Source organism: Lactuca sativa, chromosome 2, assembly GCF_002870075.4.
Source record: "Lactuca sativa cultivar Salinas chromosome 2, Lsat_Salinas_v11, whole genome shotgun sequence".
Taxonomy (NCBI): Eukaryota; Viridiplantae; Streptophyta; class Magnoliopsida; order Asterales; family Asteraceae; genus Lactuca; species Lactuca sativa.
In genome coordinates, this window is record NC_056624.2 from 64357743 (window position 1) to 64429831 (window position 72089).

At 38.3% G+C, this 72089-nt stretch overlaps 1 long non-coding RNA gene across 2 annotated transcripts; it reads right to left on the minus strand.

The window, feature by feature from the left end:
- Positions 1-30789: 30789 nt before the first annotated feature.
- LOC122196692 (uncharacterized) lies at positions 30790-33722 on the minus strand. 2 transcript variants are annotated; one of them, XR_006188719.2, is made up of 7 exons: positions 33122-33722; positions 32904-33042; positions 32381-32707; positions 32060-32305; positions 31772-31955; positions 31120-31480; positions 30790-30971 (listed from the first exon to the last, which is right to left on the minus strand). It is a non-coding gene; the product is annotated as an uncharacterized LOC122196692 (long non-coding RNA). The 2 variants fall into 2 exon arrangements; XR_006188718.2 differs by having other exon boundaries at positions 32904-33722.
- Between the last annotated feature and the right edge of the window lie 38367 nt (positions 33723-72089).

Here is a 72089-nt window from a genome sequence, read left to right on the forward strand (position 1 = left end):
CTTTCGTGAGACGCGAGACTCATGTTAAGCTCGAACCTTGAAGCGAGAGGTGTATTTTCATCGGCTACCCACAACAATCCTTTGGTTACCTCTTCTACAGACCTAGTGAAAATGTGGTCTTTGTAGCTAGGAGAGCGTTCTTTCGAGAGAGAGAGTTCATAAGCCAAGGAAACAGTGGGAGGCAAGTTGACCTTGAAGAAAGTCAAGAGGCAAGCGGTGAAGGAACTTCAAACCCTAGCACTCAACTTGAGGAGGAAACTCCTGTTGAGCCAATTGACAAGTCTGTACCTTTGAGGCGTTCCACAAGGGTTAGGAATGCACCTGAGCATTACTATGGATTCCATATTACTGCGGAAGGTGATACACTTATCAGTGATGAGACACTGATAGGTCTGGATGAACCTAATAGTTACACGGAAGCAATGGCAGGCCCTTAGTCAGCCAAGTGGAAAGAGGCAATGGACAGCGAGATACAATCCATGTATGACAATCAAGTTTGGAACTTGGTTGAGAATGTACCTGGTCGTAAGACTATAGGGTGCAAATGGATCTTCAAGAAGAAGACCGACATGGATGGTAATATACACACTTATAAGGCATGACTGGTTCCAAAGGGTTTCTCGTAAACCCCGGGAGTTGATTATGATGAGACCTTTTCTCCAGTGGCCATGATTAAGTCTATTAGGGTTTTGTTAGCAATAGCTACATTTTATGACTATGAAATTTGGCAAATAGATGTCAAAACTGCTTTCCTTAATGGATAGTTGGCTGAGGATGTTTACATGAGTCAGCCAGAGGGTTTTGTCAATACAGAGTACCCTAATAGACTGTATAAGCTTGAGAAATCCATTTATGGGTTAAAGCAAGCACCTCGCAGATGGAATCTTTGCTTTGATGAGAAAGTCAAAGAGTTTGGCTTTTCTAGGAGTAAAGATGAATTTTGTGTATATGTCAAGGCTAGTGGGAGTATAGTTAGCGTTTTGGTATTGTATGTGGATGAGATACTACTCATAGGAAATGACATCCTAACTCTGCAGGAAGTTAAGTCCTGGCTTGGGAAGTGTTTCTCTATGAAGGACCTAAGAGAAGCTGCCTATATTCTAGGGATAAGGATCTTGAGAGACTGGAGTAAACGACTAATTGGACTTAGTCAGAGTACTTACTTGGATAAGGTGTTGAAGAGATTCAGCATGCAGGATTCCAAGAAAGGAGAGTTACCCATCTAGAGTAACGCCAGATTGAGTAAGACAGAAAGCCCTAGTACTGAGGCTGAGATAGCAGAAATGAGTCGAATACCTTATGCTTTGGCTGTAGGATCGATCATGTATGCTATGACGTGTACTCAACCTGATGTAGCCTTTTCCTTGAGCATGGTTAGCAGGTATCAAGGGAACCCTGGAAAGGCACACTGGTCTACGGTAAAGAATATCCTCAAGTATCTACAGAGGATTAAGGACTGGGTTCTTACCCTCGGTGGGAGTGAAGACTTGAGAGTTGTAGGGTATAGTGATGTTATGTTTTAGACTAATAGGATAATTTCCGCTCTCAGTCAGGCTGGGTCTTTACCCTAAACGAAGGAGCAATTTCTTGGAAGAGTTCCAAGCAAGAGACAGTGGCTGACTCAACTTGCGAATCAGAGTATATAGCAGCTAGCGAGGCAGTAAAGGAGGTGATATAGCTGAAGAACTTCATTGGAGACCCTGGAGTTGTACCAGCTATTAAGGAGCCAATGGAAATTTTCCATGATAGTTAAAGTGCTAATGCCTTAGCCAAGGAGCCAAGGGATCACGGGAGATGCAGACACATCGACAAAAAATACCATTTCGAAAAATACCAAAGAGGGTATCATCGGATGAGAATCCAGCAGATCCTCTCACGAAGCGACTGACTTGGGTTAAGCACCTCCAGCATGCTCAGAGCATAGGGCTGAAGGATAATATTAGATTTAGTAGTTAGATAACCTTGAAATTTGTAAAATGTAATTGACATTAGATGATGAATAAAAGGTGTTTTATTTATGAGTAAAGTGTTTCTATCTCTTATCAATCGTTTACTATATTTCTTTTGCATTTTTTGACTCCCAGAATAATTATGTTTGGTATATCATATTAATCAAACCTACACAGTCGATCATATGTTGGAAGTAGGTATGAATCAAGACTGTCATGATTGGTTGTAGAGGTCTAAGGTGTTGGACATGGCTACAACAATCATGAGTGCTCATAAGTTCTAGGCATTGGACAAAACCAACACTTACTGGAATCACTTCATGGAATTTATCTCGAGTGATCATGAAACGGTAATATCATATAAGTCTTCAAACCTAGAGATATGATTTGTTACTTACGAGTTAGTTATGCATTGATTGTATGTAAATGCATTGGTAACTCGATGTTATAAAACGTGCTTTTGTGTATAATTCAATGAGTGGTAGAACACACATATGAGTCAAAGTTTATCTGTTCCTTCATGGATTAGAAGTTGATATTTGGGCCCCTCGATGATTTTGTTTTGACCTATGTACCGGGACCGGTCAAAACTAAGTTGATGTGTTCAATTAAGTTCTTTGTCAAACAAATCGGAAATCGGGAAACAAACTGTTGGACAATAAGTAAGACATTGTTCCATGTATTTTTCTGGCTGATATCTCGAACAGAGGATTATATGATCACTTATCCTAAATGGCGTATCATCATCTTCTCAGTTCTGAGAAACCTTGAAAGAGGTACAAATGCTGATCGGTTCCTGAAGTCATACTTGCAGTTATAGTTATTAGACTTATCCAAATGGAAGACTGTTGGATAAGGTGTCTAAGTCAATAACTATTTATGGTATGTACTTGACCCGACCTGGCATGGTCCATTTGGGTGGCATGGCACCATGCAATTGGATAGACTAAATGAGAGAAATAACACTTGTGGTTTATTAATATATTATAAGTTCTAATATATTATTAATATTATTTAATTAGTTTGATCAAGAATTAATTTAAAATTAATTAGGTGATCAAAAGATAACTAATTAAATATATGGGTTGATTATGCAAATCATCCATACTTGTATAGCGGGCTAAGAAGCTCCATTGGTTATCAAGTTCGGTTCCACCCATAGGATGTTCCATGGGAGTTACAAACCCATGGGTCATGGAAATGAAGAGTCATGACACATTAGGGTTTACATGGTGTAACCCTAGATGTGTCAACACTATATAAGGATCATATTCTCCACCAAAATTGGCTACACATGAACAAGTGAGGGCTAGGCCGATTTTTGCAAGTGTAAGATTCTCTCAAAGTTTACTCCTTTGCATTTGGTGTTGTGTGAAGCATTTGAGGCATCACACTTGGGGTGCTAGGCTCACAAGGTTTCATGGATCACAAGCAACAACAAGGTAAGTTATTCTATCTTCCATTAAAGTTAAATATTGTACCCCATGTATGCTACATAGGAATATAACCTTTGAATTCAACTTTGCATGATAATTAGACAAACATAGATCCAAGGTTATTAGGGTTGCATGTACACTTAGGAAGTGTTAGAATGCTCAAAACCCATCATTAACAACCTCTGTCTGACCTGCTGTATCTGCTCTGTCATCTGAAGCACTATCTCAGTGTTTCCCATCACTTGTTGCCCACCCTCTCCCCAACAGATGGGAATCCGACACCTCCTCCCATACAACAACTCGAAGGTAGGCATACCAATGCTTGAATGATGGTTGTTGTTATAGGCAAACTCATCCTACGGAAAATACGTGTCCCAACTTCCTCCGAAGTCTAGCACACGTGCTCGAAGCATGTCCTCGAGCGTCTGAATCGTCCGCTCACTCTGTCCATCCGTCTAGGGGTGGTAAGCGGTACTGAAATGCAACCTCGTGTCCAACTCCTCATGGAACTTCTTTCAGAACCTGGAAGTGAAATGTAAGTATCGATCTGACACAATCGAGATCGGTTCTCCATTTCACGATACCACCTCCCTCACATACAACTCTGCCAGTCTCTCTGCAGAAGAGTTGTCACTAATAGCAAGGATGTGAGCACTTTTCGTCAGCCGGTCGACGATCAGCCAAATTGCATCGACACCCCCCGCGGTTCTTGGCAATTTGGTTTTAAAGTCCATACAAATCTGTTCCCACTTCCATTGGGGAACCTCAAGTAGCTGCAAATTTCTATGCGGACACTGGTGCTCGACCTTGAACTTGCGACAAGTCAAGCACCTCTTAACGAACCATGCAACATCCCTCTTCATACAGGGCCACCAATAGTCTTTCTTTAGGTCCAAATATATGTTACTGGCCCCGGGATGGATCGAGAACCTCGACCTGTGCGCCTCCTTCATCAGAATGCTATGTGCCCCGCCCAAAAACGGCACCTAAATCTAACCCTGAAAGGTCAAAAGCCCTCGGCTATCGGTAACAAACTCATATAGTTTCCCGATCACCCACTGTCTCTTGTGGTTCTCCGGTCTTACGACCTCTGCGTGGGCCTCCCAAATGTTGTCCAACACCGGAATCATCATCGTCAACCTTATACAAACATCTTGTAACGGGGCACTCTCCGCCCTATGACTCAGGGCATCGGCTAGAACATTAGCCTTGCCCGGGTGGTGCAGGATCTCACAATCATAATCCTTTACTACATCCAACCATCTCCTCTGGCGCATATTCAGGTTGGGCTGATCCATCAAATACTTCAAGCTCTTGTGGTCCGTGTATATCGAACACCGAACCCCATATAAATAGTGACACCAGATCTTAATAGCGAACACCACCGCCACCAACTCCAGATCATGGGTGGGATACCTCGTCTTATGAGGCTGCAGCTACCTCGATGTGTATACTATCATGAGCCCTCTCTGCATCAGCACCGCACCCAGCCCCGATATCGATGTGTCACAATACACCACAAAATCCTATATCCCCTCTGGAAGGGCTAACATCGGTGCTTTGCGGAATCTCTGGCGAAGTGTCTCGAATGAGGCCTGCAACTCAGGACCCCAACTAAAAGCCACGTCCTTCCGGGTCAACCTGGTGAGAGGAAACGACAATCTAGGTGAAATCCTTGATAAATCTCCGATAATAGCCAGCCAACCCCAGAAAACTCCTGATCTCGGTGGGGGATCTCGACACCTCGCAACTCATCACAGCCTCAATCTTGGCCGAATCGACCAATATCCCATTCTGGTTCACGAGATGCGCCAAGAACTGGACCTCTCGTAACTAGAAATCGGACATGGAGAATTTGGCATAAAGCCTCTCCAATCTCAGAACTCCAAGGATCTCCCTCAAATGCTCCTCATGTTGCTCTCTAGATCTCGAATACACCAATATATCATCGATGAACACGATCACTGAACGATCCAGCATCGGCCTGCACACCCTGTTCATGAAATCCATGAACGTCGCCGGTTCATTGGTGAGTCCAAAAGGCATCACTATGAACTCGTAATGCCCATAACGAGTCCTGAACGCCGTCTTCTTAATATCCTCATCCCACACTCTCATCTGATGATATCCAGACCTTAAATCAATCTTGGAGAACCATGACGCTCCTTGCAACCGATTGAACAAATCATCGATCCTCGGTAAGGGGTAACGATTCTTGACCGTCAACTTGTTCAACTCCCGGTAATCAATGCACATCCGGTGTGAACCATCCTTTTTCTTGACAAAAAGGATTGGCTCCCCCCACGGCGAGCTACTCGTTCGAATAAACCCCTTCCCCAGTAGCACCTAAAGCTGCATGGATAGCTCTTCCATCTCTGGTGGCACAAGGCGATAAGGTGCATTGGCAATAGGCACCGCTCCCGAGACTAATTCGATATGAAACTCCACCTGCCTCTCGGGAGGCACACCCGGTAACTCCTCGGGAAAAACGTCCGGGAACTCTCGCACTATTGGTACGTCACCAACCGAACTCGGCCTCTCCGCGGCCACTCGTGTGTCCATCACATAGGCCACAAACCCATTACAGCCCTGATGTAGACTCTGCCTTGCTCTAGCAGCCGAACAAAACGCCGATACAAAACGAGTACCCTCGCCGTACACCGTAAGTACTCCCCCACTAGGGTCTCGTATGGTCATCATCTGTCGCTCACAGTCGATAACTGCACCAAATCTGCTCAATGAATCCATGCCTACGATGACACAGACATCCCCCATAGCAATCAGGACCAGATCTATTGGAAACTCAACACCAAAGATCTCGAGCACACATCCTCAAATCACATAAGTGGCATATGCTAATGTGCTCAGTAAAGACTAACTACACAAAAGATTGAATCGCACCTGAGTCAAATAACACTAAAGTAGGTACATAACTCACAAGAAAAGTACCTACGCATATCATAAAATAAGCATGATATCTCAAAGTCAAAATGAATAGATGAAAGAATACATAACAGCTACAACATCGGGCACTGTGCGGACCTCCTCCGCTGTCAACTGGAAGGCTCTCCCGCGAGCCTTTGGTGCCTCGGCCTTCACTAGCCGGGTCTCGGTAGCTCTGGCAGCAGGTGCAGATCCCTGCGCTGATCCGTGCAGCAGCTATGGGCACTCGACCTTCTGATGGCCGATCTGGTTGCAATGAAAGCAAACTGAGAATCCCTTGGGGAAATCCCTCGCAAAATGCCCCTCCGTCCCACACTTGTAACATACCCCAGCTCTTCACACCCCTTCATGGCTCTTTCCACACTTCCCACAAGTGCGTCCCTTCGGACTCCCAGATCTCGAATCAGCGGGCTTTACCCGCTCGGCTGCTGGCTAAGCCTGTGTCGGTTGCCTGTCCCTCCTCTGAGACTCGGCCTCCTCCCTGACCTGAGTCTCCAACTCAATCTCCCTCTTCCGGGAATTTTCCTGGATCTCAGCAAATGTTCGGTATGACGAGTTTGCCACGAACTTACGAGTATCCCTCCTCAGCATGCTCAAGTACCGACTCATACGTGCCTGCTCAGTAGACACGTGCTCAGTGCAAAACAATGCCCTCTCATGAAACATCCTCATAATCACTATCGCAGACTTAGTTCCCTGCTTAAGGGACAAGAACTCCTGGGCCAGACGTTCCCACTCCATAGGGGGAACATACTTATCTCAAAACATCGTGGTGAACCTCTCCCAGGTCACCGCGGTAAGCTCTGTAGTAGTGAAGTCCGCCGTCTCAAACTTCCACCAGCCTTCGCCCCTAAGAGAAGCTGGTTCAGTGCAAACCAAACCCTCAGATGCTCCGGACACGAGCAGGTGTAGAAGCATCTCTCGATATCAGAAATCCATCTCATCGCTGAAATCATATCCTACGTCCCATCAAACTCTTGTGGCTTCGTGTTGCGGAACTCCCGGTACAACAACGAGTCACCTCTAAGGTCTAGCAGCAGCCACAGCCGTAACCTCAGTACCCACTGTGTATCTCTCGTCAAACGTCTCAATCAAGGTGTTCTTAATAGACCCAAACATCTCCGGTATCTCTACACAGATAGCCGCAGCCACCTTATCGTGGATCATCTGACGAAGCTCCTCGTCACTCACAAGACTCGTCTCTAGTATGTGGCGTGTCGTAACCATGATGTCTCTGAAATACAATACGAAAATATTAGAGACTCGCTCGAGTGTGTAAGGTCCTGAAACGGATCTTACCAGTGATCAAATAGCAAATACAATCGATTAGCAATAAAGAACGAGTAGAATCGAGAACAAACAAGCTTGCACACGCCTTTCTATTAAAATAATGTTTGGTACAACTTGTGGTTACAGTGGCCGAGAACTTTGAGGCATCAACAACTAACAAAAGACCTAGCACACCTCTATATATACTGGACTTGGGCCGGCCTTTGGTTTATGGCCGTAAACAGGCTTACGGCCATAAACTCACTGTCGACCGTAAGCTATACACATCTGCTGCTACAAGCTATCAAATGACCACAAGAAGCTATAACATAGAAAGCCTAGACCAAACCACTAATTAGACCCTTCAATCTCCCCTTTGGTTTGGTGCTAGCTTTAAGTCAATCTTTGTCCACGATCATTACATCATCTAGCCCCATCGCTCCATTCCACATTCGCTTGTTGATGATTTCAGCGTCCATTGTGGTATATTCTGTAACGCTCGTGTTTCTAGCCTAGGCATTTATATTGAGTTGAAAGTATATTTTAACCTTTGTAACTCATTTTGAAGAAATGAAAAGGAATTATGTGAATATTATGTGAATTATGTGTTTTATGCTTAATTATTAGGGCTTAATTAATTAAGAATAAAAATAAGCGTCAAAATTAAAGTGTGAGATAAGCCCAGTATCTTTACATAAAGTTGTAGTGGTCGAAACAAGGATTTCGGGGATATAAAGAATACCAAAATCCGAGTTATAACGAAGAAGTTATGACCTGTCGAAGTTTCGCGACAAAACCGACACGGTGCTGAATGTCGTAAAAAGTGAGTTTTCGATAAACATCTTTTTAGCCTTAGTAATCTAAACGAAATTCGTAGTATTCGTTAAACCGAGAAGTTCGATAAAAAGAACGCCGAAATCTGACTTCGTATGAGGAAGTTATGATTTTTCGAAGTTTCAGCGTAGCAGTAGACAGCTAAAAACTCGAATTTTAGATCGAGCGATTTTTAGCCGACACAACCTAAACGAGAATTGAAGGTCTCGTCATTAGGAACACAACGGTAAAAAGTGAGACGAAAACGGACTTTGGATGAAAAAGTTATGAATTTTTAACGGATTTCCTGTCCCGGTCTGTTAAAAATAGAAATATAAAATTTAAAGTCAAAATTAGCCGACGAAGTCTAAACGGAAGTTGTAGAGCGTAATTTTAGCTACGCGTGCATATAAAGAACGTCAAAAACAGAGCTCGTATGCGAAAGTTATGGATTTTAGAAGTTTTGGCGCGAAAACCGAGAAATTTCGCATAGTCACACTTTGCCACGTCACCCTCGCTTAGAATGTGACACATGTCCTGCTGAGTCACCGAAGTTGCTGAGTCATGAGAAGCCACGTGTCCTCTTCTGATTCGACCGAGGAGGAGGCCAAATCCGAAGTAGCCAGCTCCCCAGCCGAAGCTTCGCCCTGCTGCCGCATGTGTCCAAGCCTCACATAGCCTAGCTCCGAGCCTCGCAGGTGCACCAGTAAGCCGCAGTCCACTTAGAAGCTGCCAGCGAGCCCTCGCAGGTGCGAGCCATGCGAGCCATGTGCGAGCCTTCACCTGCGAGCCTTCTAAGCCGTTGGATCAGAAGCTTCTCAGCCATCCGATCAGAAGTTTCCCCCTATAAATAGAAGGCTGCGAGCCTTCTCGGATATTTTTAAGAAATTGCCACTTTTAACCCCTAAACCCATATTTCTTTCATCTTAGCATCCCGCAAAGCCACGGTATCGAATGTAAAGCCCGGAATACCCCACGAAGCGCCCGAGAAGTCTGGAAAATTTATCTTTTCGGTTTCGAAGCCCGACTTTTGCAGAGCCCCGTTTCTTAATAAAACTCCCGGTTTTATTAGAAACGATCGTTTTAGGAAACGAATTGCTGCCCGATTTTCACCAAAATAAGTGAGTTTGTAGTTACTTTCAATTTACACATAGATATGAAGTATTTACCTTGAAATACGTGTTATGTGTAAATATGTTAATTGTTTATTCGAGGTGACTGTTGAATTGATGTTTTTTACAAGTTTTAAACTGTATATGCTTTTTATCTACAAAATATGTTGTGTAGAACATGGCTAGATGAAATAGTTGATGTGTCTTAAAATGGAGAGAGGGCTCGATGTCGATGTTGTTGTTGTAGTCATCTAGCGAAGTATAGATGACGACCACATACTTTCTAGATAGTCCAGTGGAACAATAGCAGGTTCACAACTTGTAGGTGTTGATGAATTAAATGTTCATTGGCGTACTTCATCCCCCTCATGGTTGCCTAAGGACATGTATGGCTGAGGAAACCCCTTAGCAGTAGTGTCCATCCCGATGATATTCCTTAGGCTAGGTCCCTTGTGATAGGTGTTTAGGGACGTAAAGTGAGGACAATGGGAATGGGTAATCAGGGTTATTGTTGATTAGTGAACTTAATAAGTATATTATTATTGTGGGTTGAAAACCCTATATGCTCACCAGGCTCCCAAGCCTGACCCACTCAGTTTTATGATTACAGGTAATGGACCCCGAGCATAGTTGGAGGACGACGAGAGATTTTTGGATTATAGGCCAGTAGTTATAAATAATTGTTGAAAGGCTTATAATGTCTTGTTTATGCTTTTGATCTGTATCGGAACATGACATCCCGAGGTTTTGATATGAAATGAAACTATACATTTCCTAAAGAAGGTTTTGATAAACTTTTATCATATTTTGTTTCGGGACCAATTCCATAACATCTATTAAAAAGATTTCTCTGATTTTATTTTAAAAAGCATAAATTAAATCAGTCTTTTCTGGCCGAGAAATTAGGGGATGTCTCATATTCTTTCGCAGCATACTCAAAAATCTCCTCATCAACCTGAATCTGAAAGTGGCTCAACTAATGAATGTCCCATTTTCTAAACTGGAACAAAGCCTTTTTGTCATATAAACGAATGCACCCCTCCTTAAGTTTGATGACAACAGATTCTGTGGTTTCATCAAACACCCAATAAAGAATAGAGCTTAGAGATCCATCCGTGTAATCTTGAAGCACAGGAATTTGTTTGACCTGATTTGTAGCAGGCCACATCACCACCTGAAGCGGAATGCCGGTCTTGGGATCAATAACATTAGTATGATCCATTATCACAGACTCAACAGTCTTCATAGCTGGAAATCCCTTCTTTACTTGGTCTTCCAAAAAGTGCTTGAAGCTTGTTGCTTGTTGATTATCAGTCGGGTTTGAGAACGGAGATTGAGATAGCTCTGAAAGATCCACTCTGGTCCAAGAGTTAAAATCATGACAATCCTTGTATAGCTCTGTATTGCCGCTCTTTCTGCGAACAATCCACATTTTCAATGGATCATCAAAACCCCAAGATATGATACCTGACCTATCACCATATGTGTCTCTAAACCTTACGGCTTCGAAATCCGTAACAGTAATAGTGGATCGATTCCCTGGCGCATTCTTATCAGAACTCCTCTTGAACAAGATTTGTCCCTTCTTAGCAGCCTTTTCTTGTTTGTCTCGAATGATCTCTGAAATATGCGAAGCCTGAGCAGGCTCTTTTTTATAGCGATTTACCACTCGAGAAGTCTGAGCAGTCGGTACGGCTATAGGATGAGCTTGGGAATGAAGATCAGTTATATGCTCATCTGCGGACGTCTTATATTTATCACCAAAATCTTCTTCAAGCTTTTTCTTTAGATTAAAGTAGCTAGAGGTCAAGAGATTGAAATGATCTTGGAGCTCAGAAATTTGCTTGGACTTGATTGCTTTATCCTCTATAACATCAGAAACTTGAATCTTAAAATTAAATTCCAGTCAAGAGATCTTCAACACGAATGTTCAGCTCGATGTTTTTCTAATCTAGCACACTCACTCTTTTCTGGAGATCATCGATCATAGAGACATCTTCTCTTGGCTTCACTAAAATCTATTCTTTTGCCCTTAGAGGAGGGAGCAACAACTTGTTCTTGAGCAAGATGTCAAGCCAAGCGCACAGAGGTTGCGTCAAGATCAGTTCTTGGAGGAGAGAATCCCGACGGAACTGAGGAGCCACCTGCTTCAAGGAATGTGCTAGGGCCTTCATGTAACAGTTATGTGGTTACTATAGCGGGAGTGGTAGTTGGTGTGAACGGAAAACCCTGAGACAACCCAGAATCCAGATACCCGAATCTAGGGTCTCTTCGTCTTCTTTTGGACGGAGGCGGCACTGTCTGGTCAGTTGAAAAATCACCGTAAAGTAGCTCTGATGTAGGTGAAACAACGTCAAGGGGAGGAATCCCTGATAAAGTCACCATTAGAATTGAAGAGACAACCACTTGGTCTGTAGTAATGGGGGTTGATTCGAGAGCGTATTCTGAATCCCTACTCTTCGTTGCTGTGTGAGCAACATCACTGAGATTATCTAGCAGAGAGTTGAGGTTGACGTTTGATAGAAATTCATCATTTGTTCCAAAATTGGTAGGAATATCATCTCTATCGAAGCCTGTGAGATCAAGATCTTCAAATTGGTTAGGCTCAGTAGTGTTGTTAGAGGACCCTTCATTAGAGTCTCCTTCTACTTGGACATTTTGTAGGTCATGCTCCTCTTCAATTGACACAACAGCAGCAGCAGTCTCTTCCCCTTCTTGATCCAATACAGTGATGACATCTCCTCCTATGATCACCTTTTCCGATGAAGTATTCTCTGATGAAATCTTGTCCGAAGAACCATGTGAATCGGTAGCTTCGTTCGATTCAGCAAATCGTCCGAACTTGACCAAAGGATACAACCCCTGAAAGACCACCTTCCCCTTGCGGTTTTGTTTAATGAGCCAATGGTGTGGTGGCATTAATGTTGACCACAAACTCATCTATAATAAACCTTGAAAAGCTGAAGCCGATCCCCGCAGCGAGAAAAACAATAGCGCCAGTGATTCTCAAGGATATCTCGTCAGTACCGGACCTTCTGCCGAGATGCAGCTCACGAACACGTGGGCTAGAAATCTCCAATAGGGCGGCATAGGTTTCTTCATTGTTGATGGAGTGTCACCCTCGTATCCCATCTTCCTTAGAATTCTTTTAGCATCATTAATACCAATCTCCGTAGGAAAAGTCAGGAGGTCGTTGATCAACAGCATCTCTCTCACAAAGGTCTCATCAATGACAATCTTGCATCCCTGAACGATCACATCCACAGTGACAGCTCCATTATCATGCCTTGTCATTTTGGCAATTTACCAGAACTCACGAATCATTTTCTGGTACACAACAGTGTTCATTGTAATGGCAGAGGCCAAGCAGCATTCTCGTAGTCCGTGAATCATCGACTTGAAGTCCCCATGGTTCACCAAGGGATCAGCGAGAACCATAGCCAGGTTGTGCATATCAGCAAATTTTAGAGTTGCCATTTTATCTGCACTAAAACATACCAAGTAAGACAAGGAGAAAAATGAGCAATTAAAATTCTAAATGATTTAATTTTTACCCCAAAATGAATTAATAATTTTTAAAAATGAAAATTAGGTCAAAGTCAGAGTTTGCGGTCAACGAGGGTTTACGGCCATAAACCCTTCACCGTATACTAATGACCGCAAAGCGAGTTTATGGCCACAAAATCTTCACGGCCTTAAGCTTCGACTGTAAACCCCGACATATCGTTTTTTGTCGATTTCAGCCTCAAAACACGGTTAATCGCTAAACGAAATGCATATTCATGGTCGGAAATGAGATATCTTCAATGCTATCAGAGTAATTTCGCAAATATCAAAGAAAAAATTTTCGAGGAGAGAATGTGTGAGAGGGTTTGCGGCCGGAATCAGGAGAATGAGAAGGATTCCGGCTGTAAATCCCTTTTATACCTAGCTTTCATTCACCTGATGTCCACACAGTATAAGGCAGGATCCAACACAATCCAATATTTTTCAAAAAATTTAAAAACAAATCTATTTGAGGATTAATATTGAAACTAAAATTAAAAATAAAATATAGTAAAATAAATAAAATTAATTCTGCAAAAATTAAAATTAGAAAATAATTGTTAGATTTTAACAGTTAATAATATAAAATTAAAAATAAAGATAAAAATAAAAATAAAAATAAAACAAAATAAATTAAGATAACTCCAAATAAAATATACAGCTTAAAAGTTTAATTATTGAGAATGAATTTGTGACGCTGAGATCAAAGTTGTTTGACAACCTTATTCCACTTGTCGGTACCCTTATTTTTACATCTTCATCTGATCGATCGCTAATATTGTGGTCCACTTAAACACAAAACATTTGTGTCATAATTTTGCACAATTTACCAATAATATGACAATTTTAGCCCTTATTCGTAATTAAATTTCTGAGGAACCATTTAGCTGACGACAACCAGGGATATTGTTGTCCACCTAAATTGAGCAGCGAGATCTACAGACAATTTGTATGTGTTCAATTTTAATTGTGCCAGAACATGTTTCCCGCTTCCTGATATGCTCTAGCCATCAGGGATTTCCTGAATAATCCTTACATCGGGTGAGCAGAAAATTATTAAGAGAGAAGATAGATTTAGAATGCATATGTTGTGCATCCAGGTCGGATCTTTTCCAATCACGCAAAGGATGAAACATATGACTAACTGAGGTTTTAGAGGGATTGAGAAGAGAATGGTGCATATATTGTGTACCAGGTCGGATTTTAAGTCACGTAAAGGAGACAATATATGGCTAACAGATAGAAAGAATTACAAAGAGAGAAGATGCAGAAAGATAGAATTGGATATGTTACAGTCCAGGTTGGATCTCTCGATCACGCAGAGGAGGTAACATATGACTAACAGACAGAAAGAAAGAAAATAACCTTCGACAGACCTATTTTATGGGAATTCCCCAGTCACCCCATCCAACCGGAATTAAGGACAGAATCCGTATATTGAGGAAAAGTGAATCCACAGTTCTAGATACGGGTTTTTTTAGTGTGTCCGGTGGATTCCCTTGTATATATCCCTGCTCAACCTATCCGAGCGTCATATTGTCAGACCAAACGGATCTAACTAGGTCAATGTTTGTCGAGTCCTTGAATTACTTAAGTTTTAACTCTTCCTACTCAAGTCCGTTTAAAATATTTCGTGCCTACCAGCGCGTCGAGCACAGAGCGTAGACAATTCAACTTAAGTACGTTACGCAAATTCAGATAGCCCGTTATCACTTGCTAATTTCATTTCCCTTCACAATACCTGCAAACAAGACTATCAGCAATAATTTTAATTTTCTGGCTTTTTATTGTTTTTGGATTTTGGAAACTTTTATTGTTTTTGTATTTTTTTTATTTCTCCCCCTAAATTTGTGCATGAGTGAGAATAAAAGTAAAATAAAATGAAATGCGCAAATTTAAATTATCTTACCTACATAAACAAAAACAAATTTTCAAAATTAAGAATAATTAAGAAAAGAAAAACAAAAAAACTTAATCCTCAAAACGAATCATTTTTAGAAATCCCACAAGCACATCGAAGCGAGCATTGTTAAAGAGCTTAGTGAACAGATCCACCACATTACTAGTTGTGGGAACCTTTTCCAGCCGGATTAGCGAATGTTCATAACAATCTCTGAAAAAGTGAAGTTTGATATCGATGTGCTTGGTTTTAGAATGTTGGACTGGATTTTTGGTAATTTGAATTGCGGCGTCATTATCACAGTAAATGGGGGTTTCTATGTAATTCAAATCGTAGTCCAATAGCTGATGTTGGATCCAGATAACTTGAGAGCAGCAAGCAAATGCAACAACATATTCTGCCTCCGCTGTTGAGGTTGAAATAGTGTGTTGCTTCTTGCACTGCCACGACACTAGTCTGTCACCAAGATATTAACACCCTCCTGAAATAGATTTCCTGTCAAGCTCACAGCCTCCATAATTCAGAATTCTTCGGATACAAAAGACCCAATTTTGGGCTTCCTTTGATATGCCGAAAAATTCTTTTGATAGCAATAACATGTGAATGTTTAGGATTAGCCTGATAATGTGCGCATTGACAAACTGCAAACATGATGTCAGGTCGGCTTGTAGTAAGATACATCAATGATCCGATCATCGATCTGTAGAGAGTCTGGTCTACGGATTCGCCATGAGGATCTGGAGTCATAAGAGGTCTTTCAGCCATTGGCATCGATCCAAATTTGGCGTCGTGAAACCCGAACTTCTCAAGAATATCTTCCACATACTTGGCTTGATGTAGCAGAATTCTGGTTGAATTTTTTTGACCTGAAGCCCCGAAAACATGGTCATTTCCCCCAGCGAACTCATTTCGAACATCTTTTTCATAACAGATGCGGACTGGAGGATATTCGTATCTTGCTTGCAAATATGCGGACTGGTCGACCCAAAGATAATGTCGTCAACATAGATTTGAACTAGAATCTGATCATTACCGACATGCTTGAGGAACAAAGTTTGATCAATAGTGCCACGAAAGTAACCATGCTCGAGCAAATGCTTTGTCAGAGTCGCATACCACGCTCGAGGAGCCTGATGTAACCCATACAATGCCTTGTCCAACTTGTAGACATGATTAGGAAACTTAGAGTCAACGAACCCAAGGGGCTGGTCAACATAGATTTCTTCCTTCACCTTGCCCTACAAGAAGGCAGTCTTGACGTCCATTTGGTAAACGGTGAAGTTCATGTAAGAGGCATATGCAAGCAAGATACGAATATCCTCCAAGCGAGCTACTGGAGCATAAAATTCAGTGTAATCAAGACCCTTGACTTGTCGAAACCCGCAAACCACCAATTTAGCTTTATTTTGCACGATAACCCCTGAATCATCCTGCTTGTTTCGATAGACCCATCGTGTGTCAAGAGACTTTTTGCCCTTTGGCAACTCAACCAACTTCCAAACCCCGAGTTTCTCAAATTGATGTAATTATTCATGCATTGCATCTACCCAGCTGGGCTCATTCAAGTTCATTTCAACATTATTTGGCTCTATTTGAGAAATAAAGCAAGAGTAAAGACACGTATTGACATCTCCACTCTGACATCTGGTTTTAACGTCGTCGCCCAGCTGACCAATGATTTTGTCGATCGGATGATCATGTTGAATCCTTATGGGTATTTCCTGGCTGATGTCATTAAGCGAGACAGGAAGATTGTGAATATTGAGAACCCCCTGCATTTGCTGATTGAGCCGCACCAGACGACTCTGCCACAAACTCATTTGAAAAGTTTTCAGGAAAGAGTAGCTCCATAAAAGTTGAAGTAGCAGCGGATGTATCTTTGGACATGAACTCTCTTTCTATAGGAGTAAGTGGTGTTGTTTCAGCATCAGGAGTATCATTCTGAACTAGAGATTTCAGACTATCAGAATATACAGATGACTCCCTTCAGGTAAAGCGAAGGACTCCCCCTCTGGCGAAGCTGGAGTCTCCCCCTCAGGTTGTGAAGAGGATACCTTTGGGGTCTGTATACCACTTCTTCATCTTCATCTTCAGAAACATTCTTCAAACCAGAGACAGATCCAGATGAGCTACCTGAAGACACATTTATGAATTTAAACAGATATGTGTAATCAAACAACCAATCCAGACCTACTCGAGCCTCCGTCTCATTTTCTTCCAACCAACGCACGTCATAATATTCTACAACTTGCTTTGTCTTCTTATTATAGACCCTATAAGCGGTGCGAGCAGCATACTCTATGAATTAACAATCTTCAGCTTTGGCATTAAACTTCGGGTTTAGACTCTAAGTGAAGAAGGGTGCAAGGGCAGCCAAATACACGAAAATGACTGACTGAAGGCTTGTGACCATATAGAATCTCGAACGGAGTTTTCATTTGAGCTTTGTTGATCAACACGCGATTCTGAATGTAGCAAGCAGTGTTTATCGCGTCAGGCCAAAAGAAGACTGGCAGTTTGGAGTCACACAACATCGTCCTTGCAGCATCTTTTAAAGTTCTATTTCTCCTCTCAGCAACACTATTTTGCTGGGGTGTGTGAGCAGAGCTGTATTGATGCATAATACCCTTTTCTACACGGATGTGATCGAGTACAGAATTCTTAAACTCTGTTTCATTGTCAGTACGAAGCACCTTCACCCTGTTGTTAGCTTGGTTCTCAATTAACACAATGAATTTCTTAATTAGATCAGCAACTCCAGCTTTATTGGATAGAAAGAAAACCCACGTAAAATGAGAGAAATCATCAATCACAACCAGACAATAGGAATTTATGTTAATGCTGAGAACGTTTACTAGTCTAAACAGATCCATATGTGGCAATTGAAGCACCTGACTAACTGAGTTCACCTGTTTTGGCAGGTGTGGTTTTCTATGATGCTTACCTTGGGCACAAGACACACATTTCTCAAACGTGATAAAGCCCTTGACAGGAAAACCACAGACCATCTCATTCGTTGCAAGACGATTCAAGTTCTTGGTGTTAGCATGACCGAGTGTTCGGTGCCATAACATTGCATTTTGTTCAGAGAACTTTGAAAAGAAGCACATAACTTGTTCTGGAAGGTTTCTATTCATATCTATGATATAAGCATTCCCATCCCTTTTAGATTTCACAAGAATCCACTCTTCTAGGATCACAAAGCCTGGCTTGAGAATCATACATTCCTTTTCGGTGAAATATGTAGAATAGCCTTTGACACAGATCTGAGACACACTCAACAAACTATGCTTCAATTCGTGAGCAAAGTTGACATTCTCGAAGCTTAACACCCCATTTGACACGATTCCCTTTTGACTAATTTTGCCACCTTCTCCACCTGCAAAGGAGATATATCCCCCATTAAAGGATTGAATGTTGTGCAGTTGGGCAATATTTCTTGTCATATGTCGGGAGCAGCCGCTGTCGACGAACCAAGGTCTGACGACATTCCCCCGCAACTGTCCTTGCAAGATGTGCGGGTTTAAAGAGATTTGGGAACCCAAGGCATTATTTTCCTGGGTTGTCCTGATGCCTTTTTAGATCTATTATCATCTAATAACTTTTCAGAGGACATCGATGATGGATTGGAGGCTAATTAGGGCAACCATTGATAATTAGGTTTTCTAACAGTCCCGGGTGATTTTGAAATAGGTTGTTTATCAGTTTGCTTGAAGCACTTGCATTTTCTACCAGAATTGGTTGAAGACCCACTGTCGCTTCTTGACGAAACCAACCTTGAATTCGTCATGCTCGGTTTTGACTAACTGTTTGGGAGTTTGTCATGAAAAACCTTTTTTTGCTTTTGAAAAACAACCCATTTTCTACTCCGATCATCCTTCCAATCATCATTCCGATAACGATTTTAGAGGAATTTCTAGTTAAAGATCTTCCTCTGAATTCGTTCTCTCGTCTTGAAGACTCAAAATATACTAACATACGATTTTGACAATTTCTAGCTATATGTCCACCAATACCACAATTGAAACAAATTTGTTTATTATTGTTATAAATGGTGCTACATTGATCAAATTTGTTTTCCATACCAACACCCTTACTTCTCTCACAAGAGCAAGAAAAAGAATTAGGTTGTTAGACAAGTGAGGGTACATTAGATGGAGAAGTTTGTGAAACTGGTGGTTTTTCAATATTATCATCACAAACATTAGAATTGCCAACCACATTATTCAAAACAATATCAGACACTTGAAAACCATTCAAAACAGTATCAGAAGAAACAGAAACATCACAAAAAACATTTTCACTTAAAACATCATAAAAATTATTGTCTTTATTTAAAACTAAAACTTCAGGTTCAGACTCAGTTTTATTTTCAGAAACAGATCCTTCAACTTCGTGCTTCGACTGATTCAAGGATTGATCTGCAGGAGAAGTAGAAATGTTAGTACTTTCAACATTAATAAATCCTCCCGAAACAAAAACAGATGGCTTGCAACAGTCCATGAATGGTTCATTGGCAATCTCTTCTTTGGACAAGCGTTGAAACTGATATGTATGATTGAAAGGAGGAGGTACTTGATTATACCCTAGACCCTTTGACTGGTTTCATTTAAATTGCATGCAGTGATCTATCATATTGGCAACTACCTCCCAGTCAAAGGATTGCGCAACCATGGCCTTCTCACTGTTGACCTGAGCACCGCTATAACTGTTTCCAACTGCAACCATTGCCATGTCATTATTTAATCTTCTATCTGGCTGTGGACAATCACGAGCAAAATGCCCTGGCTCGTGGCAGTTGAAATACCGTACCTTTCCCTTGCTGAACCCAACTTTCTTGTCAGTACTCATCCCCCAGTTGCTCTTACCGGTCTTCTTAGCAAACTGTTTCGCCCTGAAGACTACCATGGCGATTTGCCATGTGATATCCATCTCTTCAACATCTTCAGGGTGAATCTGATCGAGATCGGAAAATGATAGGTGGGGTGGAAGATCTCCAGCTACGAGTGCATTGTAGCAGTTGACAAGCCCTGTAGCAAGAGTGAGATTTTCATCACCCTCCTTTCCTTTTGAAGAGGAAACCACATTGGGGAAGGAAGCAGATTGAGCAGCCACAAACGATTGGTTCTGAGAGAGAGGCATTGATGATGCATCGTGAAGAGAAGAAGCTGATGGAGTGGAGAAGGACTAAACCTGAGCTTGCCGAGCAGCAAATGATTGACCTGCAGAAGAAAAAGTGGGAGATGAAAGAGCATTGTTAGAAGAGATCATAAGGTTCACAGCTGAGTATGAGTTCACATGGTTTATCTCTCGCTGCTTGTCATCAATATCATAGGCCTTGATGACAGCCATCACTTCAGCAAGAGAGAGCCGGCTAAGATCCTTAGTCTTCTTTATAACAGCTACATTCATGTCCCAAGACTTTGGGAGAGCATTCAGTAGCTTCTTGTTTATCTCAGACTTGGTGTAAAAAATCCCGGCTACAGTCATTTTAGTGTTAAGAGATGTGAACCGCTGCAGCTCTGCTTCATGAGTTTCTCTAGGAACATAGTTGAACATATTGAACCATTGTCGCCGCATATCTTGGCGACCCTCCTTCATATCTTCATTCCCTTCATAAACTTTGATTAGGGCTTCCCACAAAGCCTTAGCAGAAGTGTACTCCCTAAAACCTTAAGCAATGTATGGAGATAGAGCCAAGGTCAAAGTGGCCAAAGCCTTTTCTTGCTCTTCAACCTTCTCGAAGTCTTCATCTTTGTAATTTTCAATCTTCTTGTCAACCACTTGCCCTGCAACAGTAGTGGTGATTCTGATAGGATCTTTTATTATGCTTCTCCAGATTTTGAAGTCCATCCTCTTGATGCACTTTTCAATCCTATACTTCTATTCTGGGAAACCTTCAGCGGACAGGAGTCTAGGAATTCGGGTGGTTGTGCCCATATAGAACCCAGCTCATCGTGGTGTTTTTGACTTTGAGAATCCATTAATATTAAATTAATATTAAATAGAAATTAAATTATTAAATTAAGTTGCTGGTCAAAACACAATCTCACAGTCAAATTAGGTTTGCAACCGTAAACTAAGTGCACGGTCAAGGAGGACTTTGCGGCCGTAAAACTTGTTCACGGTTCGGAGTTTACGGTCGTAAGGAGTTTCTGGTTAAGGTTCACGGTCCAAGAATTTATGTTTCCGGTTGATGAAAAATATTTATTCACGGCCCAAGAACAAAAGATCATGGTTCAAGAACTATGAAGAGTTTGCGGCCGTAAGTAAAGGCCGTAATCTCCCAGAAACTTGAAAAATACAATTTTTTAATGAGGATTGAAACCCTTTCATAGAAAACACCAACTTCAGTCGCAAATAAATAATAACACGGTCAAAAATCAATTGTAGAGTGCTTTTGATGCTGGTCTTGCTCTGATACCAAATGTAAGGTCCTGAAACGGATCTTACCAGTGATCAAATATCAAATACAATCGATTAGCAATGAAGAATGAGTAGAATCGAGAACAAAAAAGCTTGCACATGCCTTTCTATTAGAATAACATCTGGTACCACTTGTGGTTATAGTGTCCGAGAACTCTGAGGCATCAACAACTAACAAAAGACCTAGCACACCTCTATATATACTGGACTTGGGTCAGCCTTGGGTTTATGGACGTAAACAGGCTTACAGGCATAACCCCACTTTCGAATGTATACTACAAACATATGCTACGTCAAGCTATCAAATGACCACAATAACCTATTACATAGAAAGCCTAGACCAAACCACTAATTTGACCCTTCAGAGTGTACTTGCACTCGACAACTCAAACCTACTTGCTCCCTAGTACCGTAAGGATTCTTACTTGGACTGCGCACTGATCCGGTGTATTTAGTAGTACGAGCTCTATACTACCGTCCACACTGCATCAATATTCACCCCAAGTCCTCCTCCTAGGATCCTAGATCACAAGTACTCTAATCTCGCTATGCACAGGCTACTGTCCAGCAGACCTCTCGTATGCTCCTCGCTGCTACCTACTCACTCTCAAGCATCTCATAGTAGCAGTAATCTCCTAGGCTAAGGCATCACAAATCAGGCCAGTCTAGTCCTAATATGAATACCTAGCCTACTCTAGCATACATAACATATCATATCATATCTCATAACACATAATGTAAGGGTATTTTGGGAAATCAATGTTTGGGCGCTGGTTGATCATACACATTGCTCTGCTCTAATAGCTTCAAAACCTTTTACTCTTTTTAGAAAAATTGTTTTATTGTGAAAAATTTCTCAAATCCTCAGTTTGAGTTCAGATACGCCCGAAGGTGCATCTGAATCCCTCAAACCAAGGCTTTGATACCAAATTGTAACAACGTAAATTTTCAAAATAATTTTTCCATTCCAAAATATCATAAAATTCATATGTAATATCAAATCCAAATATCAACATCATCTCGATAAACAAATCCCAAGATCCCATTGTAAATAAAACTCCATCTGTGTGTGTACGGTCATGCCAGCGCCTTCTCGCGATCCTCACTGGTACCTGAAACACATAACACACAACACGGTAAGCATAAATGCTTAGTGAGTTCCCCAAAATACCACATACAACACATACGCCACTCGAGGCTACAATACGACGCTCCGATCGATGTGACTTAGCGGGACCTTCCAGTCCCAAAGCTCGTTGGACCCTCTGGTCCGGTCATAACGCGTTGGACCCTTCAGTCTGGTCTATTGTTGGACCCTTCGGTCTGGTCTATATCGTTGGAGCCTCCAGTCCATTCTATACAACACATAGCATACATATATCACAATGAACATAATCTTATACATACACATAGAACACAAGACCCTCCGGTCTACACATAGATACCACTCTAGGTAATGTATAGTGAGAAGACTCACCTCGGGTAACTCGGATAATCTCACACACGAATATGCGGATCTATCCCCTGCCTAATCACATACACAATATCCTCAAATAAATTGTGGCTCCCAAAGGCTAGATTAAATCCCTTTCTACAACCCCACAGAAGGGTAAAAGACCATTTTACCCCTCCTTGACCCAAAAGTCCAAATATCGACTAAAACCCTAAAAGTCAAAGAAAGTCAACAAGGGGCGGTACGCAGAGCATACCAATTCGTGTACGTGGGGCGTACTCTCGGCTAACCAGAATCGGGGGACTCGACCCCCTGTGCGGCGCGCACTGGGATTACGCCTATCCAAAGTCCCAGTTTCCCATTCTCAAAAGTTTTGGTCTGAATCGATTAAGACAAAGGTTCATATCACAGATATAGGCACTCTTCTGCTTCCTAAACCATAAAGTTGAAACCTTGAGGCCTTTGCATGGCTGAAAAGGTTATAACTCCTTCCAACCTCTTATCCCTTTTTCTCATTAAGACCATAACTCATGCATGACTCCATAGTGATGACCAAGTTTGGATTTTTATGCATCTACAACACATCCAAAGCTGAAAGGGGACAGATCAAGGCTTATGGAGACCATTTACTCATAAAGTCTCCATATTGGGACAAAACCCTAAGAAATTTGACCATGACACACAAAACCAAAATGAAGAGGAAAGTTCTGAGCTTTTTACCTCCAAATGATGCTCCCACCCTTGCAAAGCTCAGATCCAAAGCTTGCACTCCAAGACTAGCTCTCACAATGATCCTCTCTTCTTCTTCAGAAACACACAAAGGAATTTCCAAGCTCAAAAGCACACACACAAGATAAGAACAAAGGGTAGCTCTCTCTAAGGGTTTCCTTCTCTGAAATTTTGGCTAAGGATAAGGCCATAACATTCCTTATAAAGGGCTCAACCCATAATTAGGGTTTTGCATCTGGGACGGTTACGCCCGGCGTAACCTTGGTACGCCCAGCGTACCCAACCGGGTCCGCGTCCAACTTAAGTGTATGAGTACGTGCAGCCTACTCTTCAGTACGCCCAACATACTCATTTTCCATAATCTTCTTTTAAGGGTTAAACTTGACAACTTAGAAGAGAAGAAGGTTTAAATGAATATACCTGAATTTCGGGATGTTACACTGGAGCAGGCTCCAGACTACTCGGAGCCGATAGAAAAGCTATGCCGACAAGCAACGTTCAGACTTGGAGTTTTAGGTGGGCGACATGGTTCTCCTAAAGGTGTCACCTTGGAAAGGTGTCATCCGGTTCAGAAAGTGGGGCAAGTTGGGCCCCATGTAAATCGGTCCTTTTAGGGTTATAACCCAGGTGGGCAAGGTAGTGTATCGATTGTACCTTCCAGCAGAGCTCGGCCACATCCACAACACCTTCTATTTTTCTCAGCTGCCTAAGTGCTTACTGGATGACTCAAAGACTGTGCCGTTAGAGGATATACAGGTTCACGACAGCCTGAAATACATCGAGAGACCAGTATCTATGTTCGACAGAAAGATGAAGGAGCAGAGGAACAAGAGGGTGGAGCTGATGAAGGTGCAGTGATAGCATTGCAAGGACTCGAAATGGACTTTGGAGGCCGAGGACGAATTAAGGGAGCATTGCCCAGAGTTGATTCTCAAAGCAACAGACTTCGAGGGAAAAGTCTAAGACAAGTGGGGTAGAATTGTAACGTGTGGTTCCTAGTACGCATTTAAATTATAATTTATTCATTTTTGTAGAGAAACTCAACAAGTTGGGAGCCCGAAACTCGTTGAGTAGAGACCAGAAATGACGCAGGGTTGAAGTAACCTACGCAACGAGTTGTGATCCCTCAACTCGACAAGTCAGGCTGCCAGAATGAAACCCTAATTTCGGGGTTTTGGACCCTATTTAAGCACTTTAATCCCGACATGCTGGCCTCATTTCCAGCCTCCAAGTCCCAAACCCTAGATTCAAAACCCTAATACGTTTGTGAGCTTGTGAGCCATTTTTGAGTGAAACTTTGTTTGTTTTAAAGCTTGTGAAGGAAGGAGAAGCTTGGGGATTCAAGAAGAAGCTAGTAGATACAGAGACTCCATTTCTTTCTCATCCTTCTCAAGTAAGCAAGTATCAAACTTTCTTAGTAACTTCTTGGATCTCTTTTTTTTTTTTATCATTTTATTGTGTTTTTCGTCCAAGAAGCTTGATCTTTAGGATGTGGACTTCCTAAGTGAGTAAATCATCAGATCTGGAATCATGGAGGGCTTTCATGGCATAAAGGTGCAAACTTTATGGCCATCAAACGGTCGTGCATGGAGAGAACGGTGGAATCTTTATGTGTTTATGTAGTGTCTAGTGTACAGATCGCAGTTTATATGTCTTGCTTTAGAGTATTGATGACTTTAGGATCAAGATGTAGTTCCTAAAGACTTAGGGTTTGGGCTAAACCTGTTAAGTGGGGATATTAACGGGTAAAGTTGGAAACTTTACCCTTAAAAGGACATTTTCAGTGTATATGAGAAGTATGAAGCTAAGATCTGAAGAGTAGGTGCTTAATCCATTATGATGTTGCAATAGACTGAGGAACTCGGCGAGTCCAGAGAGGAACTAGACGAATTGTGTCGATTTTTTCTCGATTCTGTAAAAGGTAGAACACGTCGAGTCTGAGAAGGGACTCAACGAGTTGAAGCGCTTTATCACGACTACGAGTAGGTAAGGAACTCAGCGAGTCAGGGGGATTACTTAACGAGTTGAGTCAACTTGGAGTGTTAACTTTAACTTTGACCGAGCGTTGACTTTTACATTGACATTGACTTTGAAAAAAGTTGATCTGTGAATGGGTCTTCATTAAGGAATGGTATCTAAGGGGTTGTTTTGTATATGGCGTGAGTTGAGCCGGTTGCAGGAGCAGAGACATTCAACTACTTTCACCCGACATTTGAGGTGAGTTTTCCTCCAGTAGGAATGGGTCGAAGGCACCAATGTCAGCCCATTTATTTATGTGAGCTTATGTCGGACTAAGGTGCGATGTCGGTTTATGCCCAATGTCGGTCTATATGTTTCTTGACTCTGGTCCGATGCCGGGGCAAGCCCGAGGAATGTTTGTATGCTTGATGTCTCTGTGATTCTTGCATGCGTCTATTTAAATGTTTCTGGACATCGGTCCGATGTCGGGGCAAGCCTGAGGAATGCTTATATGTTATGATCATGTGCTATGTTGATATGTATCTGTTGATATTCTTTTGTATACAGAGCTTTGCTTCATGTCGGGTGGGGCTCGATGTTGGGCAGGGCCTAATGCCGGGTGGGACCGATGTCGAGCTTTGGTTCGATGTCGGGCGGGGTCCGATGTAGTGGGCTAGGCCCAAGTTATGTTATTATGTGATTATCTGATATGTATATGGTATGTCGTAGTTTGTGGAGATTCACTAAGCTTTGTGTTTACAGTTTTCATTTTTGATTTCAGGTACTTCCTCTAGTAACGACAAGAGCTCGGGATAACTGCATTGCACACCACAAAGTTTAGCCTGGGATGATTTACTCTAATATTTGGACAGGTGATTTTGATACAGTGTTTTGATATGATGTTTTGAGATACTATCACTTATGTTTTTATGAGATAATTTGGGTTACTATGGTTTTATTTATAAATTAAAAATGAAATTTTTGCACCGTATTTTTGGGATATTTCAACCTTCTTCCACTGAGGGTGTAACTCTAAACGAGCAAGTCCATGTTATCCAAGATCCCTACAAAATCTTCATCACTCCCAATAAAAAGGATCCTAGTAACTTCGTGAATAACAATACTTTTAATACTAACTCTATGAACCTTGATACAAGAATGAGTTCCGTTATCGCCAAATAACTTCAAAAGTTAACGCATATGATCATGAGTAGTCGATGATCCTAAGGAATACCTTAGGAAGTTCGTAAATAGGTTTGGCAGGGAAGCTGTCTGGCTTATTAATGTTGTGTCAAATATGTCATGTATAGGTTTACTCATATCGAAATAGGCCTATCGATTCTCGTGTTTGTGCTTATCTTCTAGCCAAAGAATATTGCATGCATGTATTGTTAGGGTTAATGTTTTTAGTCGCCCTACATAGCTCTTACAGAAAAGTTGTCATTGAACTCTTTTAGGGTTATTTATAATCTAAGCGTTTGGCACTATTTTCATCCTTGTTCTTGTCATTTATTTCACGTTATTCACTATAGAATCTGTCGATCTTAGTTATTGTTTCCCACAATTGGTATCAAAGCAGGAGATAGTGTAATTAATTCGATAGGGTATATCGTTTTTCTTGGATCTGTTATTGGTGTCTGAATAGCTTCAATTGGTTGTACGCTCCAAATCTAGATCTTTAGTTTCACCCTAGATCTCGATTCATGTATTACACTTCTGATTCTATATCTGTTTTAGTGAATTTTTGACATCATGCAAAACGAAGATCCTCATACTCTTTCTCTCAATCTCTCTACTAGTATTGGATCTAGTAAAGGGATTCCGATACTTTTTCCTCAAGATTATGAAGTTTGGGCATTGCACTTCGAAGACTATGTTCTTGGAATTAAAGAACATGGTAATACTATATGGCACTCAATGACGGTGGAGACATTCTTTGGATAAGTACAACAAAATCATTCTTGAAAATAAAGATGTTGCTAACGATGAGAGGAATAAACTTATGTGCAACATAAAAGCCATGAGATTTATCATATTTTCTTTGCCTCCAGATATGTTTAGTCTTATGAGCTCATGTAGTACTGCGAAAGAGATACGGTAATACTATATGGCACTCCATGACGGTGGAGACATTCACGTATTCTAGTACAAGAGAGCTAGTCAAAACATTGGCTAAGTACAACAAAATCATTCTTGAAAATAAAGATGTTGCTAACGATGAGAGGAACAAACTTATGAGCAACATAAAAGCGATGAGAATTATCATATTTGCTCTGCCTCCAGCTATGTTCCGTCTTATGAGCGCATGTAGTACGGTGAAAGAGATATGGGGCAAGCTGGAGGAACGTTATTCAAGTGATGCTGATTTGGAACATTCCGTGAAAACATTACTTACGTTAAAGTTTGGAGCTTTTGTGAAAATGTCTGATGAAAAACAAGATCAGACATTTAATTGATTCAATCATTTGTTGAGGAAAATTCTAAAACACAATCTCAAGCATGAAATATGATGAGAATAAAAGTCAAATTGTTTAGATCTTTCACAGGTGTAATAATGAAGAACAAACAATTCAAATACAATACAATTATGAACACAGAATAAAATCAATATAAGGCTTATGATTCAAATATAGTCACGCCTCAGCAGAGCTCGATGAAGAACTTCCACTGTAGAGGCAAGCTAGGGTTTACAATACTTGTCAGAGAAAATAATAAAAGTGTTACCAACAAAGGACGCATGCATGCACCTTAAATATTAAAACCCTAGATTAAAATAATGCACAGTTGGACAGGCCCAAACCGGAAACCAAAACTGGGCTAAGGACCGAGCCCATGACGCAACATAATAAGCCCAACAATCTCCCCCTTTACATCAAATGCGGCGAGAGATTATATCTTTTGAGCAGGCTTCACTGTCTTCACCACCTTGAATAGTCGAGTGATGATTGCAAAAAGAGTCTATCAAAATTGAATGTACCATCTCAGCATATTAGTAAACATCTTCTTGTCGGGTGCTGAGTTCTGATTACACCTCTGAATGATCTCCAAAATGTGCTCCAAGCAAGCAATTGAAAACATGTGCTTATAAACAAGAGCGAACAGGAATTTTTGACCTTCGCCTTTGAGAAACATCACAGTGTGATATTTTGTATCAATTTTTCCCTTGACCGTTGAGTTCATTTCGCCGACTCTTCCCATTGGTTTGATCGTTGTTCGCTTGTGAATAGTTGAGGCAATTTCTTGATCCATCTTTGCTACTTCGTGAATGTAGCAAACAAGCATTCGCTTGATGTGGTCAATGATCGGCTGATACTCCTGAGGATTCGACAGTAAGATGTTGTTAAGGAGTATCCACTCATGAGGGTTGAGGTTCGGCAGATCAGCTGGGGAGAAATTGTGAACCAAGCTTTCAGAGCCTCGATTCATTTTAAATTTCAAGTTAATGAACTTCGCTGCTGTATAAGAGTTCAGTACCTTGACAGTTGTGATCTTCTGTGAACTCCAGGTCAAGTACTGGGGCTGAGCAAACTCCAAATAGAACTCTAACAGATCCCGATCCACCGTTGGGTCCGGAGAAGGGATGGCAACAATTGAATTGAAGCAATGAAAGATAAATGCCTTTCTAGTAATTGGCATGTCAAACTGTGCATCCTTTGAGTTTTCAAGGCCGAACGACATGACAGGTTCGAGCCAATGAGTACTCAGTTCATCAATAGCGCTTCTTTGAAGCGAATCAATAGTCCATTCTAGAAAAATACACTTCTTCTTCTCCAAGAGCTCCTTTTCTTTTCTTTTCTTCTCCGGCTCAACCGTTTCCTTCTTGAACTTTTCTTCAAGCTCTTTATCAGAAAGTTTTGTTTTCTGAAAAGGCTTAGAGGGATTTTCTTCAAATACATCATCTTCATCATCAGTATCATCTGCACCAATCTTCTTTTTCTTCTTGTCTCTTTTACTGACCGAAGCTTCATTAACCTTCGGTTCAGCAGTTGACTTAGGTTCATGAGGAGGTTGAGATTTTGCCTTTGCCTTATCTCCCCCTTGTTTTGGCTGGACATCAGTCGCCAAAACACCCTCAATGCGACCAAGGATATCCAAAGCCGGTCGGAGTTTTTCAGCTAAATGGCGTTTGATGGGGATAGTCAGAATGGGATCATGTGCGTCAAGAAGGTGAAGTAGAATGGAATGAATGTCGCCTATAGAGCTTTGAATGACCTCCCTTTCAGATTTGAAGTCGTTAAGCTCATTTGTGGCAGTGCGGAGTCTAAGGTTTTGCATTTTCAGCTGAGATGTACACTTGTCTAACTCATCCATGATGCAATTTTCAACAGCCAACTCTGCTTCCAGTTGAGTCAAACGATCATTAACATTGGCGTGAAGGGTGGCATTGGCAGCTTCAATGGCCTGACGAGCAGCTTCAATGTTAGACCTCTCAGCTTGAAGAGAATGCTGAAGGTTATCAACCGAAGCATTCATTGTCTGAGAGTTCTTTTGAGCTACAACATGCAAAGAATCAAGAAAAAGTTGAGCCTCAGAAATTAGTTTATCGACTTTTGCGGTCGCTTCTTCTCATTCCTTTGTGAGAAGTAGATGTTTCGATAGCCTTGGCAGCAGTAGAAAGGGAAGCATCTTGCTCTTTAACGACCGAAGAGAACAGAGCTTTAAGAGCGGCTTCAGAATAAGCACTGGTGGAGGAAGAAGAAAGCAGCTGATCAAGATTGTCAGTAACAGCCATGAGATGGCGCTTTGTTACTGGGGCATCTTCGTTGTCATCGCTCTGGACAGGGTAGGGACTGAAATAAGTAGAGTCAAACACCAAGTCCTCACCGCCTAGAACTGTGTCGGTTTCAGTGGATTGGGTAGGAGATAGTGGTTTGGTAGTAAATGGAGGTTCGGTACACTACTAGAAAAACAACCTTTTACGACGTGCAATGCGTGTCGTAAAACACTCAGACGACACGCAAATGCGTGTCAAGGAAGGCCCTGTCATAACGAGAGACGAAACGCTTTTGCACGTCCTCTATAGACGACGCGCATTTCCGATGCGCATTTACGACGCCCATTTATGACACGCAATGCGTATCACTAAAGCCGCTATCAAGAAAGGCCATGTCATAAATGAAGATGACACACATTTTTGCGTATCGTAATTTTAAATTTTTTTAAAAAAAATATATATTTATACATTTACTAATTTTCAAATTAAATTTGCATTTCGTATGTCATAATAGAAAATAAAATAACCTATACAAAAAATACAATTCATTGCACAAAAGTTAATGTCATACAAATAATCATTCCAATAATAAAAAAATGTAATACATCAAATGTGAAAGAGATGAAAGTCATCAACAAATAATAGTTGAACTACAAGAACTTGTTGCTCACCTTTACAACATCCTGAGCTACTTTTCTTGACACTATGCACATCAACAAGACCTACAAATTTGAATAATGCAACCATTAGAGTTCAACTTCTGGCTAGCACTCTAACAACCCTACTGAAAAAGGATTCGATAAAGGTGGATAATACCAACAACAAAAGCTTCAATAATCACCCTGAAATAAATATATACAAACTACTTACAGTTAAATAATTAAGGGAATCAGATATGTAGGGATGCTTGGGGGAATAAATCCCAGGTACAGATGCAACCAAATGTCTCGCAACAATGTTGAAATCAAACTTAGCTAATTCCAATATCCAATGGGCTTGATCAGGAGCACCAACTAACAAAGTTTCCATGAATCCAACAAGTTGAGCAGCAAAATCGGATTTTGAAGGTTATCAAAAGGATTACCTCATCTTCATCACCCACTATTTCAATGCTCGGTGATAAATTGCATCACCTTTGCAATAGAGTACCCTGCCCCACAATGGAACTGCACTAGAAATCTCCCAAATGACTCCCTTAAAAGAAGAAAGAGCTTCCAACAATAGTGATTCGCTATAATACAATAAATTGGATGGTGATCACAAATTAGGAAAATTGGTAACTATCAACTAGATTCAAGTATGAAGCCAATTAAAACAAGAATTCAATCTAGTTATTTTTCCTACTTGTAATGTTCATCAAGTTTTAACTAGTTATCATTTTTTTTTCAAATACTAATAATCATCATCTAATTCTGGGGTCAAAATTACCCTACAAAATGGAAGAAATAATTAATAAAAGAAAACGTTAAAGAATAGTTAAGACAAGGTATTTTTGGCACATGAAAAATAAAGCTAACCATACATGACTAAATCACACCAAGGGTAAAAATGGAAATCCCAATTCAACGATGTTCCACTTCCATGAGAGAATGCAATTTTGAGACGCGATGCCTAAAGGCGAAAACAGGGAACACCAGTTAGCCATCTTTTAGCCTCATACATCTCATTCCATGCTTGAACTATTTCATCAATTTTAAAACCAAGACCTGAAAAACACTCATACAAAACATTCAACTTTGGACTAAATATAGTAAAAATCAGAAAAGCACAAGGAATTTTTTGTAATTTACTTGAAACTTGTCTAAATTACCTGCAGAAGTTGTCCCATTTGAGCAATGATTCTTTATAATTACTGCAAGATCTGTTGGTGATGAAACCGCAAGCTAAAATGTTTCAACAGCGGCAGCTAAATTTTTTTCCCATGTTGACAAATCCATTTTGAATTCACCAACAGATCTCTCATAAAGCAAAGTCCCCCATAAAATATACATCTGAGATCTCAAATGAGCAGCTTGTTCAACAGCTTCATCAGTAGACACTTCTTTCAAGCATATCACTAAATTAAAATTGTCATAAATGCAATAGCTTAACAAAAAAAAATAATCCATATAATTTAGATACTCAAACTTACATTTAAAAAACTTGGTACAAAGTTCTAGAATCATTTAGTCATGTGTAGGAAAGGATCTGCAAGCCTGACATAAGTAAATCCCTTAAACGGGTTTTCCTTAAATTTGGGACTCGCAGCAGGGGAATCCAGAAGCAGGGGTAAAATTGTCCAATAATCTTCAAAATTCACAATGCATTGCTTCCAAGCTACTTGTGGAACAAAACTTGGCTTTATTTCTCTACCCTCCAGTTTCCTCTAATTAATCAATTTAAACCAACCATGTTTTTTTATTTCATCACCTCCACCTACCCCAATCCCAAGTTGCCTGCTTTAATCCTTCTGTAACAACTATTTTTAGAAAAAAAACACCATTATTAAGCAACAACTATAAGAGATGGAAATTCATAGAATTTGTGCTTATTCAAGGTAATGATACATAAGTAATTTGACATTTGTCTAGATCAATCAAGCTTTTCTAGATTTGATTGTTTTGACCCAAAATACTATGAAAATCCCAATTGAAAGAAAAGCACAAGTAAATTACCTCTCCACCAAGTTAAGCTAGGTCACCCAAAGAAGTCAAAGAGGTGTCATGGAACGTCGATCTACCAAGAACCTTAATCATATTAGGCTCCACCATATGCTTCCCTCCAAGTATCTTCAGTATCGTTGTTTTTCCTTTTCTTTTAAAATTCAATAAAAACTTCATGATCGATATGGATAGAATTGAAATTGAAAAAAGGAGGACAGAAAGGGACGAACCTATCCTATTCAAGAACATTTGAAGGCATCAGGCTTAGTTGGCTACTCTGATGACTCTGTGCCTGGACTCACTAGACCATCCGCATAAATAGTGGTGGTAGGGGTGAAGACCACGGTTCTTAGAGTGATACCGACAGATTTCTTCATGAAGCATGTTAGAAGTTTTTAGGGCATAGTGCGTAAGAGGGAGTATGTGAGAAGGGTTTTTAAAGCACAATGCAAAAGAACCGATTGATATCTTGAGATAGTGTGCGAGAGATTTAGGAGACGGTGGGGAAGAGGGAGTACTAAAATTTACATGCCACAAATAGAAGAGATCGAAACCAGAGGGTGAGGAAGATCCCAACAATCGATTCTGAGATATTATGCGCCAAAAGGAAGGTCCAAGCAACTGATTTCTACTTCGATGGAAGAAGAATCGATGACTACTTCATTTTCCAATTATATAGAATTTAAGGGTTTTATGGAGATTCATATATAGAGATGGTCGTGAATGCGGAGGAGATGGAAAAGAGGTGGAGTCACCGATGATGTTTGAGGGGGGTGGCGTAGAGTATCATTCTTAAGGCTTAGGGAAAAGAGGGAAACAAAAATGGGGGAGAAAAAGGAGCGCGCATTTCTAATTTTTAGGATTTCCATCTCCTGCCCATAGATACTAAAGGAGGCGCACCTTTACCTAAAAAAATTATAAAACGAAACCTAATTTTACGTCACGCAAAAATGCGTAATCTAAATCCTTTAAATTTTATTAGAGATGACGTTTTTTTTACGAGACCTACTTTTGTGTATCATACATTCGTGCGTGTCATAAATTGCGTGTCCTTAAAGGCCTGTTTTCTAGTAGTGCTAGTGACTGGGGGTTCGGTTGTGACAGGGGGTTCGGTTGTGAATGGAGGTTCGGTTGCTGAAGAACGAGCCCCCATATCAGATATGTTGGTTCATACTCCAGTAGTGGTTGTAGAAGTGGCTTCAGTAAACATTGGAGCAGAAATAGGAATGGTAGTGGATGGTTGAAATGTACTGATAGGAAAAATAGGAGGGATAGAAACAGTAACAAAAATTGGTGTAGGAGAAGGTGCTTTGGACCGAACATGTACCTTAGGTGTAGGGGAGCGAGGCGGTGTATCACCATGAGCCAATGCCTCCTCGTCAGAGTTTTCGCTCTCTGAGTACGTGTGAGTAGAAGGTTTGGTGGTAGGAAGAACATACTCAGAATCTGAATCACTGGAAGATTGAAGAATGAGTCTCCGGGCTATCTTCTTCAACTTCTTCTGCTTGGGTTGGGAAGGAGCAACTTTTTCTGACTTTCGCTTCTTGGGAGTTTGTCCCTTGGATGGTTTAGTGACCCTCACCTCCTTCTGAGTTTCTGGTTTCTTGCCCCACTTCGCAGGCTTGTCTGCTTCCTCGATTGAGCGAATCATAGCAGGAGTGAGTTCCCTCGGGCCCGAAGAAGGAAGTTTTTTGTATTCTTGAATAACACTGCTTGCATCAGACACACATGCATATATAGCTGTTGAGATCGAGCCAATGAAGGAATACTTGGTAGGATGGGTGACTATGATCTTTGTGGTGTGAAAGGTTGCGATAAATGAAAGGAGAGAGTCCGCCATGATTGGAACATGGAGACGATCCATCGCCCACTTGGTAATAATGGACCAGTACCTTCCACATGAAATCTCTAAATGGCGTGATGAAGAATACAAACTCTGAACCGGTTGTTGCTAGATGATTGCCCCATAGTCCAAAGTAACCCCATGATACAATCAATAAAGCACAGTCATAAATGACTTGCTTGCTCCATCTGAGCCCGACGCTACGCTCAGAGAGACCTTTGAATAGAAGAGTGAAGAGGCTGTTCCATTGGGGAGGAAGGCAAGACTTCTTGAATTTGGTAATGGTGGCTAGGGTTTCAGTCTAGTCCATTTGGTAGAACATGGAGAACAATTGACCAGTAGTGATCGAATCAGGGTTTACCAGAGTGGGTTCATGAGCAAGACCAATTAGGGCACAGAAGTGGTTCTTGGATATAAAGGTCTTCTCATTGTGGAATTCAAAGTGAATCCATTCAGCAACCTTGTCATAGTAAGTGGTTGAATAGATCTGTGAGAGGTAGGACATGGGAACAACTTTGACCTTTGACAGAGCATCGATAAGAGGTGAGTACTTGAGACACTCGACGACGTACAACATGTAGGATTCATAGACGAAGGGGGTAAGATTAATGATGAGGATTTGTTGAGGCTTGATGGTGAGAAGGTTGGAGTGAACAGATGTATCTTGAACTGAAGAGGATTCTGCCATTGATGAACCTTTGAGAAGAAGAAGATGAAGAGTGAGAGAAATCACCCTTTTCCTTTGAGAGAATTTATGAGTGATAAAAGAGTAAATTGGAGCATGCGAAATCCTTTTATACGTACAAGTAGGAGAGAGAAATATCTGGCTAAAATCTTGGATTTATTTAAAACCGTGCCTGATGTGACGGAGTGAACAATTGGCAACCCTGATGATGACGCAGGAGAGAGAAATGACATTTCACTCTTACGTGCCTTTCCATAAAAACTGCCTTTTTCAAATCGTCAAAACGATTGGATAACTGCTGACTCAACCAAGAACCTTATCCCAAACGTGACCCACATATTTTACATGAACCGCCATCGCCTTTATCTTCAAAGAGCATGTGTGGCTTCCCATTAAATAACGATCAAATACTTTTTAAGAACTATTGAAAGGGCATTTTTTTGATTAAAGCTATAAAGGTTGGCTTTCGCTTCAATTCATGATTTCGATACTCGATATAAGACCGAAACTGAATGAAGTACTTGTGAGACCAATGTGGCCTCTTAAAAAAGTAGGTAGGTAAGATATTCAGTGACTTGATGACAAATGAGAAATCTCAAAAAAAAACTTAATTGGATCCTTGGGGCAAAAAAATATTGGTAATAGATATTTTCAGAAGGATCACTAAAACCGAAAAGAGATTTCATTCAAGAACCGTATCATAGTAATGATACACCGTCAATTCATTAAAGGTGTTGAATTGTAGGTTTCACTTACTACATAGTGACACGAAACTAAGATCACAAACACAGATTTTTGTATAACCATAGACCTCAGCGGTAAATGTTGAGAGTCTCAAGGGTTACATTAGTGAGATGAAGTGTAATGAAGAAACAAGGATATAGGTGATATAAGAAGCAAATGTACCTCTGCTATAAAAGAAGGACCAAGCAGAATACTCTAAGCTCAATATGAGAAGAGTAAGGTAGCTCATCATTAGAGTGAATGTAACAGCCTAGTCTGGGAAAACATGATTTGTATGTATCATGTTATTAAGGCTTCACTCAAAGTCTGTAGAGGCTTTAGTCAGCATGCAGCAACATGCTTCTAGGGACACTTAACTAATTTATAAAATAAAATAAAGTAAAAGATATTTTTGTATTTTGTGAAAATTTTTAATAAAATAAAAAAGAAAAATATTTTTGGATTTTATGAAATTAATAATAAAAATAAAAAAAACATAAAAAAATATTTAAAAGAGTGTACAAAAGAATACAATAAAAATGTGTTGTGATGAAAAAGAAGCGAATGAGTTCAGAATGACCGAACCCGAAATAGACCGAGCGTTCGGTTCATTTCGGTTCTTAGTTGAATATAAACCGAACCCGAAATAGACCGAGTGTTCGCTTCATTTCGGTTCGCTCTATTTCGCTTCTTACCTTTATTGAAGCGAACGTGATTTTGGTACTGATTCTACTTCCATCATTCCTAGGCCTTGTAAGATTTTGTTGAAACTTGCTTTAGGTAAAGCCTTAGTGAATATATCTGCCAGTTGACCAGTCGTCCTCATGAAGTGAATCTCTACGTTGCTATCTTCCACGTGATCTTTGATGAAGTGATACCTCAGTACTATGTGCTTTCTCTTCGAGTGTTGCACTGGGTTATGAAAAATCCAAATTGCACTTTCAGAGTCGCAATATAGTGGGATTTTCTTCATGTTCAACCCATAATCTCTATGTTGATTTTGTATCCATACAACCTGAGATGTGCATGAGGTGGCAACAATGTATTCAACTTCTACATTGGAGAGAGAAACACAGGTTTGTTTCTTTGATTGCCAGCTAACCAATTTGCCATCGAGAAATTGGCATCCTCTAGTGGTGCTTTTACGATCCAATCCACAACCACCTAAGTCAGTATCTGAGAAAGCTTGGAAAAACAATCCTAAGTTTGCTGGATACCATAGACCGAGAATGTAGGTTCACTTCAGATAGCGAAATATATTTTTCACGGCTAGCATGTGAGGTTCAGGTGGGTTAGCCTAGAATCGAGCACAGTATGAGACTGAGAACATGATGTTAGGTCTACTTGCTATTATATATATTAACGACCCAATCATTTGACGTTAAAGCGTCATGTCGGCGGCTAGCTTCTCCAACGAAGGTGTAAGCTTTGTCTCAAAATCCATTGGAACTTTCACTTTGGAGTTTCCCATCATGCCAGACTTAGCAAGTAATGTCTTTGTATATGCCTCCTGATTGATAAAAATGCCTTCGGGTCCCTGTCTAATGTTTAAGCCAAGGAAAAAGTTAATTGGACCCATTGAGCTCATCTCAAATTTAGTTTCCATCAACTTCCTAAATTCAGCTGTTAAGCTGGGATTCGTGGAGCCGAAGATGATATCATCAACATAAATTTGGACTATCATAAGGTGGTTACCCTCTCTCTTATGAAAGAAGGTTGGGTCAATTGAACCTTTTTTAAATTTAGATAGTTTTAAGAATCGAGTGAGAGTTTCATACCATGATCTAGGAGCCCGCTTTAGGCCATATACCGCTTTGTCTAGTATGTAACAGTGATCTGGGTGCTTCTCGTTCACAAAGCTTGGCGGTTGCTCAACGTAGATTGTTTCTTCGAGTTCTCCGTTAAGAAAGGCACACTTTATGTCCATCTAATAAACTTCAAAGTTTTTGTGTGCAGCATAAGAAAGCAAGATACGTACCGACTCTAATCTTGTAACTAGAGTGAAGGTCTCTTCATAATCGATACCTTCCTCTTGGCAGTAGCCTTTTACAACCAATCGGGCCTTGTTACGAATCACATTCCCCTCATTGTCCATCTTATTTCTGAATACCCACTTAAGACCAACAACTGGAGCATCCTTTGGTGTTGGAATTAGACGCCATACTTTGTTTCTTTCAAACTCGTTTAAATCATCTTGCATGGTTTGAACCCAATCAGAATGATCAAGAGCCGAATTCACTATCTTTGGTTCAACTTTGCAGACAAAAGAGTTGAACATGCAAAATTCTACTTGAGAGAAGAGTGAAACTTGTTTCGCATGGATCTGTGAACAAGTTAACACCTTTTCTGAAGATTCCCCAATGATTTGGCTTTGAGGATGATCTTTGGTCCATTTAATGAGAGGTGGGTAGTTTGGATCACATGAGGGATCTAGTTCTGCATTGATTTCTTCTTCCAATTCTGATAGTGTATCATCATCATTGACATGTGTATTCTCCCCCTTGAATGATGACACTTGTTCAGTATCTGGATCAGAATGTTCCCCTTCGTTTGGAATCTTGGTTGAGCTAGATGATTGTGACGTTGAATTCTCCCCCTGGAATGAAGCACCTTGATCCTTTGGAAGAGACGAACCCACCCCCTGGATAGAAGGACGGTCATCAAAAGGTTCGCTTAAGACTGGCCTTTCTGTTGCCTTTGTTTGATCACTAGCCATCTTCTGTGCAACATCGTCGATGATTTGCTTTAGACTATCAACTTTGTTATCTTTTGCCATCAATTCAGAATCGATAGCCGATTGAGGCTCATCAAAAAGAAGCATATATTGCTCTAAAAGGTTTGAGATAGAAGCTATAACTTGACTGGTCTTTGGAAAGACTTCCTGCATTGCACCTTCAGTTGTCTTCATCTTCTTAACATAGTTATTGTCAAAAGTGACATAGTATGTTTCTTCAATCTTCTTAGAGTGCTTGTTTGGAACTCTATATGCGTTCGAGTGCAAGGAGTAGCCTAAAAATATTCCTTCATCAGCCTTATAATCAAACTTGTTTCGGTTCTCTTTTGAGTTGAAGACGAAGCATCTTAAACCGAACACATGAAAGAATTTCACATTCGGCTTGCGATTGTTCAAGATCTCCTAAGGAGTAATAGAGAATCTCTTGTTTAGATATGATCTGTTCTGTGTAAAACAAGCAGCAGTAATAACATCAGCCCAGAAATACAAAGGCAAGGAAGCGAAGCATAACATTGTTCGAGCCGCTTCACACAGAGATCGGTTTCGCCTTTCGACAATTCCATTATGCTGTGGAGTATATGGAGCCGAGAAATTATGATTCGTTCACTTCTCAGCTAGAAAATCTTCGAAATCCTTGTTCTTGAATTCCAAGCCATTGTCACTTCTTATGTTACGAACAACTTTCCTCAGTTGGACCTCAACTTGCCTTATGAAGAGCTTGAGCTTAGGAGTAGCTTCTGATTTTGCTTCAAGAAAAACACCCAGGTGAACCGTGAGAACTCATCCATTATTACCAAAGTATACTTGTTCCCACCAATGCTTTCAATAGAGGAGGGACCACATAGATTGATATGCAACCGCTCCAATGGTTCTATCACCTTTGTGTTAATAATAGAAGGATGACTTTGTCTACTTTGCTTTCCCATTTCACAAGCTGCGCATAGATGTTCTTTGTCGAATTTGAGAACTGGAAGACCTCAAACATGATCTCCCAAACAGACTGTTGGTTTCCCTCAAATTGGATTGAGGTTTAAAGGGTACATTTCCCCCTTTCGCTTCGATTTCAACAAAATGTTATTTGACTTCTTCTCAACTATCTCTGAGCCTTCATCATCAAATGAGATCTTCAATCCGGTTCCAACTACCAGCTGTGATACATTGATAAGGCTGTGCTGCAGTCCTTCAACATATGTGACCTTTCTTATTGAGAAATCACCATTCGTAATCATTCCATAGCCTTTGATAGCCTAAATGAATTGTTGTCGTACTTCACAATTCCACCATCCTTGAGAGACCGAAACTCCCTCATTTCTTCCTTTCATCATGTCATGTGACGCGAGCAACCACTATCAATATACCATTCTTCGTCAAAATGCTCATCACGTATAACATGCAAAATATTAAGCATATTTAGGAACCCAAAGTTTCTTGGGTCCTTGTGAGCCTTTTACAAGACAGGGAATAGTAAGAGAAAATATCAACCAAATAAGTTCTTTGAATTAAAGTTGTTTCATCTTTTCTCTTTATTGTGAAAACTTTAATTTTGTTTGGCTTAGATTCATTTGATGTAGGGTTTGAGATTTTGACGTCTGCATTCTTCCCAATCTCTTTCGGGCATCTGTTATCTTCTGGAATGAGCTTTCCTTTCCCCTTTAAATCTTTTGAAGGATAAGAATCAGAATGAAAATGAGAAGAATTGGGTTTAGAAGCAATATTGGATCATTGATTATTATTCTTCCTCAGTTGAGAATGAGAAGACTATTCCCTTCTGTTCGTCTGATTGAACTTAGAACCGGAGCCATCCTTTCGGTTGCTTTTATGTTGAGGACTGAAGACATTCTTTCGGTTGTTTACCCTCTGAGGACCAAAGCTCTCCCTTTAGTTGTTTGTTTGCATTGGACCGAAACCCTTCTTTCGGTTCCGTACCTGTTGCGGACCGAAACTTTCCTTTCGGTTCCTTTCATTCCAAGGATCGAAACCTTCCTTTCGGTTGCCTCTTGATTCTCCTTGTGACTTATGCGTCTTTTCATACCTTACATAATGAGGATTTTGAGACCTCCAAAACTGTTTTCTTTCTGAGAGATTTTTCTTGTATCTCAGATTTCGTTGGTGTTTTCGTTCTGCACCTGTTTTGGATTCTTATGAATGTTAGCCTTTTTCTTTGGAACTTGAGCGTAGCCTTCACTTTTTGACGAGAATGTCTCACTGGAAGTTATCACTGGTTCTCTCAAAGAAGTATTGGCTCCACTTGTGCTTGGCACATCATATCTTGTGGGCTCATTGAGTGGTTCCGGCACGTACTTACCCTTTACTCTCCATGAGGTTTTCTGAGATAGGCCTTTGGTTTCATCAGCGTTATCTATTGGTGCTGACCAGAAGAACTCTTCACACCCAGCTGCATTATCTTCTTCTACCATAGCTGTTAGTTCTGCTATTTGTTGGGGAGTAACTCCCTGAACTGTGTAGACTTGATTTGGAGTGGTTTGAACCTTTTGATGCACAATAGCTTTTGCCTTGAGAACTTTGGTCTTGTCTGTCGACGAGCGAGCGAACTTAACAGAGTTTTTAGAAATCAGATTTTTGTGAGTTTCAGGTTCGCTTTTGACAAATTCAGAGCAGTCCACCACATCCTCTATAGAGATTTCACTCATGTCATCATCCACATTAAGTTCAGATGCATTTTCAACTTCAGTTTTATTTTTTGAACTTTGTTTGGCATTCAATTAGTCAAACTTATGTACAATTTCGGTTCTTAACTTCAATCTATCATTTTCGTCTAATAGATTTTCAAGCATATCCTTATGGTCTTTAGACTTTATGTAGGACTCTATTTTGTCAAGACCAATTTTGTAGGCAGGAGAGACTTCATCAGAAGATATAACATTTTCACAATTGTAAGCTTCGGCATCGACTTCATCCTCCTTTAACTCAAGGAAGGGTAAAATCATGCGATGTATCTTCTTTCCTATTTCACAATCGAGATGCAATTGAGTGATATTAAAATAAAGTCTTTTAGCAATTAAACAAAAAAACATTTCGCTATTTTAAAAGCTTAACATTGTCTTTTTGCAAATAGATTGACTCATCCTTAGACCCAATTAACTCTTTCTCCTTCTGCTCAATCCACATCCTTCTCTCCTCACTCTTCGACGATACAATCAAAGCATTCATGGTTTTATTGTTAGCTGCTGATTTTCTTTTCTTGATCTCCTCCAACCGTCTCAAGAGGTTCGCTTCCTCATCATCCTCATTAATCTTTTCTTCCTTTTTCTTTAGCATGCAGTCATTTTCAAAGTGATTCTTGCCTCCACAATAATGGCAATCAAATCCTGAGTCACCACAACTCTTCGCCTCTTTCTTGGATTCTTTTGACTTCCAACCTATCTTTGGTTCCTCCTTCACCTTTTCCGAACTATAACTTCCCTGCCAGTTTCTGTTCTTGTTGGCTGGGAACTTTCTTTTGATGAACTTTCTAGGATTGGAAACCATCAGGGCATATTCTTCACCGGTTATATCATAGTTAGCAAGATCCAACTCGTCTCACCCAAACTCGTGTCACAAACTCTAACCTGACTGATCAAATTAGCAGGATCTGTGAGAAGGTGATTGATAACGTACAATCTATACTTCTATTTCTTAACATTCATGTTTCTTGCTATGACTCTGAACTAGATGATTTAAAGTATACTGTCTCTAATTTTAGTGATAGTTTAAAATGAGGTCGTCTATGTAATTCAATCTGACTAATCAACTTAACAAGGAGACATTTAAAGGTGAAGATAGGAGAGTAAAAGTAGAGGCCTTGGAATTAGAGCTTAGTAGGTCATATGATGATGTTATTTATCTTAAGAGAGACATTCGTGCACTTTTGAAACAAAGGAATATTTTAAATTTAATTGCTTAGCATTTATATTTTGTATCACTCAATTGCATCTTGATTGTGAAATAGGAAAAGGATTGAACAAAATGATTTTCCCCTTTCTTAAATTAAATAAGGATGAAATCAATGAAAATTGTTATAAGTGTGAATCTGTTGTTTCTTTTGATGATGTTTCTTATTCTTATGGTGTTGGACTTGAGAAAATAGAAGAATACATTAAGTCCAAAGAACACAAAAATATGTTGAAAGAAATTTTGACAGAAAAAGATAAGCAAGAAATTAAATGGACTTTAATGCAGAAGTATAACAGGTTACGCAAGAAGTTGAATGTAGAAAATAATCCTAATTCGGAGAATACTTCTGATTTCGTTGAAAGGAAAATGAGTGAGATTTCTGTAGAGGAGGAAGTTCATTGTTTGGAGTTTGTACAAAATGATGTTGAACCAAATAAAAATTTGATTTCTGAAAATTCAATCGAATTTGTTCTTATTGTAGAAAATAAAGGTTCAAAGGTTTCAAATGAAAAAGCAACAGTTTTTTCGAAAGTACAAATTGTTCCGAACCAAGTTTTTGTAAAAATCAGATTGAACAAAAATCATACTTCAGAACATATGTCCCTGGTTGATAGCGAGAATGAACAAGATTGGGATGAATTCTTCTGGTCATGACCAATCGACAATGTAGATGAAAAAAAAGGTCTTTCCGATATGACCTCATGGCAAGCAAAGGCAAAATACTTTTCAGAACCATTGAATCGTGTTAATCGTTGTTATGATAAGGTTTGTCCTAGCGGTACTAAAGGTATTTCAAGTGAAATCTCTTTGGAGCAAACTGATACGCCAGTCCAAAAGGACAAACCAAAGCCTAACATTCATAGATATGCTGCAGAATTGATTGAAAAGAAAAGGCAGTTGAATGCTAGATATAGGAAAAATCTATAAGAAAGAAAACGCTTTTATAAAAATTTGAATTCTAATCAAAATTCTGTTAATTCTGGAAAAGTTTCAAATCAAAATAAGAACACTGCTCCCATTCTGAAATCACAACCAATATCCTCTACACAAGTTAAAAAATCAACACCACTAGTTTCAAAATTGCATGTTTCAAAACCATTTGAAAAAATGAAATCTAATTGTTTTCCAAAACCATAATTTTCAAAACCAGTCCAAAAATCAAATCATGTAAAGGGAAAAAGTAGTGTTGTTTCAGAACCAAAGATTTCTCTCGAGGAATACGAAGTAAAATTGAAAAAGGAGGAAAAGGCATTTGAAAAAAAGATGGCTAAGAAACATAAAGGATTTATTCAATGAAGATATAATGTACTCGAATTTAATATTTGTGATGATAAAATGGATGTTTTCAAAATAATAAAAGAGAAGAATAATGATTTGATAAAAAGATCTTTTTGGGTTGATAAGACTAAGATTTTTCCTATTGCTAAGAAATCCTCACAAGGACCCAAGATGGTTTGGGTACCTAAATCTCTCTAATTCTTGCAGGTAAAGCGTGATGAATAGTACGATTACGAATGGTACATTGTTTTCACACCCCGCTAAAGCAAAAACACGAGGCGTGGCAGTATAAAGGGTTTCATAGCAAAAGTTAAAAGACAACACCAACCATAGTATTAAAAATCATTACAAATTTACAATGGGTTTGAACAAATTTTAAAATAAATTACAATGTAAATTGAAATACAAAACATGCAAATGCTCCTAACATCGATGTGTCCCTAAGTGCCACTTACTCGATGATTCTTGAAAAAGCATGCAAAACAAGCGCCAACTATAAAAATAGTTGGCGAGTACTCACAAGTTTATAACATAATATAGTTTGAAATTCATGATAATCTGAATATTCATAGCAGTTTCCATAAACAAATGTTCATTGCTAAAATAAATAAATAAGTTTTCATGAATAGAAGTTTGTTGCTAAAGCGAGTAATAAAGTTTCCATAAATAGAAATATATTGCAAAAATGAGTATTAAGTTTGCATAAACAAAGTTCGTTGTCATCATGAGAGATAAAGTACGTTGCTCTAATGAGATGCAACGTTCATATTCTCATGGGAAATAAAGTTTGTTACTAAAATGAGTAAAGAAGTTTCATTGCTATAATGAGCAATCAAGTTTGTTGCTACAAGGAGCAAACAAGTTTGTTACAACAAGAAGCAAGACAGTTTGTTGCTAAAACAAGTAAATAAGTATTTAGTAACAAAAGTTTGTTTTTATAATGAGATACAAAGTTTATTGCTATAATAAGTATCGAGTTGTATGTGTATGAGCAAACAATGAGTTCCCAATCAAGCCTATGACAGATGCCCTATCAAGATCTATCCTTATCGTTCCAGAGATTATACATTATCATGTTCTCCAACAATCGGGTGAATGAGGAGTTGTCAATTCCTAATAGCGCTATCCATAATGACCATTGGCTCAAAGAGTTAATGGTTGGAGAAAAGTGTAAGGGAAGGGACTTAAGACGATAAGTTCTCATGTTCCGTGTTGCGTAGACATCCATAGAGAGATATATCAAAATATAGCAATCAAGTTTGATACAAATCAATTTAAATACAACGAACAATAAATAGTTTTTCGGACATGCTTTTCCACCCCAAAACATAAAAATCGAAAATAGGGGATTCGCGAATACTCACAATATGTATTGAGATGATGCAAATGGTGCCTGGAACTACGCTCCACTCGTACCACTGTTGTTTTCCTATAATAATGGTATTCACTTGTGAGTCTCTAATCAAAATCTAACACTAGTATACTTACTACTACAAATAAAATTATGCCAACATTGTGTCTAAATTTAATATTGATAAGTTACAAACATTTTTCTGTGAAAATTAAATTTCAATGAATCAATTGTTATATCACAATTTAAGTGGAAAAATTCTCATTATTGAAATGCTAATATTTAACATTTTTAAAGGTGTTCCAATGATTAAATATTGAAAAACTAAATCAGTTTAGATATAAAGTTTCCCAAACTTTGTGTTTTAGTTTCAAATGAAGTCAAGGATGTTAAGATAATTCTTCATGCATTTTTGATAGGCCTAGCTATTTTTCACCATTTTAATTTCTTGAATAACCGTAACATTGTGAAAAATAAAAATAGCTAATAAAAATTACCAAGCTTCAGATTTTGGTTCTATCTGCATTAAAAGACTGCCAGATAAATTTTCATGGATTACAGATATGCATAACCATTTTCTTATATTAAATTCTCTAAATAGATAAAAATTCATGAAAAATAGCAATCAGTTAACACAATTTCCCAAAAATTTTATATTACTGCCATTACACATACTTAAGCTGGGAAAAATATAAAAATAGATTTCGAAATTGCTTAACCCAATTTTATGATTTTCATGCATTTATTTGAATAAAAATGGTGATAAATAGAAAACTGTTTCAAAAATGACCCAAACTTTGTTTAGCACTGTTATTATACATATAGAGGCTGTGAAAAATATGAAATATATTTTTCAATTAGTTTTGCTATTTTTATTTGTTTTATGTTCATGAATAATCATTAAATGGTGACTAATTACCAAAAATTTTGCAAACTTCATTTATAGTGTACATAATCCAGGAAAAATACCAATTGTGATTTTTATATACTGAAATCGATTTTTGTGGATTTAAGGGTATTTAATCTTAGAAAATAGGTGAAAAATAATATACTAAATAGAAAAATCATCAAATTTTTTTATTTATATTTCTAATTCATTTTAAGGTCTTCTGGTAAATTTTCATGAATTTTGGATGAGTACAAATATTTTCCTATTATTAGTCCATTATAAATACAAAAATCATGGAAAAATAGGAACGCATTATGAAAAATTTTGAAAATATTTTTCTGAGTACTCCACACTAGGTAGGATTTACAAAAAATCTTATAGCCTTTTTACATTCCTTAAACTGGTTTTATAATTTATTTGAATAAACAAAAAGAAAATTTAAAACCATAGCAAACAATAACTAATGTCGATGAAAATCAGTGAGATGTCATCATTCGCTTTAGAGTCATTCAAGAATTTACCTATGATTTATAGACCTTAGAAAGTATTTTATATTAATTATATCCCTCCTTTCTTGAAATAATTATAATAATTCGAGAAAAATGAATTATTTTCTGAGAATTTGTAGAACATCTCATTTTGTTGGTAGAATACTGGGAAAAATCGGATTTGATTAGAAAAGTTGTTTTAGATATTTATTTGGGAATAAATTATTTATAAACCTGTTTGAATGCTTTTTAACAACATAATTTGATGATCAAGCCTCTAATCTTGAAGATCATCACATACCTATTGGTTTTTGGGTGAAATACTACCTCCAACATCATAAAAATCGTGGTTATGAACATATGATTCATAATCCATCCATAGAATGGTGTAGAAGAAGAAGATATGTAAGAAAACTTAAGACTTGGAAGGAGGATTGAATGATTTTCGTGATTAACTTGAAGAACAACCCTAGGTGGTGAAGATTTAGAGTTTAAGGTGTGTTTTTGGCTACATTTTCTAGAAAAATTTCGTGGTTATAGAGAGGGGAAGAGAGAAAATGGTGTTGAGGGAATTAAAGAGTGAGAGAGGGAAGTGAGAGAGTGATGGAGTGTGGGATTGGAAAATGAGAGTGAAATGAGAAGGAGGGAGGTGGTGTGCACGAAATTAAGAGAGAATAAAAGGATATATTTTAGCTTTTATTTATTTATTTATAAATATTGTAAATCTAGTTTTTATAAAGTATAAACTTTTATGGTGAATTGTATAAATATTTAACACTTATGTTCATAAATAACGCTAATATTCCTAATTTATTATTCCATGATCAAATTTATGTTCCATGGCTTATAATTAATTAAGGATGTTATACATAATATAAAATTTTGAGGTAGTTAAAATTTTATAAACCTTGTATTCATTTTATAAAATTCCGACACATGTCATAAAATTTGGACATTTTAAAATATCATGTAGGATATAGAGTATCTTAATGTATTATAACTCTTTTATAGATATAAATAATGTTTGTAACTTATTTTATCAGTTTATTGGCATTCTATGTAGTGATTCTGAGATTCAAGCGAAATTGTGGAATCAAGTATACTAGCCCTACTTTTCAACTTTAATTCAAGTTCCTACGATACTCAGACCGAATTTATAACACTAGGTTAAGTGTATGATGTGTGTATATGATTCATGAAAAGGTGTTCGAGTCAAAGAGTGACCTGAATATCGATAGTCACTAGAGTTAAAAAGTTGTAGAATTCACATATCAATTTGAAATCTAAGTACACTATCCATTGTTTCTATCTGTTTCCAAGTTTCTAGTAGGTTATAACTTAGTTTCTCATTACTAAGTCTAGAATGTGTTGTGCCTATATGTGCAACTAAGTTTATTCAAGTCTAGAACCGACTAGAATTTTGACGGTTGTCGCAGTCTCCCTCGGTTGAAAGAATTGTATAGTTGGAGAGGTGGTGACTTGAAGCGTTCTTTGATTATTTTGGGTTTATTTCCTCAAAGGAAGAGTCTAATTCTTTAGCTATAGTCAAATTAGTGTTTCCCTAATTCGAGTTCTACAGTCTAGATTGTGAGAAATTAGGATCATGGAAATCATGATCCAACCATGGCGACCTAGTAGAAAAAGATCGTCTAGTTAGATATTATCTGACTTAAAAGAGCGCTATAAATTTTGCTAAAGCACCAACTGCATTCAGTGTTAAATTCGCATTGATCCTTAGTCGCGTTCTAAATCAACATTACGTGTAAATTTTCCGCCTAATAATGAAGAGATTAGGAAAATTTTGTTTGCTTCCAGGTTGGCTACTAAATCTGGGAAAAGATTTATTCTAAAATAAGAAGGGATGGCACGAATGAAAGGGAAGCGATCAAGGGTAAGCTCCTAAAGAAATGTACTTAGGGTAGGCAACATCTCAAATGTAAAGACTATTTAAGTGTCATCTTCTAAACAAATTATGAAATGGCCAAAGATTTCTGAAGCTATATTTACTAATACTGGTACTCTCTCTACAATAAAACCGTATTCGAAGAATGTATATATATATATATATATATATATATATATATATATATATATATATATATATATATATATATATGTATATACAAGTTTATGATAAATTAAATCACATTGTCTAGATAGCATTTTGAGTGTTTAGAAATGATATGTAATCTCACTATTATCAAAATGTGTAATAATTCCAAGAGAAAGGAACATATATGTGTGGCGATAAAATGAAGTAGTAAAATACTAAAAGATTAATTAACGTTAAAGGTTTATCACGTCATTAAGGGAATTTGTGTGGCAACCCGAAATTTCTATTCTGAACAATCATCCACTTCAATAGAAATCGGAACTGTTTCTGCTATCTGTTAATCATTTTGGGGGTCAGTTTATGTGTTTTAAAAGCTTAGTACTTCAAGGAATAATAGGAGAGAGGATACCCTAAGTTCATTTTGCATTATTTTCACAAAAACTCCAAGAGTTAGGAGTTTTCGGTCCAAACACTATTTGGGCCGAAACCCCCTTGAGTATATATATGGCACTTAGCCATATTTGTCACTTTTTCACTCTTTCAAGAACAAGGACCGAAATTCTCTCAAGTATCATCCGATTTTTCCTTCTAAATCTTTAGAATGTAAGTGTTTCTTACCCTATCTAGTTGATTCCTCCCATATTCAAGTGTTTTTACATGATTTCATCCATGAAATCATTCCATTTATGTAGATCTTCAAGTGTTCTTAGTTAAACCAAGAACACACTAGTGTTTTGGGCTGAAAATCACCTTCTTTGCTTCCATATTGTAAGTATCTATCTCCTATATTTGTTATCTAGTAAGGATACTTAATTCAGAGCCTTGAAACTGTCTTTTTTTCCAAGAACAAAAGGGGTTTTCGGTTAGTGCATCTCCCTAAACCGAAAATGCTAAAGAAAGTTGTCTTTATGACTTTAAGACTTCCTAATGCTTAGTATTGAGTCTAGAACACTTATTTACTTATTGAAATCCCTTGGAAATCACATTATGCATCAAAGAACAAGACTTTTAGGCCAACCTTTGGACCGAAAACCTCTTTGACCGAAAGCCATATGAACCAAAAACCCCAAGAAACATACCACTTGGACCGAAATCTCCCTTAAGTGGCTATATAACCCTTAGATGCAACCCTTGATACTTCTAGCACTTGAATCAAAGGGTTTTTTCCATATCCTAGGGTGTCTTAAATTGTTTAATTAGTTGTTAAATGACTAATTGAATACATATATGTGTTATTACATGTTACATAGGATCCGTTTGTGTGCTCAAGTCTTCACTTGACACTTAGCATCATATACCATCCGTTCATCCAAACCACTCACTACAGGTGAGTTCATACCCCTTAATTAGCCTTTGAAATGCTTTTAAATGTTTTTAAATGCTTTATGGGGGGAATACAAGTTGAATCATGTTAGTTATTAGATCAATCGCATGTGATTAATAACTAGCATGTTAATGGATTTTCCATACTTTAAACTGTTTTACCAAACAAATGACTTCAAACTGTTTATCAAACTATTTTACATGCCAAACGCTTTATCAAATTCACTTTTGTATACTAAACCTTTCTTTTACAGTTTTTAAATTTATATATCATTAAAACAATGTCTACTACATATATAGCTATATAAATAAGGTTTGAAGGACTTAGGATAGATACCCACATTACTTCCTGTCCTTGTTTGGTTGTGGTCTTAAAGTACCCGGTTGTTTGTCTGAGTGTCGTTGAATCCTTAGTTATATATTATGTATATATGTATAGATATAAAGACTTTTATCTCAGTTCAGTACATTCAGTCATACAAACAAGTCTACTAATAAACTATAATGAAGCATACAAGAGTCAGTTCATTCATAAGTCATTACTTATTACTAGGAGAACATATACAACTATACTATGACGAGAACATATACAACCATACTATGATGAGAACATATACAACGATACTATGATGAGTAACAATACATTACATATAAAAGAATACGTTAACATAAATGTGATCCATTGTAGCGGAGCATGCCTTCATTGTCATGGCCCGAGTTTTAGCCAGAATCTCCTGGAGGGAGAGCGTGAGTTTGTGTATAGATCTATACTGGATTGACTATCCTACACCTTGATGTTAGCTACAGCGGGACCTGCAGGTCTTCGGGTGCCAAATGTCATACCTTTTGACGGCATAGTTTGTCGTGTTTTTCGTCGATAGTATGGTACAATTAATCACATAATACCTTGATATAAATCCGGTTTAAGGTAGTTAGTACAACAGTAGTTCCTATAATACAACACTACAGTACTACATTAATTTAGCCGTTACATTTATTTGGTGATCTCTTCATCTAAACATTAATGTATAAACTATATTTTGATGAAGATAGTTACACTTGGGAAAGATTACACACTTTTACAAGAACAAACATACAAAACAGTTGTGCCTTGGTAGAAGGTTACTTTTAGTAGAAAAGATAGGATTTCTCTAGGAGTTACAAACTCTTACAAACATTCACATACTTTTACTACAAACGTTTACAAACTCATACTTTAAACAACGGTTCAAACATTTTGATACAAACGTAGACACTAAATACTTATGAACTCACCAGCTTTAATGCTGATAAACTCTTTCAAAATAACTTGTATTCTCAGGTCATCAGTAGACAGGTACCGATGCCAGCTTTTGAGAAGATGAGCGCATTCAAGACTCATCTTATATTTTGATTTATGTTTTGGTGTCTTATATACTACAGAACACACTTGTATTAAAATTTATATTAATGCAATGGATGATGTTGTTTACTTGTTTACTATTATACCGTGTTGTGATACTTTACATGACGTCCTCCGCCTCAGAACGTTTCTGTCGTTCTCGGATTTGCGGTGTGACAATTTGTATAGAAATATTTATATTAAATTTTAAGAAATTGTCCAATTGTTTTAGTCTGGAAAATTTCAAGTTTACGAGGAATCAGAATACTTATGAAAACAAGTTTGAGAGTTTTGGAACTTATTGAAAATTGCAAAGTAAAATGCTATTTTAAGAAAGGTGTAAAAATGTCAATATTTGAAAATAGTGCATTCATTGTTTAGTGTTTCTACAAAAGCAATCATTTAGAGAATAGATAATTGTAAAATTCAAAACTTTTGACGTATTTAAAGAAAAGAAGAAACATAAGGAATCATATCCTTCACATATATTTTCCGGATATAGAAATATTATAAACATAAGGGTATTCATCTTGTGTAGTAATTACAAGGAAAAATACAATGAAACTTCCATTTTAAATCTAGTTTCTAAATTTAGAACGAAAGGGTAGATTTCTAATATGTATGTGTATGAACATGATACCAGGAGCAGCAAAATAGACAGAAACAAAGTTAGACATTCTATTATGTTACTATTATGGTCGTGCGAGCTCCAAAATCAGAAGGAGAGTGAGAAATCAAGTTCGGGGGAAAGAAAAAGGAAGGTAGCGGCGGCGATGATTCCTATTGTTAAAATTATAAGGAACAATATCTATTGGTAGATTTAAAACCAGGTTGAGATATATTTCAAACTTGAATATTTAATGTATATTGATGATTAAATATACATGTGGGAGTTTTAATGTGTTTGCTATGGATTGCTAAAAATTCATAAGTTGTCTATTAAGTTAAACTCCATTTGTGAAAAAGAAAAAGCCTTACAAATAGCAATTGAAAATCTGACAATTTTGACTTTTTAGACTAAAGTCCAACAATGATTAAAATGGATAAGGTAAAGACTCAATATATTTAGAAGAATAATTATTCATTGTTGAGAGTGTATCACTGGAAATTTAAAAGTGAACATTAATTTTTCAAATGCTATGAATTTTAAAAACTTTATAGATTATAAAACTATATTGAAGCAAAGTACACAAATAAGGTATGTTTTGAAATACATGTAGGGTTCTGAGCATTCTAACACTCCTATGGTGTACATGTAACCCAAGAAACCTTGGATCTACGTTTTATCTATGATACATGCAAATTTGTTTTTTCCAATGTTCGTAACCTATCTAGCATACATGGCAACTTTTAAACATAAAAGTTAGTAAGACATACATACCTTTAGTTGCTTAGATTCCTTGAAAACGTTGTGAGGTTAGCACCTCAAGTGCGATAATGTCTCACACAACACCAAATGCACTTGAAATAACTTAAAGAGAAATGAAGAACACTTAGAAATCGGCTAGCCCGCACTTGTGTACCTTAGCGGCCGATTTCGGTGAAGAACATGGAGCTTATATAGTGTGTTAGAATTACGGTTATGGCTTCTCATTTCCATGACCCATGGGTTCCATAAACACCATGGAGCATCCTATGGGTTTTAGCCCAACTTGATAATCCATGAAGCATTAGTCCACTATATAAGTATGGATGATTTACACAATCAACCCATATATTTAATTAGTCTCCTTCTGATCACTTAATTAATTCAAAATTAATTCTTGATCAATATTAATCTGTTAGAACATATAATATATTAATAAACCTTAAGTGTTATTTCTCTCATTTTAGTCTATCCAAATGCATGATGCCATGCAACCCAAATAGACCATGCCAAACCGGGTTAAGTACAGTCCATAAATAGTTATGAACTTAGACACCTAATCCAACAGCATCCCACTAGGATAAGTCTAATAACTATAACTGGAAGAATAACTTCAGGAACCGATCAACAGTCATTTCTCTTTGAAGGTCTCCCGAAACTAAGATGATGATGATACATCATTTAAGATAATTGATCATATAATCCTCTATTCTAGATATCAACCGAACAAATACATGGAACAATGTCCTACTTAGTGTCCAGCAGTTTGTTTCCCGGTTTCTGATTTGTTTGAAATAGAACTTAATTGAACACATCAACTTAGTTTTGATCGGGCCCGATACATGGGTCAACACAAAATCATTGAGGGGCCCATATATCGCTTCTAATCCAAGAAGGAATAGATAATCTTCAACTCATATGCTTGTTCTACTACTTGTTGAATCATACACTAAGGCATATTTTATAACATCGAGTTACCAATGCGTTTTCGTACAATTAATGTATAACCAACTCATAGGCAGCAATTCATATGTCAAAGTTTGAAGACTTATATGATGTTACTGTGTCATGATCAATCGAGATAAATTCCATCAAGTGATACCAGTGAGCGTGGGTTGAATCCAATACTCAGAACTTATGAGCACTCATGAGTGTTGTAGCACCACTTATGTCCAACATGTTAGACATCTACAAGCCAACCCATGACAGTCTTAATTCAAATCTACTTCCAACATATGACCGACTGTGGAGAATTTTAATAATATGAAATAACATAACATAATTATTTTGGAAGTCAAAACATGCAAAATGAAATGATAGTAAACGATTGACAAAGGATAGCAAAACTTTACTCATAAATAAATACAACTTTATTCATCGTCAAATGTCAATTACACTTTACACATTTCAAAGCTATCTAACTACTAAAATTAATATCATCCTTCAACCCTATGCGCCTTGCATGCTAGAGATGCTTAACCCTGCCTAGTCCCTTCGTGAGGGGATCTACCGGGTTCTCATCCGATGATACCCTCTTTGCCACGAGGAGTCCTTCTATTCGATGTCTGATAAAATGATATTTTACGTTGATGTGTTTGGATCTTCTATGATCCCTTGGTTCCTTTGCTAAGGCAACTGCCCTTCACTATCATAAAAAATCTCTATGAGCTTCTTTATATCTCTTAAAACTCCAAGGTCTCCAATGAAGGTCTTTAGCTATATAGCCTCCTTCGATGCCTCGTTTGCCACTGTATACTCTGATTCACAAGTTGAATCAGCCACTGTCTCCTACTTAGAACTTTTCCAAGAACTTGCTCCTCCGTTTAAGGTAAAGACCCAACCTTACTGAGAGCGGAAATTATCCCTCTCATTCTGAAAGCTAGCATCACTATACCCAAATACTCTAAAGTCATCACTCCCTCCGAGGGTAAGGACCTAGTCCTTAGTCCTCCACAGGTACTTGAGAATGTTCTTTACCGCAGTCTAGTGAGCCTTTCCAGGGTTCCCCTATTATCTGCTGACCATGCTCAATGCAAAGGCCACATCATGATGAGTACAAGTCATAGTATACATGATCGAGCCTACATCGTAAGCATACGATACTCGACTCATTTATGCTATCTCAGCCTCTGCACTTGGACTCTGAGTTTTACTTAGTCTGGCATTACTCTAGATCGGTAACACTCCTTTCTTGGAATCCTACATGCTGAATCTATTCAGCTCCTTCTCCAAGTAGGTACTCTGACTAAGTCTAATTAGCCTTTTACTTTTGTCTCTCAGAATCCTTATCCCTACGATATAGGCAGCTTCACCAAGGTCCTTCATAGCGAAACATTTCCCAAGACAGGACTTAACTTCCTGCAGAGTTGGGATGTCATTTTTCTATGAGTAGTAATTCATCCACATATAATACCAAAAACCTCAATATACTCCCACTCGCCTTGACATATGCACAAGATTCATCTTCATTCCTCGAAAAGCCAAATTCTTTGACTTTCTCATCTAAGCAAAGATTCCATCTGCGAGGTGGTTTCTTTAATCCATAAATTGATTTCTCAAGCTTACACACTCTATTAGGGTACTCTGTACTAAAAAAACCCTCTGGCTGACTCTTGTAAACATCCTTAGCCAACTTTCCATTAAGGAAAGCGGTTTTGACATCCATTTGCTGACCATCCAAACTTACCAGTGTGCTATCACTGATAAGTGTATCACCTTCTGGAGTAATATGGAACCATAATAATGCTCAAGTGCATTCCTAACTCTGGTGAAACGCCTCAGAGGTATAGACTCTTCTGTCGGACCAACAGGAGTTTAATCCTCAGGTTGATTTTTAGGGTTTGAGGTTCCTTCACCACTTGACTCTTGAATTTCTTCAAGGTCAATTTGCCTCCCACTGTTTCTTTGGCTCATGAAATCTCTCTCGCGAAAGACTCCTCTCCTTGCTACAAAGATCACATTATCACTAGGTCTATAGAAGAGGTAACCAAAGGATCTTTGTGGGTAGCCGATGAAAATACACCTCTCACTTCGAGGTTCGAGCTTATCGTGAGACTTACACCTCACAAAAGCTTCGCAATCCCAAATCTTGATGTGGTCCAGATTGGGAACTTTTCCGGTCCACATCTAATGATGTGTTTTGGCAACCTTCTTTGTAGGAACTAGATTAAGGATATGGGCGACAGTCTCTCAGGCATACCCCCAAAATGAGATTGGTAGCGAAGCTCGACTCATAATGGAAAGAACCATATCCAACAAGGTTCGATTGCGCCTCTCAGCCACACCATTAAGCTGTGGTGTCCTGGGAGGTGTCAATTGTGAGATAATCCCACATTCCTTAAGATAGTCAAGGAACGATGTACTAAGATACTCACCACCTCGATCGGATCGAAGCATCTTAATATTCTTGCCCACCTGATTCTCCACTTCCTACTTGAACTCTTTGAATCTTTTAAAGGTCTCTCACTTATGCTTGATTAAGTAGACATATCCATATCTTCTAAAATCATCAGTAAAAGTCACATAGAAGCGGTTAGCATCTCTTGTGGTGGTTCTGAAGGGTCCACACACATCAGTGTTTATGAGGTCCAACAAACCCTCACCCCTAGTTGAAGTACTAGTGAAGGGTGGCTTTGTCATTTTCCCAAGCAAAGAAGATTCACAACTATCATCTGAATTTTGGTCAAACGACCAAGGCAATTCAAGCTTCCGAGAAAACCGTTTTAGAAATGATTCCAAAAAATCCGAAAAACTACTTGATGACGTAACCAAATTCATGGCTGACTTTAGACGCTCATCAGATGAAAATACCGAAGCTGTCAATAAAGTTATTGAAAGTCTTGGTTCCACTCAACACATTGAGAAGGAAGCATCTTCTCATGTTCAATCTGAAATAAAGGTTAATAATTCTGAACTCAAAGTGTTTATTGTGTCTAAGATTGAGAAACTTCATAAAGAATTTGCAGTAGAGAACAACCTTATGGATAAATTGGCTGAGAAGAATACGAAAGTCAAGGTTCTCTAAATAAAGTTGTTGTACACGAACATGCACCTTGATTATCTTGACTCAGAGAAAACAGTTGTCAAAAGTTGTGTTTATGAGATTAATAAATTCTTGCATAGGCTTGTGGAGACTCGTGACTCCATTCTTACAATGTCACTTTGCAACCATCTTACACAAAAGCTTCAGTTAGTTTTTGCGATGCTCAATCAACTTGAGGGTGTTTTAGATTGTAGTACTCTTATGAAACAAGGGGGAGAAAAAGTAAACTGGGAAGAACCTCAGCCGACGAAAACAACTGGTGAACAACATGAAGCAAAATCGAAGCCTTATGAGCAGAAGGGTATTGATGTTGTTTTAGACTGTAGTGCTATTATGAAACAAGAGGGAGAAAAAGTAAAGTGGGAAGAACCTCAGCAGATGAAAACAACTGGTGAACAACATGAAGCAAAACCGAAGCCTAATGAGCAGAAGGGTATTGAAGATTCCGCATCTTGTAAATGTAAAGAAAAGAATTATGATTAGGAAAAAGAAGAAGCAGAGCTTTCAGAAGGCAAAATGTTGGTAAGAAAGAAGTGTGATAAGGAGCTTGATAATCTTCTGCATCTTCGTAAAGAGTTAGAAGATGCGGAAAAGAAAGTTGAAGTTTCAAATGTAACTCTTGAGACTCATAAGTTGCTCTTTCTTTCGTGGACAATGTAGCAAATTTAGAAGGAGGCCATCGATGACTGGAATATATATTGGTTGGAGCCTTATGTTTCCTTTGATGTGGATAAATTTCCGGAATCTCAATTTGATTTCCTATAATACTAGGGCATTTCTATTTAGATGTTTTGAGAAGATTGAGAAGACACCGCTCTCGAACTATGATTTCAATCATAAGCTCTTCTGTTTCTACCTTAAATTTGCTAAACCTCAGTTCCAAACATATATTTGTTAGAAGATTGTTTCTTTGAAGGTCTATGCTCCTGTTCCGGCTGAAGACTCCATAAACATTAAGTTTAAAGGATTCAGAGGAGCAAGTCGTATTGAAGATGAGCTCACCCTGGATGACCTTCCTTGCATGAATCCATATGACTGGATTTCATTATCCTTAATTGTATAAAAAGATGAAAAGAGTTTTGAACTGATCGTTGCACACCTGAGGAGGATACTGATTTGCTACATTCATGAAATTTCCAAAGTGGATGTAGAAATAGCATCTGTATTAAAGAAAATTCCAATTCTGAAGCCCGAGCTAGAACTAGAGGATCTTCATAATTTCAAGTTAGGAAAAAACTGAAAAGACAATTGGTGTGTGGAGTCCTAAACAAAGGAAAATCAGAAAGTTTAGAACAACATGTTTTTCTTGTGAGACAAGCACTTATATAAAACTGATGCTCTGAAATCTATCCTCGGATAGACTAAAGCCTGCAAAGCCAACAACGCTGCAGATCAGAAATGTTATTCTGATAAGATTCAGTGGTATCTTGTTGTTCGGAACACTCTTCTAAATTTGATGCCAAGATTGTTCAAGGTAAAAAAGAAACAACAGTTAAGAATCTCCTTCGGTATTTGACACAGAAGGGGAGATTGTTGGGCTTATTAACGTTGTGTCAAGTATGTCATGTATAGGTTTACTTTTACCCAGATGGGCCTATCCGTTCTCGTGTTTGTGCTTATCATCTAGCCTATAAATATTGCATGCATGTATTATTAGGGTTAACGTTTTTAGTCGCCCTACATAGCTCTTACAGGAAAATTCTCATTCAACTCTTTTAGGGTTATTTATAATCTAAGCATTTGGCACTATTTTGATCCATTTTCTTGTCATTTATTTCAAGCGATTCACTATAGAATTTGCCAATCTTAGTTATTTCTTCGCACAAAAGCTTTGACTATCCCAACGTTGATATGGCAACTATTATGGAAGCCTTCAAAATGGGCCTAAAGAAAGAACATCCTTTATATGAAGATCTTATAATAACTCCATGCTAAAGAATGGATGGAGTCAGAAGCAGAGTACTAAGGTTCATCAGGATGGAAGAATATAAGGAGATCCAAAAGAGGAGCAGCCCATCAAGTTCATATGATAATACCAATAGGAATGTTGAGTCCTCGACCCACAGATCCTATAAATCAAAACCATGTTCCAAACCTAATCATTATAAGGTTAATGCCCTTGACGATGAAAGAGAGGATAATGACTTCTACAGAATCATTGACTATTGTTTTTTTTTTTCTGTGGATGTTTCAGGTTTAGTCATTGCCATGTAGGATGTTGACGAAAAACCAAAGTCGCCAAGTAAAGGAGACAAATTGTGTGGCTAGAAATACAAGTCTAAATGGTGTGCATACCATGATGATTTTGGCCACATCACCAAGGATTGCGTAGCCCTCAGAAAAGAGATTATCTATCTCTTAAACAATCGACACCTTAAAGACATCCTAGGAAGACAAAAAAAAAATCGAAGGAAGAGCAGTAGGATCCTGCAAGGATTTTGGAAAAACAAAGCTCCTCACCTCATGATGCCAAAGTAATCAATTTTATTTCTGGAGGATTTGACATCTGTGGAACTTCTTATAATGCAGCTATAAGGCACACCAAAGCATCGAAGATAGAAAGAGAAGAAAGACCCTAAAAGAACATGTCGATAACAAACAACAAGGAGAACATCTTTGACTAAAAGGATAGAAAAAACACCCAGGATCCTCATCATGATATATTGGTGATAACTTTTTACATTGATTTGACAGGAGGATCCTGGTGGACAGAGGATTATTAGTGAACATCATACTCTTAAAAGCTTTAACTAGGATGAACATACCAGAATACGAGATAGTCAAGAGATCCTCAATACTAATAGGATTCAGAGATCAAACAAAGCATACAATTGGAAAGATCAAACTACATATCTACATTGAAGAGGTTGGTCATGAGTCCAAGACATAAAATAGGTTCCATCAACATACCATCAATGCGTCAAGACGCCTAACCCTTGGGGGACAGTGAGTATCATAGGTGATCAACTAGAATCCGAAGAATGCTACAAGACCTTAACAAATCCTTCATCGGTAGCAAGAAAAGCAAAACAATTAAAGCAGGGGGCACGAGGTGTACTAGAAACAAAAGTAAATGATATGAAGGAAAATGTGCTAAATCCTAAGGATCCTGAAGCCAATGTCCTCATAGGGTACTAAATAGCAGAACAAATCAAGAATAAACTAATAAATTTCTTAAAAGACATAAGCAATCCCTTCGCTTGGAAGCATGAGGATATGACAGGTGTAGATTAGAAAAGTATAACTCATAAACATAACATTGATCCTTCTTTCTGACCCATACACCAAAATAGAAGAAATTTCTCACCCAAAAGGAATCAAATTTTCCAAGAAGAATTTGAAAAACTTCTTAAAATATGAATGGTTACATAAGTCAAGTTCCCAAGATGTGTAGCCAACATGGTGGTATTTCTAAAGAATAACGGAAAATGTCAAGTATGTGTGGACTACACGCATCTTAATAAGGCTTGCTCTAAGGATCCTTTCCCTTTACCACACATCGACTCCATGATAGATGCCACGACATGCCATTGATTACTAACGTTCATTGACGCCTAGGCTGGATTCTAACGGATATAAATGAAACCATCCGATCAAGAGTATACTACCTCAATGACCCTTAAACGAAAAACTGGGACACAATGGAAGTCTACATTGATGAAATGGTGGTCAAATCCACAAGAGCTGAAGATCATCTTAGGGATCTTGAATAATCCTACGATATATTAGATGAATACAACATGAAGCTAAACCCATCCAAATATCACTTTCGAATGAACGAAGGAAAGTTCCTTGGTTATATGGTCACCAAGAGGGGAATAGAAGTGAGTCCTGGCCAAGGATCTTGATCGCGAGCTACAACCTATTTACTATGTAAGTAAAAGTTTCTTGGATCCTGAAACTAGGTACTCTCTCCTTAAAAAAAAATACTTGCACTAGTTACAACTTCTACCAAATTAAGACATTATTATGAAACTCATACTATACATGTGAAAACTAACTATGCTATTAAGAATGTCAAGAGAAAACCAAAAATGTCAGGTAGAACGACTGACTCGTCAGTGATGCTCATCACATATGAGCCAAGATCCTCAATAAATTCATAGGCATTAGCAACTTTTGTGTCTTATTTTAGTGATGATCAACAACCTAATGTAGAGTTATAAAATCAATGACTTCAAGACGATAAAAAACATGAGGGATTGGATACTCTTTATAGATGGAGCATCAAAATGTAATGAAGCAGGCCTTGCGATCATACTAAAATCACCACAGGGGGAAAAACTACCCTAGACAATTAGTTGTGAATTTAAAGGAACTAACAATCAAGTAGAGTATGAAGCATAGATCATGGAACTACAACTAGCCAAGGATCTTTAGATCAAGGATCTTCAAAAGTATGTCGATTCTTTATTAATAACTAACGATTTTAATGGATTATATGCAGTTAAAGGAGAAAGACTAGTACTATACCTTCAAATTCTTAAAAAATTAGTCCTCGAATTTGATGTTTGTAGTATGAATCAAGTTCCAAGAGAAGATAACACCGAGCCAGATCCTTTAGCCAACCTATAGTCTTCCCTCAGGACCTCGCCAGAGACGAGGATCCCAATAACCCACATATGATCTTGATGATAGAAGATCTCTCTAGAAGACTAGAAGACCCTGAAGACGATGATTAGACAGCCAACACAGCAGCAATTGGAGGCCCAATTCCTCGATTCGCTAACCAAGATTCTGATCCAAACATGCAGGATCCTCAAAGACATTTGAGATCCTAGACACAACCCATCATAAAGTATCCCAAGAATGGTACAATCCGAAAACAACACAAAAGGAATAAAGTATTCAAGATGACGACCTCATGCTTTGTTATGATCCATGGATTTTTATACAAGAAATTCATAACATGTCCATATCTAAGACTAAGAAGCCGTAGAAGTTCTAAAAAGATACACATGAACGGGATTATGGAAACCACACTAGGGACAGATCCTTGTGCTCTAAAGTGCTAAGAACAGGAGACTATTGGCCAACCATGAAAAAATATGCCTTGCAACATGCTCGGATGTATGATGCCTATCTCATTGATTTAAAAGAATGAATGGTGGCATATTTAGTGGCTACCCTAAAAGGAAGCATGTTGCCAAGATCGTGAAATGTTAAACACCTTGAAGCGTAGTTTACGTAAGTCAATTTAATAATAGTTCATCAAAACCGAGTCAAGGTACCTAACTACTCCTTACCCTAATTTCTTTTTGTTGTTTATTTTGATTTTAAGAATAGTACTAACACAAGAATCAGAAGGATGTTAGCCAAGCTAACACCCACCCCCAAGCTAACATTTAAGACATGCAACAACTTAAGGATTCCAAGCACTACGAATAGAGAATGATCATCTATCATTCGATTAAGGTTACTTAATCCCCTCTAAGGTTTAAAGAGTTAATAACCTCTTTAATCTGTCTTTGGGTTTCCACACCCCGCTTTATGCACGACATCTTACTATGGGATGTGAGTAAGGGGATCATTTCACGCTTTAGTGACTTGGAAACCCTCTTATTTCTGAACATATGTTAAGATCCTAAGGTTTTAAGAATTTATGACCTCGTTCTCACGAGTTTAGATTTCTACAGCTCGCTTGGAAACACGATATCTTACTATGGGATGTGAGTAAGGCGATAATTTCATGCTTTAGTGACTTTGCAATCTTCTTATTTCCAAATACATGTTAGGATCCTAAAGTAAATTTCTATGGTTTATAACGTTGTCAGGTTCTGTTATGAAATTGCATTTTACCGAGTTATTATCTAAAGTTTGGATTTTACCCAGTTATTATCTAAAGTTGGGATTTTCTGCAATTATTATATAAAGTTAGGATTTTCCCCAGTTATTATCTAAAGTTGGGATTTTCCCCAGTACATCTTAAGTTAGGATATTCCCCAGTATTACGTAAGTAGGGATTTCCCCAATATATCTTCGGTTGGGATTTTCCCTAGTACATCTAAAGTGGGGATCTTCCCCAATACATCTTTAGTTGGGATCTTCCCTGGCATATCTGCGGTTGGGATTTTCCATAGTATTTCTTATGTTGGGAAATTCCCCCAACATTTTTTAAGTTGGGATCTTCTCCACTTATGTCGGGATTCTCCCCAGTAAAACTATAATCTGGGACCTTCCCAGTGAATTCCTATGTGGGATCTTTATGAATATTACCTGAGTTGGCATTATTCCCAGTAAATTCTAACGTTGGTATCATCTCCCAAGAGCATACTCATAAGAATTCTCTTTGAGATGATAAGATCAAAATCCTAAAGAGAAGTTCAAAGAGGTAATTAAAATTCTAATACAAATAAAAAAAGTAGCTCTCTCTAGGTTTTATATATCCTTATCTTCTATGCTTACTATGAATGAAGTTGTTCCTAAAACAACTATGGCTAATTGAGGATCGTTACTAATGAACCTTTAAAGTAAGGATCCCCTCATCAGAAATTATTGAAGACACCACGAAACTAAAGAAGTTATCTTAAGTTTTTTTTTTTAAAAAAAATTGGGACTGATTCCCAGTAAATTCTAAAAAGGAAATTTGAGAATCTTTTCTAAGGAAAAGAACAAGGAAGAAACATGAAGCTTAAAAAAATCAAAGGGTAACAACCAGATTCTGTCTTTCCTTGTTTTAAACTTTTGAGAAATCTTTAAATTTTTGAGTAAATTACATGAATGGTCCCTATGGTTTGGGGTAATTTATACGTTTGGTCCCTAACTTGTTTTTTTAACTCGGAAAGTCCCTACTGTTTGTTATTACTACACGCTTAGTCTCTATTGTTTGTTTTTGTTACGCGTTTGGACCCTATCTTACGTAAAAAGACAATTATTTAAATAGGGAAAAATGGTAGGGTAGGTAAGGTAACCAGAGGGGGTGAGGTTAGGGTGTGTTTATTTAAATAAATTAAAAAATCAACGGAAAAATATACTTTTTATGTAAGACAGGGACCAAATGAGTAACAAAAACAAACAGTAGGGACCTTCCGAGTTAGAAAAATAAGTTAGGGACCAAACATGCAAGTTACCCTAAACCATACGGACCATTTGTGTAATTTACCCTAAATTTTTCTAAATAAAGTTTGTGGATCTCAAACTCTTTTGGATCCTAGATAAATAATATTTCCTGGTTATCGAATTTCTAAGTTTTAAATTGATACTTTCTGAAATAAGTTTATACTTTATGAATTACTTGATAAATCCATATACTTTTCTTCTAAAGGTTTACCTACTTTTCAAACCAATACTTACCTCTTATAATATCTCGTGATCTTCACTGTTACAAGATCCTGATCAAGTAACATTTTATCTCGAATCTTTAGTATTCTAATTTTTCTTTTGTAAATTATAAACTCATTAGGATCCTGATCATTTCAGAACCCTTAGAAAAACCTGTTTTAAACCTATTTCTACAACTAAATGAACCACGCAAGAAAAGAGATAAACCAAAGCATAAGTATTAAATGGGGTTACCCTCTTACCCAACAAAAAAGAAAATATTCTTTTACAAAACAAAAAATTAAAATTGTTTTTAAATTTTATCAAACTTTATTTAATGTTTGATCACCCTCAGCTGGGATATACTCTATCTCTTTCTTCTCTTCTTCTCTGCAGGACCCTGACCAACATCCATAAGCTTGCCAGTGAACTTAGCCAAGATTTCATGCCAACCACAAACGTTCCAAGAGCCTGCATTCTCCACATCCTCCATCAGCTTAATATTTGCCTCCTAGATGGCCTCAACCACATTGCTCTTTACATCCGCAATCACCTTCTTGATCCCCAACGCATGCTCCTCCTCTGTCTCAACTTTCTCTTAACTCAATTTCTCCACCCTCATCAGAAACTCCTCATTCATCTCTTCTTACTCCTTAGGGATTGTTCCACCCGACCAAGTTTAACCTTTAGATCGTTGGTGGATCATGAAACATGATCATCAACCTGAAGGACCACGGTAGGAGAATTGAAATAAAACAGAAAAAAGCACAAAGATCCTTACATCTTGCAAGAAATAGATCATCTTCCTCTATGTCTCATCCACCACAAGGCTCTCCAAATCAAATGTCTCATCTGACTTCCTCTTTCGGGATCCTAGAGTCTTCACGGTCAGATCTATCACAGTTCTCTTCAAACGAATACAAGATGAGGTCTTCTTCTTCCTGACCACAAGTTGGCCAGTGGACATGGAGGAGTCGATATCAACAAGGGTGAACCAAGCACTAGAGTGTATAGTGTTAGATACTAAACATAACAAAGGAACTCAATAAGTTCATGATCCTCAATGAAAAATAATCTATAGACAGACAAAGGATCTTTACATGTCGATATGGGGTAAATAGAAGATGTACTATCTTTAAAGCTAAGTTGTTCGAACATAAAGGATCTTTCAGTCTTAGACAAAGTTGGGAAACTATCAATCTTGTCCTTCGTTTCATCAGGAGTAGGGACGAGATCCTTGAACTTGAAGCTGCATCAAAGCAAATAAAACAAGGAACTCTGAATTTCAGATCCTCAATGAAATAAAATAAAATCCTATCCTTTCTAACCTAATTCCTTAGCAGGAATCATCGTAAGGGATGGATTCACATTCTACAAAGAAATATTTCTCTTTCTAAGAACCATTGTTTTATTTAAATTTTAAAATAAGATATGATTTATTTATTTTTGACATTCAGTACGAAACGATAAGACCCAAAAGTTTGGTGATCATAAACATGGGACAAATCAACTAATCTTGTACGTAGATTAATTCAAACAGTGGAAGCAAACCCAAGTAGGAAAGACGAAGCCAGGTTTGGCCTTAGCATCAAAAGGCTTGAAAATGACATCATGAAGAGACCTTCAAATATTCAAAATTAAATTAATTTTTCTCAGGTATAATTTGGGGGAAAATGTTAGCGCCAGGATCCTCAATCCTATCTAGAATCCCGAATCTCAAAGATATCTAAGGATCCTTAAATCTATCCAGGATCCCGAATCTTGAAGGAGTCTTAAGATGCAAAACATACATTAGGATCCTGAGTATCACCATTATTATTTCCTAACAATTTTAATGGTTATATTTCTTTATTATTTCTCACAAATGCATAAATAGTCAACATAAGACTCATGCACAATGAAGAATCAGTCCAGCCAAGTTTAAAACCCTGGCATACTACGAAAAAGCACGTTGCAAATACTAGTTTACCAGGATCCCAAAAAATCTCAGATATGTAGCTACTTAACCTATACTATAAATACACTTGTAAATGACACACAACACACATAATAAGCTGGAACCTTAGACACCTTGAGCTACTAAAACATTTATAATCGTATTTTCATCATTTTCTTTATAATATTCATTCAATTTCATAGAGTAAGCTTAGACTAGAGAACAATGTGTTGTGTGCAAAATACAAGTTTCAATTTATAGTCTAAACTAGCCAACAAGATGTCTGATATTTTCTGGATCCTCTATGACCAGCTTCATGAACGTTATTTGACCAAGTATTCTGGGTCTTTAGCATAGTTGAGATGACTCTTCATTCAAAATCGGTATTCCCTTGACTATTTCTACACACGAGTTAGTTATAGACAAAATATGATCATTATAAATATTAATAAAAATAATAACGGTAATTAGTTGGGATCCAGAGGTAGCTGAAGATCCTGGATATTTGAGGATCTTGAATATTGTAAAGATCCTGGCCCTAACAATTGGCCTCAAGCTATTCCTGAAAATAATGGAGTTAGATTCGTAAATATTAAAGGAACAACTTAAAGTAAATAGATAAAAGGATAGCGAATAGTATTTTTTAGATTTAACCCTTAACGACTAGGTAATTAGAAACCCAATGGATAGTTTACTCGCCGTTAATAGCCCAATCATATTCATTGGTCTAGTACAATATGAGTGATCAGTTCCATAATCTTCTATCCGTTCTTCTTTGCATTTATTGTGCTATCTTGTGATTAGAAGGTGATTTTTTCTTCCAATCTCTTATTCATTCTACCATGGGTCAAAAAAAGGTTGTCTCTCGTAAAAGCATTTTGGCACTTCCTGACGATGATTTACCGACCAAAGGATCCTCTCTTATGAGGAAAGATGTTCTTTTGGTGATGATGACATTATGTCTCTAAAACTAAATGGAGCCTTTCCTCCCGAAGCTGTTTTCAGGCCCTTCGATCCTCTCATTCATCTTGAGATAGCCTTTCCCAGGGATCGTCTCCGAATTTTTCAAGGTGAATGGGATTTCGTATATCCTGGCCATGCCAATCGTCTGAAGGATCCTATATTGGTTCAACCAGATAAATCAATCAAAAGGTATGGACATAGGTCTTTATGAATTGACTTGCGTATACGATTTCACAACCTTTGGGAATTCTCGTTTCCTCTTCAAGGTCAGATCCCTCATATCTTCTCTAGTCTTAAAAACGAAGCACAATGATGGTGCTTGAAAAGGGAGATACCTAGATATGAGACGTGAATCTTTTCCTAATGGGGATCTCTTACCCATAGATTGGGATAAGAAGGGTAGGATTTCAATGCTTTTCCTTGTGAGCCTGTAATCTTATTCTTATTTTGTTTTTTTCTTTGCAGTCTTCAAATTCGAGGAACTTGTTCCCGTCGCTGAGGATTCTATAGAGATGATTGAGAAGTTCTTAGCCTTGTCTGAATCCGAGAGATCCTTCCGATTTGATCAAGCCATCCTGTAGGAAAGCTCCTCCGCTACTGACCTTATGTCAATAGGTAAGGATCCTTAATTTTTTTCATTTATGTGGGTGAGGATTCTTAATAATCTTATGCTATGTATAGGATCCAAAGTCACTCGCTCTAGTGCTCGCTTCGCTCTTGCTGATCTTGAGATGGCCATGTTAGGGGATCAGTTGGTGGTGATGAAGGAGAGGTATTCATCCTCTCTTCCTCCTAAATGATCAACCGTGTACTTGATAGTGAAGACTCTGGAATCCCAGAAAAGGAAAGTGTTGAGTCCACAAGTTTATCTTTGGAGAGCCTTAGAGCTAAGGCAGCACTCCAGAAGTTGGTCTCTTTCTCCCAAGCTGTAAGTGTTGACTTCATTCTTGCTCCATTTTTCATTTTGTTTTGTTTTTTTGTTGACTCATTATACCTTCCTCATTGGTCTATGATCATGTTTCTACGGATCTAAAGATTAGGGCGGAGAAGGCTAAACAAGCCCTTCAGGGATAGGAGAGGATATGGAAGGTGACCAATAAGGATCTTCTAAAGAGGGTGGAGCTGCTCAGCAAGGAGAAGGCTAAAAGAGAGGAGAAGCATGTACATGAGATGGAGGAGCTGATCTCCGATGTGAAGGTCAATACTGCAGTGGCCGTTTGGGAAGTCAAGATTTGTCGTGCGAAGGATCTTAAAAATGCAGGTTCCAGGGACATAGACGGTTAGCGTGGGGCATTGCCCAAGGTGACTGGCCAACCTACTACCACCAACCAGGATCATGTACTGCAGCTTACAAAGGGAGGGAACAAGAAGGCCGATGATGACCAGGATAAGGTCTAGGCCGTTTTTAGGTGACTAGGGTATTTTTTTGATGTAACCATTCGACTTTTGTAGGGCTGTAAGCCTTTTATTTTGAATATAATGGCAAATCTTTCTTTTGTCTTTCTATGTTTCCTACATAATACAATATTAAGATCTTTGCATAGTTAGGATCCTAAAAACCACATATAATATTTAAGAAGAAACGGTTTGATATGGATTGAAATAAGAACTGACTTTTTAAGTAATTTAAAAGTTTCTTTAGAACTTTGATGATTATCTCGTAATCTATAAAACTTCTTTAAAGATATCAATTTAAAAGATGAAAGTTCATAAATCAGTGATTGATTTAGGATGTTGGAAAGTTTAGGATCCTTGATTTTACTTAAATATCAAAATTAAGCACAAGGAAAGATGGAACCTCATTGTCTTCAAGTTTTTCTTTAAGCTTCATAAGTCTTTGAGTTTTAGAATTTTCTGAGGATAACTTCCAATTTAGGAGAGAACTTAGGTTTACTGCTGAGGATGAGGTTCTTTACTAATGAAGGTAAATGAGGATCCTTAAGGGTAAGGATACTTATTTTCAGATATCCTTAAAGATGAGGATCCTAGGTCACATGTGGAAAATTTCTCCTTATGATAACCTATTTAGGTTATGGACTTTGACAAATTCTTGTGCAACACTAGAGATTTGATAGATAAAATGTTAATGTTATATTCTTGGGAGGATCCCAACTTGTGATATAATTTATGGGAGAGATCCTTACTTATAATAACATGATAATGTAACAATTCGATTGTATTCTCTAGGGAAAATTCTCAACGTGTGATAACAAGAAGATGTTATAGATCTTATGTAATTTCTAGGGAAAGATCGCAATATTTGATAACATGAAAATGTTATAAGCCTTATGTAATTATTAGCATAGGATCCCGATTTTTGATAACATGAAAATGTTATAAACATTAAGGATCTCAACTTATGTTCAAAGAAAATAGGGTTGCCAAGCCACTGAATCGTGAAATGATCCCCTTATCCATTTCCCATATTTGGATATTGTGCATCCAAGTGAGGTGTATAAACCTGAGTTCGTGTGAAATATTTAATCAACTCTTTAAACCTTAGAGGGGATTAAGTACCCTTAATCGTAGGAGAGATGATCAGCCTCTAGCTTGTGTATATGATAGTCTAAAGATTACATTGTTGGTATAACTGGGCTTCTCAAGTGTTAAGATACTGAGATCTTCATATGTTAAGCTCCTCATGTTTCGAGATTTTCATCCTCAAGGATCCTTGTATTATGAGATCCGGCGGATCCTTGGATTTCAGCATCTTTGACCCCGAAGGTCCTTTATTGTATGGTCTCGATTCTCAGGTATTAATAATATTGAATCCTTTGAGTTTTTACATCTACTCGAAGAGTTGGTCTCCTTACTCGTCGAGTAGTAGCGGGTTGGTCCATGAAGTTTAATGACCTACTCGCCGAGTCCAAGAGGGGACTCGATGAGTAGGAGCTAGCAGATGAAACCCTAAATCCCGGGGTTGTGCACCTTATTTAAGGAATAATAAGCCTCCCTTGGCTTCTTTGCAGTCCTTTGAGAGTCTAAGAAAACCCTAATCTGTATGGTGCTTCTTCCTAATGTGTTTTAAGCCTTGGTGAGTGGGTCTTTAGTTTGGAGGGCAAGAGCCTAGGAGCAAGGAATCAGAAGTCTACCTCAGATTAGCATTATTGAAAGTATTAAGTCGCCACCCTAACTTCATTTTTCCTTTTAGACCTCTCTTGGTTGAGATTTAGGGTTTTTATGGCTTGATTAAGAGGTTTACGTGGGATATGAGCTAGATCTGAAGTTATAACTTCAGATCTGGACCCTCCTATGCTTCTAGAGTCATAAAGCTCTGAGCTTGGCCTTGAGTGAAGCCTTCCTTTAGTGTGCAACCCCATTGTGAGTTTGGATTTGACATTAAGAGCCTTTTTGGCCATGAATGCACGTAAAGTTTGAAACTTTACGTGAAAAGCAGGCCTTAGAAGCTTGGATCTGTAATTTGGAGCCACTGCATGGCTTAAAAGAGTCTGTATCGCTTAAGGATTGTAGGGACTCGGTGAGTCGCAAGGTTGACTCGGTGAGTCATATGAAGATAGGACTGGATACAACGAGTTGGATGAACAACTCGGCGAGTCCGATGAAGATCGTCGTAGACTCGAAAAGTAGAAGGAACAACTCGGCAAGTCGGTTAAGGTTTTCCCTAGTTGTTGATGCATGTGATCTTGTCGAGTTGCAAGAGGGGAAAGCTTGACTGGTGGGCTTAGAATTTTGATCAAACCTTAGGAACTCGACGAGCCACCCCGGTGATTCGGCGAGTTGGCTATATCCCGAGAAACTCGGTGAGTCACTAGATATACTCGACGAGTTAGGGTCAACATGGACTGTTTACTTGACCTTGACTGAAGTTGACCAGGGTTGACTTTGGAAGGGGGGGGGGGTAATGACTAGTTATTATATGACACTTTTTGGTAGTTAAGTTGGAGCACCACGTGGGGCATATTTGGTTGCAAAATGTCAGTTCAGCATTCGTGTCAGGTGAGTCTTCTGACCATACCTATGGGTCTAAGGCACCAAGGTCGGCCCATTATGTGAACATGTTATGTCTTTGCTATTCTTTATTAATTGAAAGACCCCAGGGGGATCCTGTGGCATTGGATATAAGACCATGTGGGGTAGCCCATGGAATTCCTAGGTAAAGACCATGTGGGGTAGCCCATGACATTGGATATAAGACCACGTGGGGTAGCCCATGGCATTCCTGTTGAATCGTATTACACGGTTTCGGTGTTATGTTTATAGCTTTATCTGCTATCAGGATATGTGTATCTGATTGTTTGCGGTATGCTCTGGGAAGCTCACTAAGCATTTCGCTTACAGGTTGTTGATTTGTTTCAGGTACTTCTAAGCCCAAGGGAAAGAGCAAGGCGGGATGACGTGGCGTGCACTCTATCTCTCTTTTTAGTTTGTTTAGGACCCTCTGATGTTTTCAAAAAGAAAAAAAATGATGTAATAAATGTGATTTGGAAAACAAATGTTTTAGAAATCTATGGTTTATGAGGTTAGTTTCATTAATTGAAAATGAAAAATTTTCTCTGTGAAAATTGGGTCGTTATATTTATGTTTCAAGATCATAGCTTACAAAGATCCTTAGGTTTGTCTTGTTCTGCATGGAAAACGTTAGCTAGGGTTGGGCGTTAGTCTGGCTAACGCCCCTCTGATGCTTCAGTTAGTAATGTATTCGAGGAGAAAATAAGTAACAACGAAAATTTTAAGTTAGAGAACATGTGTACATTGGCTTTGTTGTGGATCAGTAGACCCTACTTACATGTAGTATGCTTTGAGGTTTATAGCATTCCAGGATCTTGGTAGGACGTCTCTTTCGAGTGTTGCTAGCCAATATGCTCGTTTCCCTACTTCAGCATCTATAAGATACAGTCCTTCGCATTTGGGATCCAATTTACCTACACTGGGATTGTTGGTGTTTACGAATGTTTTTATCAATACCAAGTCCCCTATTTGAAACCTTCTGGCTCTTAAGTTTTTATTATAAGCCATGGTGATCCTTTG